At 38.8% G+C, this 70,141-nt stretch overlaps 1 long non-coding RNA gene across 1 annotated transcript; it reads left to right on the top strand.

Annotated features, from left to right (window-relative positions):
• Positions 1-28,636: 28,636 nt before the first annotated feature.
• On the top strand, positions 28,637-65,516 carry LOC134474927 (uncharacterized). The gene is made up of 5 exons (XR_010045860.1): positions 28,637-35,282; positions 36,578-36,632; positions 37,304-37,539; positions 43,553-49,071; positions 63,483-65,516. It is a non-coding gene; the product is annotated as an uncharacterized LOC134474927 (long non-coding RNA).
• Positions 65,517-70,141: the final 4,625 nt, after the last annotated feature.

Genomic DNA, 70,141 nt, shown 5'->3' with positions numbered 1-70,141 from the left:
GTAGCTATTGTGTCTGATATATGAGGAGGATGGGATGTATTTTCTTCTAAATACATTCCTCCTAGGGTTTCCTGAGATGGGCTGGAAGTTTGAGGTTGTAATTTGGTCTTTTGTTTTGTCATTTTCCTATATTTCTGTGTTTCAAGTGTTATTTGATAGCCTCCTCAGGATCTGTTGAAAATCCCCTTCTATGTTTGCAGCTACTGAGACTCTGGCACCACTCTACCCCAGGCCATTGGGCTTGCAGAACCAGTGGCCCTCCTCTGCTTGTTCAGAACTCCGCAGTTCCAGACAAGCTGGGCCTCAGGGACACTGTGCGCCCACCTGCCCCTTGGTAGATCCACAGCTCTTGAATCGCAGCCGGGTTAGCGTACTCACCACAGGCCGCAGTGCCTCAGGAGCCTGTGATCCCTCCCTGCTTGCAGAGATATCCACAGTCCTCCATACAAAGGAAGGGCCTTCTGCGGGCACTCCGGATCCACCCAGCTCCTCTGCAGGCAGATGGCTAGGCGTGGCTGGGCTGGGGGGGGGATAGTGTAGGCCCGCCCACCTGGTGAGCTCCGCAGACCTCCAGGTGTAGCCAGGATGGGGAGGCGGCTGTAGTGGCCTCTAACCCACTGCTCCACTTCAATGCACCCAGAAGCCTGGGGGGTCTGGAACAGTCTGAGATTTGGGCAGACTGTGCTGGCCACTCACCACAGGCCGAGGTGCCTCAGGAACCTGGGATCCCTCTCTGCTTGCAGAAATATTCACTCCTCCAGACAAAGGAAGGGGCTTCTGCAGGCACTCCGGATCCGCCCAGCTCCTCCTCTGCACGCCGAAGGCTAGGCGCGGCTGGGCACATGCCGAGGTGCCTCAGGAACCTGGGATCCCTCCCTGCTTGCAGAAATATTCACTCCTCCAGACCTGATGGCATTATTTTGCACTGAATGCTTTTTTCCATTGTTGGAATGCATAGGGTTACTTCCTTACATGAACTCTTTCATATCATTATAATCACTGGTGGTGGACAAATTTGCTGCATTGCTTACATGCATACAGATTCTCCCCCTTGTGGGTTCTTTCGTGTGTTCATCAGGTACAAAACTAACTGAATGTTTTCCCAAGTTGCTTACCTACATAGGGTTTCTTCCCATTGTGAAATCTTTGATGCGTTTACAAGCTATGGGCTTGGCTGATAGATTTCCCACACAGCTTACATACTTAAGCTTTTTCTCTGTATGGGATTCTAGGTCTCGAAAATGTGGATTATCAGCAGAGCTTTTAAATTATGACTTATATAAGTTTTCTCCCAAGTGTGAATTATTTTATGGACAAGATTACAATATTGAATGAATGATTTTCCACATTATGCACCTATACAGGCTTTCTCCCTACTGAGAGTTCTATCATATTTTTTATAACCTGTTTGTGTACTGAACATGTTTCTAAATGTCTTGCATGGTAAGATTTCTCCCTAATTTAATTTCTTTCTTGTTTCTGACAGTGAATGTGTCTGACTTTGCATTTCTGATGCTATATCTTAACATTAGGATGGCTACATGGATACAGGCCATGAACACAAGCACAATTTTGAATATGAATATATAGACACTTCTTAGTAAACTGATATAAGAGTTACAGATTCTGATGGGAAAAATTGTCATGAGGTAATTAGGTATCATCCATCAAAACAAGACATTGGTGGAGCAAAACATGGAAAAATGATATAGCATACTTAAATTTTCTTTAAAAAGTACAATATTTTAATTAAGGCTACAGGCAAATAAAATATTTATGTATAATTTATAAAAAAAGACAAAAATATTTTAGGATAATTCTGTTCAGGTTGTCTTCAAAAATGTATGAACATATATTGACAGAAATTATAATATTTTGGCATTTCTCCTCTACATGAGTATTTTGAAATTATTTTCAAAATAGTCCCTTACATATGTATGATTTTACTTAACTAGGATTACTTTCACACTTTTGACAATAACCATGTATACTGAATGATTTCCCACATTGCATACATAATCTCGGGACACAGTATGACATCACTCAGAAGGTTAGCAGCTGTCAGCTGAACTTTACCAAATCTTCCTTACATGCAGTTACTCCCCAATGTGAGAGGAATCTTATGTTTGCAAAAGGGAAATACTGCAGCAAATCTTTGCCACACTGCCTACATACATAGATATCTTCCTTGTGTGCAAAATTTCCCTATGGCATTTTTGCGTGCTACATACAATTTACCATTCTTCAAATGCATAGCATTACTACACAGAGGGAGTTCTTAATTTTATTGGCAATCTCAATGGTATGGGGAGTCTTCCTATATTCCTTATGTTCATAGGATTTTTTCCCATTGTGGGATATTTGATGTTATAAAGTGAGAATGTATCAACAAATCCATTTACTCATTTCTCATATAGATAGGGATTTTTATAGAGTGAATTATTTTCTATACAAAAAAGCTACCATTATAGCTAAAATACATCACAAATTGCTTACATCAATGGAAAGGGTTTATTTTCAGCACTTCTGCATGCTGAATATTTTGGCATATTGGTTGTACCATAGATGTTCTATGCAGTGTGAGTTCTTTCAAGAATAATAAGGTGACTGCTTTGACAGAAAGATTTCCCACATTGCTTACATACAAAGGTTTCTCCCCAGTGTGAATTCTATCATGTGCCTTACAAGCAGAGGCTGTCCTGAATGCTTTCCCACATTTGTTGCATGCAAAGTGTTTCTCCCCAGTGTGAGCTCTCATGATTAATAGAGCCACTATTTTGACTGAAAGATTTCCCACATTGCTTACATACAAAGGGTTTCTCCCCAGAGTGAATTCTGTCATGTGCTTTACAAGCAGAGGCCCTACTGAATGCTTTCCCACATTTGTTGCATACATTAGGTTTATCCCCTGTGTGAATTCTTTCATGTGTAATAAGGTTAGACTTTTGACTGAAGGATTTCCCACATTGCTTACATACAAAGGGTTTCTCCCCAGTGTGAATTCTATCATGTACTTTACAAGCAGAGGCTGTACTGAATGCTTTCCCACATTTGTTGCATACATAGGGTTTATCCCCTGTGTGAATTCTTTCATGTTTAATAAAGTCACTATTTTGACTGAAAGAATTCCCACATTGCTTACATACAAAGGGTTTCTCCCCAGTGTGAATTCTATCATGTGCTTTACAAGCAGAGACTGTCCTGAATTCTTTCCCACATTTGTTACATGCAAAGGGTTTCTCACCAGTGTGAATTCTTTCATGTTTAATAAGGTCACTATTTTGACTCAAAGATTTCCAACATTGCTTACATAAAAAGGGTTTCTCCCCAGTGTGAATTCTATCATGTACTTTACAAGCAGAGGCTGTACTGAATGCTTTCCCACATTTGTTGAATGCAATGCATCAACAATGTACGAGGAATTTTAAACATCCCCAGTGTGAATGTTTTTATTACTTTGACAGCCACTGAGTTTACTGAATGCTGTCCCACATTGTTTGCATTCATATGGTTGCTCTACAGTGTGAAGTTTCTTATGTTTTTTAAAGAAATTACTGTGAGATAATGCTTTTGCACATTTTTCATTTATATGATGTTTCTCTCTACCATATTTTCTAACAGGTTTTTCAATATTGGATGAAGAAATAGAATTATTCTCATAGTGTTTTTGTACATACAAGTTTGCCAAATTGTGTTTTGTCTTGGGGGTTTGAACACTGTTAGGTGTTGGGTGGGCTTTCACACTTTTGTTACCTACAAAACTTTTCTGCCCAGAGTGAGTTTTTTCACTAAGATCAGAACTCTCCTCATCATATTGCCCGTATTCACTGGGTCTCTCTACAGTCTTCCTCATTTCATGCTTCTGAAAGGACTGGAAGTCACTGCAGCTCTCTACATTTTCATTACATTTATATTGCTGCTCTTCAGTTCTCAAATAATTGTCTTTATCACATCTGTGAAGAAATACAAAAAAAGATATCAATCACAATGGAAAAGGCTCCATATTAGCAATAATTTTTATGATGACAAATATAGTTTGATTCCTGCTAAGTAATTCTGATGATTAACTGACTCACTGCCATGCAGGACTTCTTGCAAAATAGTATTCATTCTAAAAAATTTACTGGTTTTTTTTTTTTTTTTTTTTTTTTGCCAGGGATTGAACTCACAACTGCATGCTTGCAAGGCAGGCACTTATGCCCCTGAGATAAATGTCCTGCTCCATTTAGGCAATTTTAAATTGTTATGTGATTCTAATACTTAATATCATTTTAGGAGACTGGTGCAAATGAATAGCAAACATTAATCGGTTTTTTAGCTCTTCGTGTCTTAATCTCCCCTTTGTCTATTTAGCCTGATCATCTTTCTCATCTACAGAACATAAGGATTTCTGGTCATATATTATCTCTCTTTACTTTCACTTCTCAAATAAGTTTTTAATTTCTCATTTAAGAAAATCCTGAGTTGTAGCTAGGGATTTAGCTCAGCAGCATAAACACCAGCCTGGCAAGCATGAGACTGTGAATTCATTCCTCTGTACCAAAAAAGAGAGAGAGAGAGAGAGAGAGAGAGAGAGAGAGAGAGAGAGAGAGAGAGAGAAAACCTGTGATGTTTCCATTTCTATGTCTGAATTACTTTACTTAAGGTCCAATACTTCTTGTTTCTTGGGAAATGATATCATGGTTCCCTGTATAGCTTTTTTTTTTTTTTCAACGTGGAGTTAAACACAGGTCATAGAATGAGCTACATTTGCTGATCTATTATTTGTTTTGTGGAGAGAGATTTTTATTTACCATCAACTTGCCCAAGCTGAACTTCAAGTTATCATCCTGCTGATTCAGCTTCCCCAGCTGCTTGGATTGCAGGAATGCACCAACGTGGTGAGCTGACTTCATATTTTCTTTACCTTGGCATCCAGTGATGGGCATCTGGGCTCTTCTCAATGCTTAGCTACTGTGAGTTGATTCTTGTATTAGATATTGTAAATGCCCTTTCATGTGCTTTAACAAACAGCACACTCATGGATCACTAACATTTGATGATTTTAATGTATTTGACAATATACTGAGAGAATCATTACACATAATGACACAGTACAACCCACTCAACAGTCAGGAGGTAGAGACAGGATGATTGCTCTGAGTTTCAGGCCATTATGGGCATCACAGTAAGTTCAATGTCAACCTGAACTACAGTATAAAATCATGGCTCAAAAGATTTTAAAAAGTATATCATTGTGGATGTACATGTGAAACAATATGAAACATGTTGTTTTAATTTTCAGACCACTGAATATTTATTACCATGTTTGTATTTTATGTAACCATCAACAATGTATGAGGAATTTTAAACATGAAGTGTCAATATTCTATAGGATATTTTCAGAGTTCTTATTGTAACAGTAGAATTCATTTTTATTTTGAATTCTGATGCTATGTGAAAATAATTCTAGATCATGAAAGTCTCAGTATTCACATGTATACATAGATGGTATTTTGAAGATGGGTTTTTATCAACTTTCACAATTTGTTCATTTCCTACATATCAGAATACAATATTTATGTTTATTATCATACATTTCTATGATGTTGATCATGAAGGCAATTTATAAAATGATACATTAGATAGTGTTATTTACTATGTAGTATTAGAATTACCTCTCATTCTTATATTTCAATATGTTTCTATGGATTCCCAGATAATACAAAATAAAATCAAGTATATCTCTTGGTATTTTTCTGAGGTTAAGTAATGTATAACATGATCTCATTTCTTCAAGTTCCTTTGTTGTAATATGTATGCTCACACACTGACAATTAAGTAATGTTCACTTTCTCTTATGTGTTTCAGTCACCTTACATTCCTTGAGAAATTTTTTGTCCTCTTCCTTAATTTGCTAATTATTCCATATTCTTCCTGTAATATGGACATAGAAATAAAATACACTTACTATAACTGTACATTAAAACATCACTGATTTGATTTATACTCATAGTATAGTATAATCAGAGGAGATATACAAGCAAATGTTATTATTATCAAATATATTAAACTATCAATGCAATAATTGATGCCGTTAGTATAAACAAACATGTCATTCTTACTTGTTGCAGTAATATTCATATATGTTTCCCACATCACTCCTCTGTAGAGCTTCTTTTGGGATGGAGTCAGCAAATCTCACTCTTCTGGGGTGAACTTCAGAGCTACATCCTCAAAGGTCACTGTCTCCTAAATAATGACAACAGTCCTAAAGTTCAGGCACACACAACCTGATATATCTCAGTTCCTGTCATAAATAGTCTAACTGAAATTCATTCTTTCAAGTATTAACTGCATGTCATGGTCATCAAAACCCAAGGACATTCAAATACAGTCACCCAGTAACACTGATGCTAGACTATGACACTCTGCCATAGCAATCACAGAACTGTAGCATGGCTTGTCCTGCAGGGCCACCAATAGTGTAGTTTTTCACTTACTTTAAAGCAGAGCTCAAATAGTTAGCATGCAAAACACCATTCACAAAATATTGGTTATTCATAACACTGAGTTTGTCTTTCTTATCAACACCAATATGGTCTTGAATCTAGATTTATAAATAAATATTTAGTTGAATATGAAAAGAGATTTCTGAATGATTAAAATTTGATGACAGAAAAGTTTTATTTGACCATTCTATAGACAAGGAAATAAGGGAAAATGTAATTATAAATGTATAGCTCAGGGATACTAAATTATCTCCTTGTTCTTATATACTGAAAATTCCACTAGGGTGCAAAGGAAGATAATGTGGGTAAAAAACATATATGAAATGCTTGAAATGGAGTTAAAATTGAGGGATAGCAAAGTAACTGGTCACTAAATACAGAAGGAAGAGTCCAGTCCAGTGGAGTAGTACATGCTTGTACTCTCAGCCCTTGAATTCATGATGTAAGAGGTTTACCAGAAATTTCACGCTTGCCATGCATACAGTGCCCAGCTTGGGCTATGTAAAAAGGACTGTTCAGACTACAAAGTGAGGCCATTCATCAAACTCCCATACCAAATGAAAATTAAAATTAATTCACAGTCATTGACAAATCACAGCTTTGCACCCAGGATATATCTCAATGGTACAAGCACCTGTCTGATATTTGCAAGGGCCTGAGTACAATTTCCAGTACCAAAAAGAGAATAAAAGTGCACTTTTGATTAGTTCCAACAACTGTAGATGTAAATTAGAGAAAAAAGCCTACAAACATTGAGTATTTGTGTGCAAGGAAACATTTTGCATAATAAACAGGAAAACATTTGACATTCAACATTCATATCAGTGGACAAATGGATCTCAGGAAAGGAAAACCTTCAATTCACCCACATGGAAGTAGAATATTATGTCACAATTCAGGTGGCATTGTGCTTCTAAACAAGAAAGCACAATATGTTTCATTTACATTCCGAAAGAAACAGGTATGTCCCTAGAATCTGGCCTGCACACTATCCTTGCCTATGTGTATTGGTAACTATTGAAATGGGAAAGAGAAACATGAATTACTATGCAATTTATATTGGAAAAACACTCAGTTAGTGAAAAACTCTTCTGAAGAAAATCAAGAAGCCATGAAAATTAGAAGTTGAAATCTGTGAAAACTGTAATTAAACAAGAAAACATTTATTGAGAACACAAAAGAAAGATTTTACATAGAGTTAAGATCAATGAGCACAAATCTAAAATTAAACAAAATTTACGTGACTCAAAATTTACGTACAATCAGCAGTTATTTAGAAACAAATATCATTCCTTAATACATGTACCATATAAAGAGCAATCAACTACATAAACAGAAATAGAATTGGAAGAGAAAAAAATCAATCATTTACAAGTATATATTTAAGAGTTCAAAACATCTTCACCAGTGACTGACAGCTCAAGAAGGCAGAGCAATCTTTAAGGTCTCACATAAATTCAACAAGATAACAATTCAAAGCAATATTGAATTCAGCAAGATAACAATTCAAAGCAATAATGAAAAGAAAATCTAAATGACATTTGTGAAAATAACCAAACAATATTGAAGTGTGGAAGAAAAAATAATTAGATTTATTCTTAAATTCCACAAACACCTTTTCTGTGGAGTTTATGTAAATCTACACACTAGTGAATTCTTTCTAACGTCTACAAAATATTTTGTTCTATGATTCCTTAAAATAAACGTGATTCTTTCCAAGTGAAATTACAGGCTCAGAAACTTTGACCAAGAGAATAAATGAGAATTTGCTTTGGCCTTGATGCACATATCAGCCCTTGTGAATGACAGTGAGACATGATTGAATTGATAAATACCACAAAAATCTCACAATATATTTCTATGTGCAATTTGTATTGTGGTTTCTAAAAACTTAAAGGGAATAAATTAAGAGAGTCATTTCCATAAAAGAACACATTGAACACTTTGGAATATTTCCAAAGAATTGTCATCAATCATGCAATAATACTTTCTGACCTGAAGGTGTTTTTCACATGGTTACCTTCATTTCTTGCTTAAGACCCAGTGGTGAAACGTTCTGAATATACCTGTGACTCTTTCACTGTTCTGAGTAAATCTATACACAAAATCTTTGAGAATAAGATTTTCTTTCGATTATTAAAAAAATAAATTGCAATACAGGCACTAATTGATTTGCATCTGTTTATCTGTCTTGAGATATGAAATGATTGAACAGTTTCCATATTAGATAGTGATAAACAAACTACAGTTACAAATATCAGTGTAACAAATTCAGTGCTAACAATTGTGCAATTTTAAGTTCACTGAAAGGAGAACAGGTCAGCCTATCAAGAGTGGAGACATTATCAGGAGAACAGGTCAGATTAAAAGGGACTGAGAGAACAGGTGTCAGAGCTGATTAATAGACAGCTAGGTAATCCACAAATACTCTCATGATCCAGATAGCAATGTTGATTATGTGCACACTGATATGATAGGTTAAATAGTAAGCTATGCAAAAAGACATACCTTGATGCCATTGATTCAACAAAACATATTGAAGCTACATTAGCTTGATTATATTCCACATGTACAATCAGCAGTTATTTGGAAACAAATATCATTCCTTAATACATGTACCATATAAAGAGCAATCAACTACATAAACAGAAATAGAATTGGAAGAGAAAAATCAATCATTTTCAAGTGTATATTTAAGAGTTCAAAACACCTTCATCAGTGACTGACAGCTCAAGAAGGCAGAGCAATCTTTAAGGTCACACATAAATTCAACAAGATAACAATTCAAAGCAATATATCATATGGATTCTATTGAATCGTTTATCACAGAAAAACATAGCACACTGTCCTCACAGCAAGCCACAAAGTATTCACACATGTAACCCAGGTTCAACACAGCAATACAGAATGTAACATAGTCATTGGATTGGAAGCCATGCAAAGCAGGCTCTTACACAATGCTGGAATAAAATTATAAATTAAAAGCAGAAAAAATGAATATACTCTTAGAATGAAAGGTCAAATCACAAATTTTAAATAACGTTTCAACAAAAACCTTAAATAATTAAGGATTTCATGATCCATGTGAATGAATTGTGAAAGATCAGAAAGTATTATTGCATGATTCACAGTGAATTGTGCACATTTAGAATTATTTTAGTTCCTCAAAATTGATACCTGAAAACATATTAAAAACAGTTAATGCAGTTACTGGAAAAGAACATAGACTTCAGTTGTAGAACATTAGAGAACACAGTGCAGAGGGAAGCTCAACGGAGCAGCTGTGAGCTGAGTGCATGGCATCACTCTGCATGGCAGTCTTTGGGAAATCTGAGACTAGGGCCAGCAGAGCACATAACAGGCCCATCCCTGAGCCTCAGGAAGCTAAGTTTCCAGAGAGAACTAGAGAAAATTGTTGCAACATAAAAATGTTAATCATCCCACAGAATACAGGATATTTCATTGCTCTATATTTGTACAGATTCCAAAGAACAATAGAGAAAAGACTCTTAAAAATATTAGAGGCATTACTTAGTAATTAATGTAACTAAATACATAAATATCTGGGGAAAAATCAGACATTGATGTCAGTGGACACAGACCAGACACAAGATGAAAAAATTAGTAAAGTAAGTTGGAATGCATACAAATATATTCACTTTCAAATAACAGTCTATATGGTGAAACAATTAAAGTTTCAACAAAAATTTAATAGAATTTATAAGATAATGTACCATAGACTATATCTCTGAATTGAAATAGAGATACATGCCATGTAAATATGTATCAGGTATCAACAACTGATTTGGTTTGCAGAGCCATGAACTGCAGCCCACCCGTGCCCACTTGTCTTGGAGCCAACTGAGTGTGGATTGAAACCTCCAAAAAATGGATTGAACTCACAACTTTGTGCTTTCCAGGAAGGCACTTATGCTGCTGAGCTAAATCCCTGGCCAGAAGAAACTTGAATGTACTCACCAAGAAAAATGTTGGACTTCCAGGAGAACATGGTGGATAGAAAGCAGCAGCTTTGGAGGCTCTCTGAGAAACCACACTTAAAATCCAGGAATGGTGCTGGGTGAGAAATCCTAATCAAGGGGAGATATACTTTGCCAACCCAGGAACGAACTAAACTAAGTTCCAACTGGAAACACAATCCCAGTGATATAACAGGAACAGATAAGGTCTCAGCATGGAAGCTGGACCCTGTGCCACTGGAAGCTGTGATTTGAATTTCATGCAGCCACTGCTGTGTCCCAATTGGTGCATCAAGGAGAGAGGCACGAAAGCTCTGAGAGTGGGAAGCAGTGAAAGGAGTTGAGAGCAGGATTGGCCGGGAGCCCTGCATCAATCTGTGGTGAGTGAGAGGAACAGGGACCCTTCCATAGAGTAGGAGGCTTCAGCAAAGGACATACTGGGACTGGGCAGACTAACTGGAACAGGTTGTTGCAGTGAGTTCAGTCACATATTCCCCTCTCAAGCGGGATTGGTGGGGAGTGCCTGGTCTGTATGATGCCGCTGACTAAGACCCGGTAGTCTAGCCCAAAGCAGGTCCCAGTACTGCAAGGTGCACCCTAGCAGTGATGCCTTCAGTAGGTTGACCTGGAGGGGAGGGCCCAGCATAGGCTGCCCAGGTCTCTATCTCCCTAGTGCACTGCACTGGGCAGGAACATCTAGCTGGTGCAATTCAAACACACTTTTTTTAAAATCAGTATTGGGGATCGAATTCATGACTTCCTGATTACAAGGCAGGTGCTTATGCCGCTGAGCTAAATCCCCAGCCCAACTGTAACTGACAAAGAAAGAAACTGGACCTCCTGTATTCACTTGTATAAAAGGAACAAAAAATATGGGAAGAGGGAGCAACAAGAAAGGGTCCTCGGCCCCCAATCTTGAGAAACATGCAATATCAGACACGGCACCAATAGACATAAAGCGCTATCTCCAGAGCCTTATAGACGAGTTCAGGAATGAAGTTATTAACAACCTGAAGCAAGATATAAGTAAAATAGAGAAATGCTAAACACCACCCAAGAAAAGACAGATGGTAGAATGGAAGAACAGAAAAAAAGGGGAGAATTGTTTGATAGAGAAAATAGAGAAAACATAGAATACGTGAAGCAGGTTCAAAGAGATTGCCAGGAAACAAACAAACAAAAAAAAAACTCTCGAAAACTGGCATAACAGCTTGAAAGAAACTAAGGATAGATTATCTGAACTGGAGGGCAGATTTGAAATATGGGAGCATGAAAGGAAAAACTTCTTAAAAATAACAACAACAACAAAAAAAAACAAACAGCAACAATGCAAAGGCTAGAAGATGATAAGATCTGTAACATAAGAATTAAGAACATAAAAGAAGAAGTAGGGAAACAAACAAATGGACTACAAAAGCTAGTCACAGAAATAATCCAAGAGAATTTCCCTAATTTAGCAAATGGTAAAAATACTCAGATGTATGAGGCATACAGGACCCCAGCTACCTACAACCCAAACAGAGCTACACCCAGGCATATAATAATCAAAATTCCAGAAATCTAATATAAGAACAGAATATTAAAAGCCATCAGACACAAGAAACAGATCACTTACAAGATAATACCCATGAGAGTTACAGCAGACTTCTCGGCACAAACCATCAAATCACGAAGAGTGTGCAGAGAAATAAATCAAGCTTTTACAGATAATGACCTCCGGCCAAGATTGAGATAATCTGGACAAATGTCCCTAGAAATTGATGGAAAAATAAGGTGCTTCCAGAATAAAGAGTAACTAGGGGAATTTGCAACCACCAATTCAACTTTCCAGAGAATACTGCAGGATATTCTAAAAAAGGAAAATATCAAGATTCCAGAAATAGTGGCCGAGAGGCCACAATGAATGGAGCAGAAAGCGAAATGAAGAAGACAAACTGACAACAAACGACAGAAAAAGAGCTCAACAGAAATGAGGCAGAGAAGATCGGATGGTAGGAAGAGCTATTTTGCAGAAAACAAGACATCATAATAGCTAGTGATGATTTAGTATCATCTTGTTTTGAAGTCCCATCAAACTTATATTCTTCTGTCTCCATCGGTCTTAAAAGTTTGTATCTTACTGGATTTTATTATATATGATAAGTAAAAACTTGTATATACAAGGAGATTATACAGAAACCATTGTTCATTTTCTGTTAATTTATTCTAAAGTCCCAGTAATAATGTCATTTTCGTGAATGGTTTTATAGTGTCTTGATATGTTTGGTGCTACAGTATACAAAGTTATACTCAAAGATTTCAAGGAAAGAGACACTATGGTAACTATTTTTATGTCAGGATATCTTGTGGTGAAACACTGTTTTGCTTATGGTTATGTTTTGACCTGCACTGTTCTGTTGTTATGCCCTCTCTTATCTCAATCCCCTTTTTAAAAAATTATTTACTTTTTCTTTTATCTTTTTAATTAAGGGACAACTAAATAAAAAATAGCAGTATACATTATAGTAACCTACTTTGATTTCCTATTAACTTGATTTGAAATCCTGTATTGCCCTCACCATCTTTTGACTGATTTTCCCGTATTCTGCTTTGCTTGATATTACCAATTTTAAAAGCATAGGCAAAACTGTGAAGACAATAAGATTCATTATGATGCCCATTCCTGTTGACTATTATCTTCTTTTAAAGTCCTGTAATGTCTCCAATGCTTTGGTTTTACTCTTTACTGCTTTGTTCAATTTTATTATAACTGGCAATTTTTCTTAAAATAGCAAGGGGCAGTATGGTAACCATTATTGATCACCTTGTATTTTGTTTTTACATTATCTATTATGTCCTTCCTTTTGATTTGATGGACTGTGTTATGATATGTCGCATTTGGTTTTACTCTCTTCAAAAAAAGTAATAAGAACTGTGGGAATAATAATACCTAAAATGTGTCAAAGAAAAGAAAAGAAAGTGCTCCAAAGGTTATAACTGCATATATGTTTAAATGTATAAGATAGATAACCATATTACTGAGTTTTTTTTTGATCATTGAACAAAACTGTTTGCACTCTCACTGTTTGAAAGTCCACTTTATAAGTTTCAATTTTGTAACTTGAACAACTATTTCTAAGATGAGAACATGTAATCTATTAACTAGTGATTTCTTACTGTTCATTTTTTAAATTTCATATTACTTGTACCCTTTTTCTGTTTTTTCTCCTTAAATAAAAAAAAAAGAAAAAAAACAATTGTTTGAAATTATGAGCATTATACCACATGCAATTCACACCAACATAATTTAAAAAATATGAACACCATGTATGAAACATATAAAGAGAACAAAGTACATCATTTAGTGTGTCCTTTTCAACAATGTCCAGTCACTATCAAAGAAGTATAATAATTACATGAGCAATGGTGCTTCTTTCTCTGCACACAGAAGAAAAATTCTTATACAAGATCAGGGATATAGCTGAGCAGCACAGTGCTTACCTGGCAATGTGGCATTGTGAGTTTGATTCCCAGTTTAAAACAAATTGCTTGTACATGTGAATGCCCTACTTCAGAGATCAATTTGTGTTTTTAACAGGCAACTCCTTTTCAAGTTGTCCTTTATTGTATTATTTCACCTTCTTTTATTTAAATTCCTAACATAACATCCAACTTTTATCATTATAAGATATAGAACCTAATATATTCAACAGTTTATTCATTTATTGCATGACCCTAGATGTAAGACAGTAGTTTACACATGCGTGGAAGGCTCCTAGTAATTATTTTCATCATAGCCATAGTAATATGTATTTTAAAATTTAGTGATGTTAAACTTTAAAAAAAATTGTCATGTGATTTTTAAACATCCTAGAAGGACTTAGAATTCTGAGGGTGTGTTCATTGATTCTGGAATTCAACATCATTACAATGAAACTCAATGTGGAGGACACTATTTGTCTGCTTGAGGCCTCATATTAAACTTGCATTTTATATATCATAGTTAGATGTCCCTAGCATTTCCTATGACTCAGTTAAAATATCCAACAGTGTCACTATAATGGATTCAAGACTTATGAAAACTAAACCTAGGTGGAGAGCAGAAAGAAGGCTGCGTGCAGTGTCCCAACCTCAATTCTGGCCCTTTGAGAAGATAAGGATTCAGCATGTAAATTTTCTGTAATAGACCTTTCCATCTCAAGGGATGAATGCTAATCTCTTGTGGCTTACTAATTTTTCCAAAGTAAATACTCACCTTTGCTTGCTTGATGCCTAGAACTCTGTCACATTCTCAGTGTTTGAAGACATTGAGGTTATTAGGAAAGACATGTATGGGTGTAGCTTCATGTTGCTAGGAAACATGACCCATGAGATTACATCTGGTGCATGGACTCTGACTCTCAGGCTCTCTCTCTCTCCTGAAGAATCTCCACTCAAAGGTTGAAGATTTGATTCTGAGAACATGAGCAACCTGAAGCCAATATCATAAGGCAATGGCAAGTACCTATGCCCATGCACAAAAAACTAAGAGACTTGTTTCCCCCTTATTATTCCAACCAGGTCATATTGGTTGTTGTCAAGCACATGCAAAGTGAGTCATTTGCCATGTGCTATAGATCAGTAATTCGCAAAGATGTGCAGAGCATTAAAAATGGACTGGGACATTCATACTATCATGAGACACACTACAATAATCATTACAAAATATTGATCTTTATTTTGATAAGAATTCCCTTCACAGATATTCTTCATACTAGTAATTATTTTCTGATCCTCTTAAATCTTTGCAGGAGATAAGAAACATTTTACCAGTAAAGCCCTATAACCACTAGAATCCCTTCCTCAGAAAGAAAAGATTCCCAAATTATCTGTACATTAGACACAATCATTCCAATATTCTGCAGTCTGTCCTACTCAAGAGTACTATGTCACCCTCATGTATTTAAAGCAGTAATTCATATCATGAAAAATCAAATATGCTCTAATCTTATTTTATGTGGAATAATTAATCACAAAATACACAATGTGCTTTGCCTATTTTTCCTGGGCATTTTCAACTCCCCCATTCTACTTGAGTGAAGGCCCCAGGAGCTGAATCTAGTGATTTTCATGCTCTAGTCACCTTATTGAACTATTTCTGTATGCTCACACAAATATAGTTATGTAGTTTGTACTCTAATAAAGTCCTAGATACCTTAGCAACTCCTCTCCTTTAAAGAGGTGAAACTGAAGAGACGAAGAAAGCTCGTTCCATCTGCTGCTTCCCCTCCCCTTCTCCCTTCAAATCCAACTAGGTTAAGTTTTAACTTCCTAAAGGCCATAAAACAAAGGCCTGAGGTACTAGCTCCTGACATCCTGGGTCTTCCCTATCCGGTAGCCCCGTCACAAATTGTGTTAATTGCATCAGATTGTATTAGATTGTACATTCTTCACAGAAATAGCTTCGTTTATATCATAGTAATACCTGTAACTGTAAATGTGTGTCTTCCTTTTCCCCTGGGTAAAAGATTGATATGTTAATCAATGCTCTCTTCTGTAAAGAATTGTAAAATCTTACCCAATTGATATGTTAACCATTGTTGCCCTCTACAAATAGAAAGGTTGTGGTGCTAAAGTAAGGTAATTATGTCAGGAAACTCAGAGATAAAGTCTGCTGACTATGCTAATCAAGATTGGGAAGTATGTCAGAACCAAGCCACACAGGAGCTAGGTGACCTAAAAATAAGCTGTGCAAAACAAGACAGTTAATCAACTCTGACCCACTGGTCGCCCCTCATGATCTGACCAATCACAAATGGACAAATCACCAACTGTTCTGCTCTAACTGCTATGATTGGCTTCTGTAACAATGCTTGCTTGCTTTGCGGTTTTCATCCCTAAAAACACCAGCCTTGCCCCAACTCAGGGTTCTCCGTTTCCACCTGTTTGGAGGACCCCGTGTACACGGAATAATAAAAACCCCATTGTTTTTACATGAGAGCGAGGCCCTTGGAGTCTTCCTCGCGACACCGGTCTAACATTTTGGAGGCCCCAGCGAGATCAAACTGAGAAGAGACCTCCTCGCAGAGGGAGACCCCAACGGCACCTCTCTGGGGTAAGTAGTACGGCCAGTTTTTGTTTACTTTCATTTTGGATCGATCCGCCATTTCCTTTCGCCCCAGGCCGAACTCCGGCTCTACTTCACGGGCAAATTCTGTTCTTGGGTGATCGGGGGACGCCCCACACGGTTTTCCGTGACTCACCGTCTGCGATAGGATTTTCCTATCGATCTGGGGAATTTCATTCCCAATCTGTGGTCCGTCTGGGCCAATCTGGGGAATTTCATTCCCAATCTGTGGTCCGTCTGGGCCAATCTGGGGAATTTCATTCCCAATCTGTGGTCCGTCCGGGCCAATCTGGAGGCACCCCTTAAGGTGACTCGTTTGATGTGAAACTAATGCGTGAGAGTGAGGTGGCCGGCCTGTTTGTCCTGTGTGTTGTGACTGTTGTGATCGGTTATTTGTTGTGTCGCGCGTACGCTAACCACTCTTTGTCTTCAGAACACCATGGGACAAATGACATCGTCCCCATTGTCCCTCACCCTCGACCATTGGTCGGAGGTTCGAGAGAGGGCTCACAATCTCTCCTTTCAGGTTAAAAAAAGTAAATGGCAGACTTTCTGCTCATCTGAGTGGCCCACATTCTCCGTGGATTGGCCACCGGAGGGGACTTTCCACCTTCCCCTCATCTTAGCAGTTAAAAACATCATCTTCCGCCCTGGACGAGAGAGCCACCCCGACTGGGTCACCTACATCTTGGTATGGCAGGACCTCAGGGAGAAGCCCCCACCGTGGGTAAAACCCTTCCTTCCTCCGCCCTCTCCTTGGTTGCCTGTTTAAACTTGTTACTAACTTAGGGGCTTGTTGCCCATTTCTGTTGCAGGATCCATATGGCTTATTAGATTCAAGGTTCATGATAAGAAAAATTATTTCCTTTAGCTGACCAAACTATGCAAGAAGCTCCCTTTGTTTGTGTCTTTAATGTTGTGGCACCTTGTTTAATATGTAAGACTTCAATTGATTGCTTGCAACCTCGGCATGCCTTTTAAAAGGAGTATTTTTTCTCTCTGGTGAAAATGTAAACATGTGCACATATATATGTATATCTATGGTTGTTAAGAGTCATGTCAACTTTGCCAAGTAAAAACCAGGCGGTACTATATTTGAGCCAGTTAAAAGGTTACAGTTTTGTTTTTAAAATACAACATTTTTATGTGGTAAAAAAACATAAAATAAGTATGTTTTGGACTACTAGAAGGTGACTTCAAGGGTTTTGTTGAGAGTTTTGATGTTGTCTGAGAAGTGAGAAAAAAGGTAATTGACTGGTAATAGTAAAAAGAGGGACAAAGAGAGTGGTCTTCAAGTAAAGGTGTCTGGCTATGCCAGAATGTAGAAAAAGATTAAAGCTTAGTTTGAGAGGTATTATTGTAAGTTGTAGAAGGCTCAAGAGGATGTGAATTTTATTTGTCTTGGTTTATAGTACTACAAATAACAGGTTTGACAAAAAGTAAATGTGTTCAAAATTTGACAGTATTAGATCAGTTTTGGTAAAAGTATACATAAGATTGTACTTTGCTGCAAAATGTTTTCATTAAAATGAGATTATAGGTGATATTAAAAATAAGATACAAGTTCTTACATGTGCTGTGAACATCTGGGAGATTATACAGCACAATTTTGTTACCTATGAAAAAGCCCTTTTTGTTAAGAGTATAATTTTAATAAAATAATGGCCTGTCACGTGACACCCTTGGACAAAAAACAGTGTGCCATCCAGATGAAGCCGGCTCTCTGATCCGGAATGCCAAAACCATGTTCTCCTTTTGTGCCACCCTGACTGGACATCCAGAGGTAAGGAGGTTTCCCAATATTGCCAGTTGTTCTCTTTGTAACTCAGTCGGCCCCACATGTTAGACAAAAATTACAAAGGTTTGAGAGGTTTAAGAAAATGCCCCTCAGCCAGTTAATAGAGATAGCACAAAAAGGTCTTTGAGAACTAAAAAATTTACAAAAAGATAGCCAAGGTGTTAAAATTGCTCTATGAGAAAAAAACTTTTAAAAAACAGACGAGAGTTTCTGGGGGCAGTTGGATACTGTAGGCTAAATTTTACTGAAAAGCTTGCCTCTATATGACTGACTCCCATAAGGGAGAAACTCAAAATTCGCTGAACTGGACTGATAAATGTAAACAGGCCTTCCAACAGCTCAAGCGGGCCTTGACAGAGGCCCCAGCCCTGGGACTCCCTGACGTTACCAAGCCTTTCATCTTGTTCATAGATAAACTCAGGGACATTGCCAAAAGAGTCCTAACTCAGGACATTGGCCCTTGAAAGAGGCCTATAGCCTACCTCTCCAAAAGACTTGATCCAGTAACAGGAGTATGGCCCCCTGCCTAAGAATACTAGCTACTGTGACAATGTTACTTAAGGAGACAAAGAAACTCGCTTTGGGCAAGTGATTTCTGTGGTAACCTCTCACAGTTTAGAGACTCTTATCAAAACCCCTCCTAAAAAAAGGCTCTCAAATGCCAGAATTCTACTGTCAAGCCCTGCTTCTAGACCCAGAGTTAATGATATTCAAGACTTCTTCAGCTTTAAACCCAGCCACCCTTATGCCTGATGATGATCCGGAGGAACAAAGGACACCTCTCCATGAGTGTGCTGACATCCTCGAACTGCAGCAGAACCTACAGGCTGATCTTACTGACCAGCTTTTGGGAAATGCCGACAACTGTTCGATGGAAGCAGCTTCATCCAAAACGGCAAACGAGTGGCCGGGGCAGCAGTGACCGCCGAAAAGGAGGTACTCTGGGTTAAGCGGGTAGAGTCTGGCACTTCTGCCCAAAAGGCGGAGCTTGTTGCTTTGACTGAGAGGCTAAAACTAGCCACGAAAAAGAGGATAAACATTTTTTTTACTGAAGACATCCCTTTGCTACTGTACATATACGGGAAAGCCATCTAAAAATGCTCCACAGATTCTAGATTTGCTGGCAGCTGTCTGGCTGCCTCAATGGGTTGCTATTCCTTACAAGGCTCACCCAACCAGAGATAAAAAATAGCAACCACATCAGAGGGGTCAACCAAGAAAGTAACTGCTCTGATACTAGTCCTCTGACCTTGTCAGAACTAGTCTACACAAAGAAAGACCTACAGTTGGCATCTCAACTTGGAATAAAGTCTCCCACCCCAAGGGGCTAATACCAGTTACCTAATAAACAAGTACTGTTACTGGAGGCACTAGGGTGGGAGCTGTTTCACCTTGCAGAATTGTTCAGAACTCAGTATTTTATTCCAAAACTCTACAAACTGACCACCTCTTCGAGCTCCAGATGCCCACAGTGCTTGTTAGTCAACTCAGCCAAGAGCTCTGCGTTGGAGACCACCCAACATCAAGAAATTGTTCCAGGAGAACATTGGGAAATAGACTTCATAGACATGGTAAAACTTAATTTACAGGGACACCGCTATCTCTTGGTATTAATAAACACTTTTACTGGCTGGGTAGAGGCTTTCCCTACTAAGTCTGAGTCAGCCTTAGTGGTAGTTAAAAGGCTATCGCATGAGATCATACCTTGATTTGGCCTCCCACTATCAATGGGGTCCGATAATGGCCTGGCTTTCATAGCCCGAGTCACCCAAAAGTTAGCCCAGACATTAAAGATTAATTAAAACTCCACTGTGCCTATCAGCCACAAAGCTCAGGGCAAGTAAAACGTATGAACCAAAGTCTCAAGGACATTTTAGCTAAGCTGTCTTCAAAAACTGGCAATAATTGGATGAGCCTTCTTCCCTTTGCACTGTTAAGAGCTAGATATACCCCATATGTTTCTAAAATTTCCCCCTTTAAAGCCATGTTTGGGAGGCCCCCGCCATTGGTTCCAAGATTGTCAGAAGACAAATTAGCTGAAATTACTAATCGAGATCTTAAGTCCCTACAGACACTCCAACCTGTGTTGGCCTGGATCCACCAGCTGTTTAGACAAAAACACTTGGACCTGCCTTCAGAGACCAAGGCCTCAGGGACTCCAGTCTTGGTTCGATGTCACCACCATGACTCCCTCAAATCCTGCTGGGAAAGACCTTTCACCGTGGTGCTCAGTACCCCCACTGCCATCAAGGTAGCAGGAAAAACTGCGCGGATTCACTACACTCATGTAAAGCCACTGGAAACAGCAGACAACGAGGGACATACTCAGTGGACTACACAACAGACTGGTAACTCTTAAAGTTAAAAATTGACTAAAACATAGTTAGATTATGCTGGTCATGAACTGTTTTAGCTTGCTTGTTTTGATTTTAATAACATTAATGCCGACCTTACATGGCGGCTTTGGTCCCCCTGTAAGCAAAAAAAAAAACAATTGTTAAAGATCTTTGTATGGGAGCCCCCTTTAAAAAATGTAAAACGGAATTCTCCCCTATCTCCTTCCCTTGATAAGACCATTAGTGACCTTAATCCTAATCCTAGCCATTGTCCCTTGCCTCATTAACTGAATTACCCAATTCATAAGGGGACAAGTCTCTCAGGTCAAATTAATGGTCATACGTCACCAATATAAACCCCTAGCTACAACAAACCTCTAAGATTAGAGGTCATCCCCCCCCCAAAAAAAGGGGGGAATGAAGAGACGAAGAAAGCTCGTTCCATCTGCTGCTTCCCCTCCCCTTCTCCCTTCAAATCCAACTAGGTTAAGTTTTAACTTCCTAAAGGCCATAAAACAAAGGCCTGAGGTACTAGCTCCTGACATCCTGGGTCTTCCCTATCCGGTAGCCCCGTCACAAATTGTGTTAATTGCATCAGATTGTATTAGATTGTACATTCTTCACAGAAATAGCTTCATTTATATCATAGTAATACCTGTAACTGTAAATGTGTGTCTTCCTTTTCCCCTGGGTAAAAGATTGATATGTTAATCAATGCTCTCTTCTGTAAAGAATTGTAAAATCTTACCCAATTGATATGTTAACCATTGTTGCCCTCTACAAATAGAAAGGTTGTGGTGCTAAAGTAAGGTAATTATGTCAGGAAACTCAGAGATAAAGTCTGCTGACTATGCTAATCAAGATTGGGAAGTATGTCAGAACCAAGCCACACAGGAGCTAGGTGACCTAAAAATAAGCTGTGCAAAACAAGACAGTTAATCAACTCTGACCCACTGGTCGCCCCTCATGATCTGACCAATCACAAATGGACAAATCACCAACTGTTCTGCTCTAACTGCTATGATTGGCTTCTGTAACAATGCTTGCTTGCTTTGCGGTTTTCATCCCTAAAAACACCAGCCTTGCCCCAACTCAGGGTTCTCCGTTTCCACCTGTTTGGAGGACCCCGTGTACACGGAATAATAAAAACCCCATTGTTTTTACATGAGAGCGAGGCCCTTGGAGTCTTCCTCGCGACACCGGTCTAACAAAACTCCTGAAAATACAAATCCTTCTGATGATAAATCACACCACTCAGTTGAAATTATAAACCTTAAGCTGTGTTACAGAGATGACATTAAAAGGTATATTAGAGAAACACTTGTAGTGTCTAATTATAAGCTTAATGCTAACCTCTCAGCTCAGTTTCCACTAATTTAAAATTTCCATTTTATCCTCTTGTTTGGAGGATATAGGTCAAGCAGTATGACCATATGGGGCCAAATCAATACAACAATAATAAAAAATCCATGAAAACATAGACACAAAATACCCAGAGTAGTGTTCACATTTCCAAACAGGATTGCACTGCTCTCCTGATAGAGCTGCTCAAGAGAAACAGGTGAATACAGCTATCTAAAATGGAAACAACTGGGTAAGTGAGGCTCCTGTACTACAGGAGACAATTTGAAGACTGGAAGGAATAACACAAAAGAGATATTTGAGTATCATAAGGAAAATGACTTGATTAAACTAAAACTAAGGGCCAACAAAATGAATTGAATATGCACAAAAAACAAACCTGTTATTGCAAGCACTATAATTAAGCATTAGATTTTTTTCAAGCTGCTGAATACAAATGCTGTATTTGATCTGTATTTCAAATATAACAGAAAGAGAAATTCATAATACAACACTAAATATCACATGTACCTCACTGAATGCAGCACACTGTGAATCACTGTTTGTTCACCCATGGTGTCCTTTTTCAAAAACAAGAGACTGGTCTCTGTATCCTCCAACATGAGCATATAAACTTCACATTGAGCCATGTATCACTAGTACAAACTATGTGTCAACTTAAAAATTCTATATAAGTTTATACTCAAACATTTTCTCTTCATTATCCAAGGGCCCAATGGACTTTAGAAAAGATAATTTGAGATGGACATAAACTTTCCATATGCATCTAATATTGAAAAAGTTATTCAGGGTGGCCTTGATTTTTAGCACTCCTAACTTTCCCAGGAGGCTGGCATTAAATTTGTGTATCACCAAGACTCAGTGTTGTTTATGTTCCCCCAACAATGAATTCTTGGTGAAATTGGGTGACATGAAAATAAAACACTGATACAGGCATGGCAGTGCATTCCTGAGTCCCTAGCATTACAATGGATGATGCATGAGGCTGTGAGCATTAAGACTGTGTGAACTGAAGAAGGAGGCCCAATTCCCTCCAGCAAAGCAGAGGCACAACCATAACCATCAAAGAAGAATATTTCTGTCATCCCCTCACTGGCAGTTGAGCTAGTTAGAAACATTACATCCATCAGAAATGGCTAGGCTCTGGAAGGGCCTCCACAGAGGACCAAATATCTGGTGGCTTTGGAAGAGACACACACCACATGCTGTGGACCAGATCTCAAGATAGATGACAAAGAAATACAACCACACCCTTAAGGATAATCCTTAGGGATTAGGTATGGATCACCTTGAGAAGATAGGAGTTACCATTCTAACCAGCTACAGAAAAAGTCACTGATCCATAAAGAATGCTAGCTTGCTATGTGACTCAATTCCCCATTTGTCTCTGATTTAGTCAATTTTTCCTGAGGAAGTAAACTGAATGTTTGACCATAGCTCTTGCCCACCTCTTGCTTGCTTGTCTTGTGAGTTATTGATTTGTCTTTAGACTTGCCTCATCTCATTGTTTTGCATTATAAAAATTCCTAGAAAATGAGAGTCTTTGGCAATCCATATGGGACCCCTTCTGTCTCTCTCACAGGAGCATTCTTTCACTCAATAAATAGTTCTTCTCTTAATCTTGGTTGTACCTAAAATTCATTCATAAGTTTAAAACAACATGAATTTCTGCTGCACATATAGAGGGTAGACAATTTCATTCCCCTATATCAAAATCAGCAGTCAAAGTGCTGGCAAAGACTCAACTCTTCTTGCAACCATGTGCAAAGAAGTAAGACCTCATCTCTAAATGCCAAAAGGTTTTTATTAACTAAATCTTTTTTCAAAATTTGGAGGATGTTAATAAGGACCAGATTTCTAAGGTCAGTCACTGGACAATAAGAAACAACAAATGTATCTTGAAATCTTTGGTGTCCAAAAGAAACTCCTTCCCATGTTATTTTAGTTGTGATGTCCAACATATTTCCAAACCTTCAACACTGGGGTCCTAACTACCTATCTTACCTCAGAGATGATTAGGAGAGCTGATCAATAGATATAGAAAAAGATTTTATCCATGACTAAGTTTCCCTCCTTTCTATAGGCCTGTGAGCTTTTTCCTACTCTCAGATCTACCAAGCAGACAATCCTTCAGTGCTGTCACAATAGGTCAAACTCACCTCAGAAGTGCTTTACTGAGCTGGCTGCTGATTGGGCCTTCCTCCACATGCCCCTGCTCTCCCATTTCCTTTCCATCATATTGGCACATGTTATTAAAACTTTTGTCATTATTCTTTAATACTCATGCAGCTCCTGACCATGTGAAGATACCTCTGCTTAAGTAAAACAGTCCATCTCATCATTTAAATTTCTTTTTGAGACAAGGACTCATGATGTAACTCAGGATGCCTTGTCCTGGAACTCACTTCATGCACCATGCTTGTCTTAAACTTGCAAGGATCCTCCTGTATCAGCCTCTTGAGTGCTGGATTTAAGTGCATGTGCACCCACACCCTACTCAGTGCTTCAAATTTCAGGTCAAACTAAAGCACAACCCAAATGTAACAAATGTTTGCAGTTTTGAAACCTACTTCCATTTCCACTCTCATATTTATCAGATCTCTACATCCCTGTAGACACCAATTTGCTGTTTTTCTCAGTGTGGGATTAGCAGGCAGCACCTACAGGAAGTTGTTCTCAGCAAGAAATTTCCACTCAGGAGCTAGTGCATCACCATTCCCCAAATACCTCACAACATTCTAAACTTTAAGAAAACACTTGCTTCAGTAGTTCAATTGTAAATAAGTTATTTATCTACTTAGCTTATAAATAAGGCACTTGCTAAGGAAATGGCCTGAGGTAAAGTTGCAAAAGTAGTGGCTGGGATAAGAATTAAAATCAGAATGGGCCATGACCTAGGACTTTGAGCTTCACAATAAATTGCAGATTCTAGTCTACCAGAGTGGCTTGCAGGTGCTAATTACTAAACTCCTGAGGTAAGAGAAATGTAAAAACAAACATCCAGTTTATCTCTAAAACCTGTTTCCTGTAGACCCCACAGGCTGAAGAAAAGGGTTGGAGAACCTCAGCTCAAAGTATTTCTTTTTCTGGGTGCAGTGACTCAGGGTTGTAAACTCCTCACCCTGGAGACTGATGGAGGAGGATGGCCTGCAGCTCAAGGGCAGGCCAGACTACAGAGATACACTCTGTATCCAAACAATAAATAATAAAACATAAAAGAAAAAAAAAGGAAACAAAGACAGAGATATATTTTAAATCCATAGAGCCAGGTGTATCCTCAAGGCTGTCTACCCACATAGGAAACATTCCCGAAGTCAAGGAGCTTTCTCATTTTTATTTTGGTTTCAGAACTCATAACACACAGTGCCATGAGATTATGAGTTCTGTTCGTGCCATAACATCACTGCGAGTAGAAGTCTCACATAAAGAATTCAAATGATAGTGTTTTCTCATTTTGAGGACAGACTTCAGGTTTGCCTCCAAAGCACTGCACTCCTTAAACACAGCTGTGCCTGAGGCTGTGCAAAAGACACTCTGTGTGTACAGGGGTTCTGCCCAATACCATCCAGACCTGCCAAAATTCCATCCCATTCCCAGCTCCAGTAACATCAAGTTACCATTGCTATGCTTGAGGATATCAAAGGATCCTTTCCAGTCCTCAGTAAGAAGAGGTCACAGAAACTTGATGTGAGCTCAGTTCCAGGCACTCAGCACTGAACTCTCAGTGAGCACTTCTATAAGAGGGCTGGGATGAGCCCTCCTCCTTTCACCCAGCTTTATGAATGATTGGCTTCTGGGCCCATCTCTCTTCTATTATGTCACCCTCACCTGCCAGGATTCATAGTTTACTCTTGGCTTTTTATGGCTGTCCTTGGTTTCCTTAAAGGTTTAGTGCCCTCTCCTGAATCTGGGTCCCAAATGTAACCAGGTGAATGTCTTGTGGAAGAACCAATCCCTTGTGAACAAAGAAAACTTATTTGTAAAGCTTAGGCTGGGACAACTTGTCATAGGTAGGGGCTGCTGTCAGGAATAAGGCCATAAGCTTTATTGCCCAGATGTTTCCAGGCTCTCTCTCAGTCTGCTCATTTGCATTAAACTAATTTTTAGATGTCTACCAAGAGAAGTCCATTACAGCATGAATGAAGAAACTGCACATTAACAGTAAGGGACTTCTGAGAAAAGGTAAAGATAAAGGAAAATCAAACAGTTGAACTGCTTCAGAAAGCTTTACACTGTATCCAGTGCCATAAATCATACCTAAGTTTTGAACATAATCCTAGCCAAGCATAAGATTCACTATTACTGCTGAAAGAGAGTACCACACTTGATCCACTAGATCACTTCCTGGAATTGAGTGTGGGATAAAAAAAGCACTTTTGATTGTGTTATGGATTAAGAACTGGTGGTCAACTTAATGCCAGATGGATTACATCAACATGGCATTGAGTGAAGATGCTCCACCTGAGGAAAGTTGCTAGGATAAATAAGTGGAGAAGAAGCGGTGCTAAGGCATTAGGGCATTACTGCAATGAGGTATAATGGGTTCTCCTATGAGTTGCTGTTTGAACTGTTGGTTCTCCTGGAGAAGCTCTGGTCCTCACACCAAGCATTGCTTCCTGGCTCCAGAGGGGAAGACATGTGCTGCTTGGTCTCCAGGATTAAATCATCATGCTCCTTCCTAGCATGTACCCAACTGTGCTTGTTTGGAGGAGCTCAGGGCTTCTGTGTCACTGGGATGGCTGTGGTGCCTTCAAGGACAGCCCTGGTCTTTGTTGTGAGTGTGACTTCTTGGCTACAGTGCAGAACCCTCATCCCACCAGCACAGCTCCTTCATTCTGCTGGCATGGACTTTCTGGCTTCCACCACTGACCCTTGGGTTTTCCCGGCATGGATCCATAAAAGAGTCTGGGGTGAGTCCTTCTTGTGGGCTCTGGACCTCCAGTTGGACTCCTGGGAAGCATTGTCCTGAGTTCTGTGTTTTTATCTGGATTCATGTAGGACATTGCTGTGGGATTTAGGCCCTTGACTAAATATTCTACGCCTTTGGTGTTGTGGATATATTTCCTCCTTTTTCCTGTGTTAACTCCTCATGACCATTATAAAAATAATATTATAAACTCCATGTCCTGATTCTAATTGTTTTCAATTTACAACCCCTAACTACAACAGACTGTAAGTGAAAACATTTTTGGCAAGTATGTATATATTTTACTCTAGAATCATTATATTTTTCATTAACCTGTTGCATAATTGTTGACTTGACTTCATGTGCAAGATTGCTTTTAGTCAATCTATATACTTTAGATCTAAAATATAGAAAGTATAAAAGAAAACCTAATGAAGCTGAAGTAGGAATTTGCAGGTAGGAAATAGTACCTGAGTTGGGATCATAGAGCCTGGCACAAGTTGCAGGGAAAGGTTTTTTTTGTCTCTTTAATCAATGCTGCCAGGAACATAGGCCCTCAATTATGCAGCCACTACCTTTTCACAGGTAGCAGTCTGACTGTCATTTCTCTTCCTTCTTACAAACTAAGTGTTTTTATTTTCTATTTCAATCTTGCTGTCTTTAAGCCCTTATTTTTATGACTGTCACCGTCCCTTATTTACTATAGTGCAGTAGTAGGGTGTGCACACCATCCTGTGGCTAGGTAAGATAGAAAACCATTTCTCTTTTCCATGGATTCCACTTATTTATTGAACAGCAAAAAATTATTTTCTTTTCTTGTTTACTTTTTAGTAAAAAAAGGAAAATATCTCTCCTAAGTTTCTGTTTTTGTCCACAACTACATTCCTTGTTATTGTGTTTCCCTGAGCTCAGTTTGTACCAAATTAACAGGTCCAATAACTTTCTCCATAATGATTACTGGTTGGCTGTTGATAATAGCCTTTCTATCCACCTAATAACAATGCCTCTTGAATAACAGACTTTTCATAAGTGTGCTGATGCAGTTTTATTTACCAATCATGTATGTAACTAGATTTATTGTAATGGGTTTATCTGACATCAATTGCATAAAATTCTGTTTCTAACCATCAAGCTTCTGATGTATTTGAGGCCCTAATTCACTCCTTAGAAAAAACTGGAAACCTTACACTATCAAGTTCCATATGAAATTCCTGCAGATGTCTGTGACAGCCTTCACAGGGCACAGGTACTTTATTGGTCTTAATATTAAATAAATGTTATTCATGAATTTTGGATTCCTGAGTGTCTTTGTGCTTATAAGAAGAGATGGTAACTGAATTTTTACCATTCTGCATTTGTGTTATGAACTTTCTATCACTGTGATAAAGTGCCTGAAAAATCCAGGCATTAGAAATGGAAATTTCCTCTAGGTGTATTTTATCTCATACATTCTGAAGATCAGCCCATGGTGCAAATGTGAGATAGAGCACAGGAGCTCACCTCATGTTGACCAACATGCAGAGTAAGAGATGATATAGCTACATCAAAGTAGGCAGGGTCCAAGGACACTATGTGCATGTGTGCGTGTGTGTGTGTGTGTGTGTGTGTGTGTGTGTGTGTGTGTGTATGTTTCTGTTTCTCTCTGTGTCTGTGTCTCTATGTGTCTGTGAAAACACAGGGATTCAACAACCCCAATGGGAGCCCCTGTTCTTCTCTACACAGCTATGACCTGTGTCACTGTGCAGCTCAGCCCCTCAGTGCCCTAAAGCTCAGTTTTCTGTCTCCACATGGTTGCTGTATCTTAGTGAACTCAAATCTCAATCCCTGTGTCTCACGCAGTGATGCTCAGCAGCATCCTCATGATCACAAAGGCCAGTTGCTGCAAAACAGGCTCTTGGAGTGGTCTTTGGAGTTGAATGCATTATACTGAATTAAAGCCTGTAGTGTGCATAACATCTAGCATCAGTGTGAACAAATCATTCCAACCCTACAAATTGCTAAGGAGTAACAAGTGGGATACAACATACAACTGACATTGTTATATAAAAATTTAAAACAAAATTATTGACTAGAGACACTGTACTGCTTCCTTCCATCTAAGTTGAGCATTCAAAGATGGGATACTTGACATGTCCTACATCCAGCTCAGACACCACTATCTCCAGCTCCATCCTGATCCTGATATATCCTTGCTCTGTCACTAACCACTCATATTCCCCAGGCAAACACCAGGATTGGCATTTTAGGATTTAGTGAAGGCCCTTAGTCCACTGACAGTGTCTGCTTGAGAAGGAAATGGCCCCTGCAGGAGGGTTACACCTACCTTTGCTTACACCTCCCTGTGTCCATTTTCCCTGGACAGGTGTTTCTTATCTGGGACACAAGAATGACTGAATAAAAGGTACTTTTACAGGTCCCTAATGCTTCTTTGGCTCTGAGCCATCCTATTTCACATCCAGTATTCTCAAGGCCTTCCTTCATGGTACTGCTCTCACTTCAATGTGGCAATGCAAAATAAGGATGTAAAATTGTGAAGACCTTTAAATTCCAACCCAGATTTCCTACCCTCTGCACTGGGGTCCTGAAGATGTATCATCCATCTATGCAGAAAATAACTCCTCTGGCCCAGATAACTGCTGGTGTTGTCAAAGGAAAACAAGGACATCTGTGGATGAAGGATGCCTTATTTCTGCAGATTGTCCCTCTCAGGGACCCCTATAGAAGATAGATAACCAAAGAATTGCAGTCTTTACAAGCTTTTACTTTTAAATCATGCATGGATCCAAGTCCTTGAGGAACAGGTCCCTTTTTGGGAAAGTTTCCCTTTACTGAAGTGTAAGGCAGGTCCCCTGTTAAATTCCCTTCTGCTCTGTGTACCACAGACAGGGACCCGTATTGATCTTATGCATGCACTAGTGTTTCTCCTACACATGGAAAAAGGTCACTGAGTATCAACACCTTTGTCCACTGACCCTGGTGGATTAGTTTCAGGGTCACCAATTGGAGGCGACAGTTGCGTGATGAGAGAATTCATCTCCATCTATGAGACTTATATTCTACAGGACACATTCTAGCCAGGATGGACACAATGCTAGTGTGGTGGGTCCAGATACTAAGCTTTTCCATTGTTGACCTGAGAAACCAGGATAGACATGAACACAAACATCCATGAGTATGTCAGGTGTGTGGCTACTTAGTTGAAGGAAAATGTCTGTCCAGTGTGTCCTTCTGGGTCTGTGACTTCAGCTGCATCTCATGGCACACCTGGATGTCCCAAATGTGCATGTGAGATAGCCATTGCAGTGATCATGAAGGGGAGAGGGAAAAATGCTTTCAGCATGGTATGGAAGTTGTGGAAGCAGATGCTGTTCAAGGTTGCCCTCTCTTCTCCCAAGTCTCCTCTGCCACTTGCAGCTTCACTAAATTCTTCAGGTGAACCTGGGTCCTGGAGCTCCCTCAGCTCCAGTCCTATCTCATCACACAGTGTGCCTGATGCTGTGGGATTCTGTGATCCCTAGGATTTCCTATCATGTGACACCCACAATAAAAGTCTAGGGATTTGGATCACTATCCCCTGACAACTGTTCCTTTCTGAGACTGCCCATTTGCTTTCATTTATTTCATCTGTGAATTATTTTAATTGTTCCAGATCATATTTGAACTCTGAGCTCTGTACATGAAATATGTTATCTCTATATAGGATCCATTTCTGAAAATGTCCTTCGTGTTGCCTTCCATCTGCACCAAGTTCTGTGTCCATTTCTCAATGATCAATACTCTTTTCCCTGTATCAGGGACCTGAATGATTATTATTAATATTTTTCTTGAGATTCTGACAGCTTCTGGAGGTAACATGTGGACTCTGTGGCACCTAGTATGTGATGTTAACTTCTCATGGTCCTCTCCTGTCCTCCAGTCATCCAGCATCTTGATATCAGTGCTCCTTCCACTGTGGGCCTGAGGCACTTGCTATACCAGGAAGCACTGCTTCCCTGGGATCTGGATATTCTGTCTCTCTATGATAATTTGTGTTCATTCAGTCTGCAAATGTATTTCTTTCATTGGTGAATCAAAAGAGAATGATGTTTAATTTATCCAGTTTTTTGTAGATTTGAGTATGTGATAATAATTTTCTATTTCTTTACAAGTTGGAGAAAAAGCTATGTACAACTTCAGCAGCCAAATTTGAACTCAGTGGAATTAGGGTTATAGGATCAATAATTGAAAATGACATTTGCACATCCATGACTGAAAATGCAATAACAGAGAAAGAAAGAGAAGGAAATACATGAAATGTTTTAGACATTTCAGGGATGTATTGTTAACTGGAATTAAGAAGATACATCAGAGAGAATCTGACTAAATCTCAGGAGATGATGCATTCTGGAAGATGTCCTTGTTTTCACCTGGAAACAAAAGATGCACGTGGGACATCACATCAGGAATAGGAAATCTCAGCCCTTAAAACAAGGACACATCAATGATGATGCTGGTCCAACTCAAGTGCAAGGCAAGCAGAGGAGGTGGAGGTGCATCTGACTTCCCAGGATAAGTGTGACCATGGCTACATTGTATTTTGCTGAATTAATGATTCCCTAAGTTCTAAAGTTTAAATGGAAAGAACAGGCCAAAGTTCCACTCAATGCACTCTCATAGGAAGAGAACATGAAAGCCCTTGGATTCTGCCCTGAGTCCAGCCAGGCTGCCTTTTTTTCTTCTTCCCTGGGGTCTCTGTGTGTTGCTGGGGCTGAAGTGTGTGATTAGGACTTCTGAGGGGGCCAAGGAGAAGAGAGAACTTTGAGTTCTCAGAACTTAGAAATAAGAACTTGATGCACTTAATTTACTAAAGTGAAGCATTTATTCCTCAATGATAAAATTGATTGTTATCCAGAAAAAATTAATACATTCATTTTAGATGATGATTAATTGCCATATTAAGAAAGCAATGGTATATATGAATCTAGAGTGAAGCTGCTAGATTGGTGAGGAGAAATTTGTTTTTCAGCACAATTGAAGATACACCCATAGGAAACAAGAGTAGCAAAATATGAGCAGTGATTCCTGTCAATACTTACATGGCAGACTTGGAGGGATGTAGAGACACAGAGCTGGAAATGCTTGGGTAGCAAGTATCATGTCACACATCATAAGGACATCCTTAACAACACAGCATATGCACCTGAAACTCTTTTGTTGTTATTGTTGTTGTTATTGTTGATCAGGAGAACCTCTTGCCAGTTAAAAGCACCCCAGGTTTATGTCTGAATTTACACTGAGGTCTTCTCAGTGTGTTTTGCTCAGTAAAATGTGATGGTGTCCTTGGAAGTCATGGAGTTCAGTTGCAGGTAAAAGTGGTTCCTATTTGTGTCACCAGTGAGGGAGATGCAGACTTGGAAAGCCAGGTGGTAGATTGTGCTCCCTAACAAGTATCCCATCCATTGTAGAGCTTTCCCAGGAGGCTGGTGGCTCCAACTCCAGTAGTTACTGCAAAAGAGCTCCTCATGGCAGTGCAGGTGAAGGACTGGAGCTCATCTCATTCAGTAGGCTCGATTCTGACTCACAAAGTGTCAGATCAGACAGCACACATGAGGACAATAGGAGTCATAAAGACTTGCCAATCCAACAGCCAGACCCCTTAAACATCTAGAGACCTCAGGACTAACCCTAAGGTTCATGTTGTTTGCATGTTGCCTGCAGGATGAGGACACTCACAATAGCTTAGCTGCTGACAGAAATTTATTCTGCTAGCCCCTGACCTAATTTGCACTTATGTGTTGAAAGGTAACATATGGGATGCTGAGCCAGGGTGACTATCAATGTGTCCAAGATTGGGCATTACTGTGTATGGGAGCTGCCCAGCCTAGCACTGACCATGTGACATTTATCCATGCCTAAGCTGTCCTCTGTTCTGTGGCTTTCATGTGTGGTTGATGTAGTTGTTAGGCATGATCCAATGTCAAAAGAGGTAGAATGCTCTTCACACTGCGGAATCTAGCAGGCTACTTTAGTGATCTCAACACGAGTGGGCTGGGGGCCTATTGTTTCTAAATTATCAATGAAGACCCAGCTTTGAGTTCAGTTTAAATAATTTTCAAGCAGGAATTCAAGGTAGATTAAGCTATTACATGATTGGTCCCCTGAATCTAATTAAGTCACATATTTTCAGGCAACTTAACTCTAAATACACTTACTTAAAAGCCATCATTTAATGTGATGTAGGAACACAGTGGGAACAAGGAGAAGGGATTTGAGTGGAGCAAGCAAAGTTTAAAATATCCTTGATTGTATCACTTTGTTCAAATCAAAGACCTTGAAACAAGTTGGAAACAGGATATATGTTCTTTTAACTAAGGGAATCACAGCTAGGAATAGTCTGCTTGATCAGTGCATGATCAGCAGAAAGCAGCGGAGCAGTCAAGGCTCCCTGAATGCCTGAATGTAGCAGAGTGCTTATATGAAAAGCAGCAGGAGGATAGGCAGAGGCCACAATTTGATTTTTCACTTGCTCTCACATCTTTAAGTTTGTTGTGCTAACTGTGCCTTTACTATTTTATAATCATTCCCTTGCACCATGAGGTCATCAGGCTGTACTCCCAATGCAATGTCCAGAGAACACTCCATGCAGGTGACTTACTTGAGGAGGTGCACAATGTACTTTTCCCATCTATCTGGGACTGTAATGGTCTAACTCCATCAAATATGAGTCTTTCAGAATTCACAATGGTTTCCTCTTCAACATCTCCCTCATTCATGTCACATCATTATCATGTGTGCCTCACATAATTAGCTTAGCTTTTCTATATTCTTTCAGTGCATTTTTTAGCATTGTTCATAACTAGATTCAACAGGTCCAATGTCTTATTACTTATTCCTTCTGTGCCTGTGCCAGTTTTCAAATTGGAAGGTTTTTGTTATGCCCCTCGAATCATGTAGAATGATTCACTTTGAGGTTTTTTGGTTTCTTTACCATCAGTGCCACACAGTTAAGTTTTGGGAGTGTTAGGATTTCTGGGAAGAATTCTGTTGGATTGCCTACTTGTTTTTCTATTTGTGTTTTTTGTTTGTTTTGTGTTGAGAATAGTTAGTTTATTACAGTGTACTACTTATTGTAGAGATGTCTTTGGTTAATTTCTGATTTTCAGTGATGTTCCTTGGAAGGGGTAAACCAGCAGCCATTGCCTTGTGTCCCAAGATTGAATCACTTCTGTTTAATTGATATGTAAGTTTGTAGCATGCTGGGCCTGATACACATTTCTCCATAATGGGTCACAATATTATTAATAACACCAAGTTAATGTAGATATTTGCATGTCAAAGAAAGTCAATTAATAGCAATACTTTGGTATGGTAATTAAATCAGTAGCCACTGTGTCATTAAATGCAAAATGAATAGCAACCCTAAGGACCAATAAAGTACTACACTTATCAATAGAAAACATATCTATATTTATGGTATGAATGCCAAGACAAAAAAAAATATTGACCTGCTGTTAACTAAAGTAAATATCTACTAAATGGAATATATTTACCTCTAAAATGTAGAACATTATTCAAAGGCAATACTGTAATGTACATTAATCACATAAAGATTCATAAATTCAGTAGCTACACTAGTCAAAATAGAGGTGTGTGAGAGCAGAGAATGGAAAAAGGAATTAACAGATTAATGAACAGGATATAAGAAATATTAGTATTTGAAAGTGTAAATATAGGCAGGTGCTGGGGTTTTGAAAACCTGGTCATGGCTTGATTCACCCTCTAATGGTACAGTGGATTAGTAGATTGTTGGTGAGGGGCTATTTTCTTGGCCACTTAGTGTCTCACACAGGATGCCACTGGTTTGGTTACACCCAATGTGAAGTGCTCTCTTTAAATCAGCAGAGGCTTGTGCCAAGCATTTGGCTGACTATAACAAAGGTTGACAATTGAACCCTCATCCTTCAACTTATTGAACTTATTCAATCTGCTCCATCCATTCTTTTCCAGCCACCGAAAATGGACTCAGATACTTACCAAGTGCCATGAGTTGGATGACATTTTCCTTATAAAACTGAGAAGGTGATGACCTATACTTTTTTTGCAGTTCTTAGTGTGGACAAAAAAATTGTGGGAAGGTAAAATTATTATCAACCAACATTTCTGCATAATTACAGCCACTTGTTCTCTAATGAGTTTTGGATGAAGAAAAGATATTAATGAGTTAGATCACTGTGTCACAGGAAAAAGAATTTAGATACACCTCTTTGGAAGGCTCTCAAATGGTTTGGCCAAAATATATACTCTTTCACATAAAGATAATTTTCCTTCTACACCAGATAATCATTCAGGTAATGGTTTCTCTAGTCTTTTAGATTTTGTGAATAATTATAATTATTTCAATTTATTTCTTGTTGTCACTATGATTATCATATACCTGTTTTATGTGCATCAGGAATTTACCCTCATACTCTTGCAGATTTTATGTCACTAGCACTGAACTTACACATTTTCTCTTCCTTGCCATTTTCCCCCTTCCAAATTTTACAATTCATTCTTTTCCAGCAAAATGGATCTTCTTTGGAAGTGTCCTGCTTACTTGAGGACACACATTAAAGCACTGGATGAATTGCTCCATGTACTTCCACCAGCAAATGATCCTGCAGTGAGTGAGGCAGAGACACAATTGTTAATATTTGAATTCAGACTGAAATTTATGGAAAGTAAGACATTTTGGAAGTGTGTTTCTCACACAAGATAGGAACAGCAATGGGGACATGGGATTGGAATTAGATTTCCACCTCAGAAGATCTTAGTAGAAAGTAAACTTAGTTCTTAACAGACAAGTGAAATTGTGTTTGTGGTGTACAACATGCTGTTTTGAAGTGTATCTGCCACCACTGAACCAGGTAACACCCACAATTTTTGCTTAAAACTGTAGGGAGATTTAAGGTCTTTCATACATTAAACCAAGGAATTAGATTCCTTAGGAAGTGCTGGCTAGGATATGAGAGAAAAACCCTGAGCCACTCTGCCCACAAAGGGGCATTGCTGCCAAACTAAGATGTTACTAGTGAAGAATTCCATGAGCAGATGAGGACCCTATGGGCAAAGGGTAAGACACCATCCTTATCTTGCCTATGTCTGGGAACCACTGTGCCTATGATGATGTCTTGATATTAGAAAACACATCAAAAGAAAGGAAAAAGCATTATACTAAATCTAAAGACCAAAAGACACAAATTACATCTGAATAGGCTTCTACAAAGTGTTTCTATATTTTCTAATATTATAAAACAGATGAAAAAGAAAACACTAGTTTGAAAAACCTGATGAGTCAATTTTAATGAAGACCTTTCTCAAGCTTCTAAAGTTGAACAACACTGTATAATTGTAATAAAACTGTATGACTGTATTACTGAAATAAATAAACTCTTAGAGAAGGAATCACACCACGCTTAAAATCTAGGTTGGAATAAATGCTATTATATTCAAAGAGTGATAGGATGATTATATACCATATTTAATGCAATATAACCATTGTTCTATATTTAACAAATAAACAATAGCAAATATAAAAAAATCAGTGCTTTTATATGTGTGGAATTGGCAGGTGCTGACTTTAAGCCATGTTCTTATTGTGCAGAGTGTTGGTTTATACCTGGGAAGGAGCGGGAGTGAGAAGAAGCTACTTGGGCCAGGTGAGAAACTCCTGAAATCTGGTACAGTAGTACACCACCATGTCCTCTGAGGTCATAGAGTACAGCTGCAAGGAAAAATTGTGGGCTGTGTCAGCTGTGATGGAGATGCAGTCGTGGAAGCCTGAGTTTTATTTTGTATTCCCTGTCCAGTACTTCATCCACTGTAGTGCTTTCCCAGGAGGCTGGTGAATCCAACTCTAAGCATAACTACAGGTGATGGAGTCACTGGTGACATTGCAGGTGAGGATCTGGGTTTCTAGGGGCTTCACCAGGCTGGGTCCTGATTCTCAAAGTGTCATATCAAATAGCACACCTGAGGACAAGGGGAGACATTGTGAGTCTTTCCCTTCCCATATCCTGACCCCTACAAAGAACTAGATACCCCAGAACTCTCACTCAGTGGAGTTGCCATTAGACAGAGAAGGGTCCACAGCATCTCCATGTTGCCTGCAGGATGAAGACCTCCACTTCCAACCTGCAGGTGACAGAGATTTCTTCTGCTAGCATGTAGGATGATTTGCATGTGTGAATCAGGGGCTGTATAAGGACTGAGCTGGGACAACAGGGCATCCTCACATCTGGCCCTCATGGGTGGGACCTGCTGAATGTGTCACTGCTGATATGGGAGTCAGCCCTGGCAGATGTATTCTCTGTTCTATGTCTTTACACAGTGTCAAGCTGTAGGTGATGATCACATAAAGAAAATATTGAAGGTTTCAGTTTGTCTTCTGTCAGTCCAGCATTCTGTGGCTTTTATACTAATTTCTGGAGAAACCTTTTTTGAAAGTGATGTTCCAGCTGATGCTACTGGTGGTCTCTACCTTGGTCCCACATGCATGGAACTGTTTCATCCATGTTAGTCATAATTCATATTGATATCTTCTCCAGACATCTTCTATCTACACAGGTGAGTACTGTGCTGGCTCTGATACAAGATAATGACCTAGTGCATGCCAAATTTTTAGCAAGATTTGGGTTGCTGAGAGTTCATATCTGAGAAGAGTGTGCTCAAATCTTAGGGCAGGTAACAGCCAGTGACAGCAAGGCAGAGGATGGGGCTGATGTATCTGGACTGAGGTTTGCTGGTGTTTTTGATGCCTGAGAGGTGAGGCCCACAGGAAGGAGGGAAGCCTTGATCTCCATGCAGCACAGAGAGAGTACTGCAGACAGCACAGGGAGGATTATTCAGTCAAAACTGATTCTATTCAAATTGAACAGTACATGAATTGGAGATAAAGACTCCTCATAAGTGTGTCTCCAAAAGAAGAGGGCTGCTGCCTTGATGATGATCTCCAGGCAAAATCTTCACAGCATATTGATTTTGTCATCTGGCCCTTTGTGTCATGCTCCAAAATATAGATACTCTGCAACTGTCAAGACTTGTGACAAAAGCCTCCACACTAACTCTGGTGTATAATGGAAGAGTAGGGAAATGAATTGAACAGGAAAAAGACTGTCAGGGAGCAGAGGGATCTGGAAGAATCTGTGTGTATCTATATTTAGATGATGGGAGTGATCTGACACCTTCAAGGGAGAGCACAATGTCAATGGAAGGAAAGTGGATAGAAGAGCAAATGAACTTTTATCAAATTTAGAAAAAACAAATACTTGAGGACAAGAAACTATGTGACTTTCAGAAAGCAAAATGGACATATTTTAAAAATAAAGCACATCATTATCAGGAGCATTTCAGTCTATTTTTGTCCCACATTTCTTTATCATTTCATATATTGAATGACACTATTCTTTGCCATATGGGGCAGTTATGAGTTAAGCAAAAACAAGTAACTTCATGCTAATGTTTGTGGAATATACCTTTTTGTTTTATTTTATTTTATTTATTTTAATTTCTTTAAATGTATCCTAAAATCATGAAGTTTTTAATTATCTTAGGGAAAACATGTGATGTTTAAATACATGTGAAACTCATGCTGAATATAAATCAGGAGAAGAATTTTTCTCCTTTAGGTTAAAATCATCCCAACTCAGTTCTGCTAGCTTTGTGAAATTCACAGTGTGGTACTGTTACCTATACTGATATCAATTTGCAAAAGCAACTAGTGCCTCTTGTTCCATAGAACAATCCCTCAGTATTCATTCACCAATCTCTCCCTTCTTTCCTTCAGTCCCTTTTTTAATCTGTAAGAAAAAAAACTGAGGCATATTTTTTCCTGTGTTGTGCTTTCTGATGAAGTCTGGCTGTGCATCTCAGTGTCTTCTATGTAGTTTTGTTTTGTTGAGCTTCCAGCAGCAAGGAGTGTGAGTTTCTACTGCTCAGCAGGTTAGCAGGCTGGTAATATCATGTGAGGACTGGATTCACTGAAAAAAGCATTTTGTGATTTCTTGATAATTAATTGGGGTTTCCATAATTAAAATAATAGCACTTTGGCATTCACATGACTATTTGCATTTACATATCTTGTTTAGTAATGTGTCACTCAGATATTATATTTATGCTTTTGGGGAATGTCAACACAATAGCTTATGATTTGTAGTGGTTTCTCAAGATTGTGCTCAGAAACTTGTTCTCTAGTTTTCAATTGCTTCCTTGAAAGTAGATGTGCACATATGTATGTACACCTAAAAAGTGACCTACATATACATGAGTGTGATATACATACACATACATACACAAAATATGTACTGTATATAAGGCACATGCTAATAAAAAGAAACAAAGCTGTAGAATATAATACATCATTCAATTGTAAATAAATACACATTATCTTAAAAGCCCTAGTAATATGATTTTCTTTTAAAATAATCTAAATTAAACATTTACAATCTGCTTGAAGCAAATTTTTAGTTGACAAAATAGTATGGTAACATTTGAAGAATAAAAAAGAGACTCAGTTAAAATTTTTGAGTTAATAACCGCATGTCATGATTGATGTTTCATGTGAAGTAAAAGGAGCATGCTAATATGAAATGCCAATAATAGAGAAAGCTGGTGCTGGATAATGAAACTCTCTGTATATTGTTAATGTTTCCGTTAATTGATAGCTATGTATTTAAATAAACATAAAGTGAATTGATTTGTTCACTTTTTCCCAATTTTCATTCAATATCTAGCAAATATCATTGTATTGACACCTCCCATTTTTGGAAATGGATGGAAATGAAAGACAACTGAACTAAAAACCTATTCTGTTTGAAATTGTCCAGAAGCTCATGAACATGTCAGGCAGTTCTTTCCTTCTGGATTATTCCCAGGCTCTGGTTCACTGTTGTGGTAGCTGAAAAGGGGGGCATGTAGAGATTCCATGTGGTAAAAATAATGGCTGCTGCTCTGAATTGCATCCTGCTGTTCATGAGTTCTCCCACAGGGAAACTTATGTTTGGGCTCACACAGATGGCCCCACACTGTGTCTCTTGCACTGTAATGCATGGCCATGTCCTGGAGCCTCAGGCTGCTCAGTTCCATGTAAGCTCTGCTAGAGGATGTATGAGGTAAGGGCCCCCTCCTGTGGAATTTCTGAGCATATTTTGTTTCTCCACCCTCTGGATCAGTCCATCTCATCCATTCCAGGCACTGACCAGAGCCTCTGTCACACCATTGTATGAGGCCGTCTGTGAAGGTGTATACAGAGTCCTTACAGGAGACCTTCATTGAGGAACTGGGCTTTCTGAGTTAAACTCCAGATGGATGGCACCTTAGGAACTTGTTGAAAGGGTTTTTCCCTAGATAGGACACTACAGCAGTGAGATGCCTGACCAAAGGACATTTACCTTGAGGTCATTTTCCCTACCCCTAGGCAATTTACCTGTGGTGCAAAATGAATTCCAATGGGTGCTTGGGTGTCAGTGATGCCCCTTTAGGCACCACCACAGGCCAATATATATATATGCCCGACACCATGTGTCCAGCAGAGAAAGCCAGGCCCCAGTAGTAATGGAGTTTCTCTCCACATACTTAAAATAAAGGCCATTTTACTTTATTTTCTGCCATCTAATTCGGGCAAAAATCCTATCAGTTAGTTCCCTGGCCAGGAACCTGAGTGTGAGTGACTCCTGGGGTCCTCGCAGTTTGAGGCCCCTGCTGATTCATTGACTGGACTGCCTCCTGGATTAATTCATTTCTCAACACACTGGAGATGCTCAACTTGTTGCTGCTGGTCTGCAAACAACACCGGCCTAATTCATTTACTGCAGGTGAGTCAACACCCATCCAAGGATCACTTCATAATTTTGGGCATGTCCAAAACTGGATCTTACTTTTCCATCGCTGAACTGAAGTAGCGGTTCTCATATTCCTTGAGCAATCTGAGACAGAGCCATTACTGTAGTCCCCTGGGACTCCACCAATGCCTTTTGGTGATGGCTAGAGGGCAAGAGTTGGAATCCATTAACCGTGCATCCAAAAGATTAGGTGACGACCTGCTTCTGGAGTAGCCAAAGTTCACTTTTGGCTCATTTTAATTTTATTCAATCATGGGAAATACTTTTTCTTCTCCCCAAGTAAACATACTTTTGAGGTGCCTGATTCATAACCTTGGTGCTCTTGGCCTCTAAAAGGCTATGAAAATCCAGAAAGCTGATCTGTTATGTATGTTTTCATCACAAGGGTGGCAAGGTAGCAGAAACTCTTCATCTGTAGGCCTTTTTCACTTTAAGGAAGTGTCTTTCACTCTGCTCCTTCAGGATCTCTCCCCAGCCCAACACTTAGAATGCCACTCCTTTCTTTACAGTTTCTTGTCTGAATCTCAAACACCAAATTCTGTAGCTTTCTCAACCAAAGGCGGAGACCCCTGTATCATCTTCACCTCCTGCTTCACTCACCTGGCTCCAATTTCTCAATCCCTCCTCAGAGCAGGAAAGTGGCTGGGAATTGGGGAGGTGCACATGGACTGTGTTTGGCTGTGTGCAGGCAGGGCGGGTGGCAACAGTGCATGGTGCACATGGACTGGCCTGTGCAGGCTGCTCTGGGATCTCACACCATGTGCCAGCTCTGCACTCCCTTGTGGGCTCCATGTGCCCCCCCCCCAGGCAGTCCCATTCCCTGTGCATGGCTCAGCTCTGGTCAGACCCAAAGTTTGGTTCCAGGTAGCAGTGCAGAGGAGGTGGTGACAGGATAATGGGGGGGGGGGGCAAGGGCCTCCCAGCAAGGTGGCAAGGTGGGGTCCCCTGGCACTCATTTTTCACTTTCTAAGCTATCTCAGATTAGCCATAAATTAGGTTACTTTTCTGCTATTCTTATTTCAAGAGATCTCTATTTGGACTACAAGAAGGTTCAAACTAGTCAATGTATTATAGTTCAGATTGGTCAACTGTATTTGAGTGCACTCTAATTTTATAAGATATTGTCAGTCTATATATTTGTTGTCTGTTGGTTCAGTCCATTTATAATGTACGTATCATCTGCCCATGTTTATCCGTTTGCCTGCCCTGTAAACAGCTGTTCATTTTTATTTGAGCTCACCAATCTTTTTGCCTCTTTTTGCAATTTTCAAACCATTTAATCAAATTTTATTTGGGATATAGATTTAGAAAACATGCTTCACCTAGTTTGCCAGCTGGTCACAATGATACAAAAATTGGTTAATCAAAATTCCTTGGGGTGAGGAGACTTTGGACAGGACTTCAAATGATAAACAGGAAAGTGTCCACATGGTAATTTTAACCAGCTCTTGGTCAGTAATTCGAGTCCCCAATAATCTCCATAGCCTTATGGGAGATACCACAACTAAAGTTCATATGACTAAGACAATTCATTGTTGCTCATCTGATAGTATATTCATGCCTTCAGATATAAAATTGGGATTGTTTTTGCTGACTTTTTCTTATTTTCCAACCAGGAGATTCAGAACAGACCAACATGATGTCACCAGTCAAATAATAATTTTTAAACAAAAATTCATGTAATTATGATAAGTATTTTCTTTCAGATCTAGACATTTGTTTAGAGATGCTTCGCAAACTTCTTCAGTGCTCAAATATTAAAATACCCATGGTTAATAGCCATTTAATGTTCTCAGTTAAGTTTACTGCCTATACTGCACTGTATTGTTATCAATTTTCTGAATGTTCAACAACTGAAATTAAGAGATAATTATAAATTCCTTTTGGATTCCTTTTGCTAGGATCCACTGGATCTTTTCCAGAAAAAAATAAAAGATTATATGATACATGCAGAACAAAGAGACCAGCACAGGGGCAAGGGCCAGGTATGAGCCTTTCCCAGCCTGTTCACTGGCCCTGGCTCAGCCCTCCACTGCGCCATAATTAATGATACTCATCTGGCATTAAATGACACTGTAGCTGATCTCTTTCCCAAGTAAAAAAGTAAAATTAATAAAACAGGCCATCCTCCAAAAATCAGATGGCACTAGACATTCTAACAGCATAAGAGGTACTTATATATGTCAAATGAATGACATGTATGTTTCTAAAATTCCCTGGACCTCATCCTCCTTATGAGAAGCCATTACTAAAGTAATAATCATAAATACCCTGTTGATTGTATTATTTGACTCCTGCATAATTAAGGGATTCTTTGCCTTTGTCTCCTTTCGACTTAATTGATACACCTACCCAAGATAAAAAACCAGATGTCTTGTGAATGTAAAAGTGACAGATACCTTCCACTGTGGGCCAGATCCAAAGACAGAAGGCTAAACTTGGTCCTCAAACCCCACATGGAGAACTTCTTAATATGGCTTTTCATGTTTTCAGCAACAGAGATTAAAAAATAACAATCTGATCTTTTAGCAGTGACAATTGGAGCTCTGAGACAGGTAAACTGACAAAAGGTAGAGCTGCCTGAGCCCTTCCCAGACCATGCTTCAAGTGCAGCAAGGAAGGACATTGCACAAGAGAATGTCCCAATCCTGGCATTCCTTTGAGACCTCACCCCAGGGACACTGAACTGTTCTAGCCACTAGAGAGCAGGCAAGCAATCTTCTAACTCCTTTTCCTCACAGGAAACGCTACCACTGCCAGATTCATGGCTGACAGATCTGCTAGACTTGCTGATGAAGATTAATGTGTCTTGTGGCCCACAGCCCCCAGTAAGTTGTCCTTTTCAGAGCTCTAAGTACCACTAGATGTCTCAGGTAAGACATTCTCTATACTTGTGGACATAGAGGCCATGAATAGTGTTCCTTAGTTTTCAGGTCACTATATTAAGTCCTCAATCTCTACAGTGGGTCTTGATGACCAGCCTATGCAGTATTGATAGACAGGGCCTTATTCATGCAGGTCCCAGATTCATTTCTTCTCTGGTCAATTCCATAGTTTGACACACCTCCAATCCCACCTGCATTGCCCATGCCATGCCTTACCACTCATATAGTCATAGTCATAGAACTCATATAGTTATTTTTGTCATAGATCTTAAAAATGTCTTTTTTTATTCCTTTGTGTTTATGCAGACTGACCCAGAGGCTCTGAGGTATCAACAGCTTACACTTCTTATCTCTAATAAAACCTCTCCTCAGGGACACATAACACCCCCTTTGTTTCCTATTCATCAACTTCTCAGATACAACACTGATCAAGACTCACAGATTTTACACACATGCCCTGCCACAAAACTCTCAAATATCTGTCACCTTTGTACTTTTTCAGGATACATAAAAGCCTTTCCTATAACCCGGGAGACTGCTAATATACTTATTAAAGTTCTGTTATGGCAAATCATCCCAAGGGTACAACCAAGGAGGAGTGGCCCATACGTGGTCTTCTTGGCATCCTCAACAGTGGTCAGAGTTGCTAAACTGCCATCCTGCTTCCACGTCACTCAAGTGGTACCCTCCCAGTCCTAAATCTAACCATCCTATCATCTCTGTTACACCAAAGCCTCACAGCCACAACTCTCAAGCTATGACATGTTTTGTAATTCAGTTTGGTTCCTAATTTCTTACATTCTATTAATTATCCTTTTTACAGCAGGACTCTTAACAGTCTTTCTTAAAGACTGCCATGTCATGGATAAGATCATCTTCATGTTGTTCTATGTGACAACTGTCTTAGTTCTCTCTATCCTCAGCTGTTTGGTCAAACATAACACCCCTGAAGGCTTAGGATTTTACCTTCCCTGTAGTGACAGAGCCATGGCCATCCTCACTCCTCTTATTCTTTACAGCTCAACTTGTGGACCAGAGACAAGTCCTACCTACCTACCCTCTTAACTTTTACCATGTCAGATAGGGGAATAATCACCTCTCATATCTATACTCTTCTAACCCCACACTTAAGTTTTCAGAATTCCACTTCACCATGGTAATGATTCTACCTCACCATGGTAATGATTATGCATATTTAAATCAAAGGCATATTTCCTTCTAACTCAACTGGGTCCTTAAGTATGATAGTGGCCTGCCTCCTCATAGTGCCTTATCTCTTTGTTTTTCCAGTCTAACATGCAGGCATTAACCAATGATAAAGTTATCCTGACTGAAACACTGGCACCAGCTTCTGCATGGGGATCAACCATCATCCCATCAACTGTCCTAAACCCAAACATGGCACCCTTTTTCAGCAGGAAGTACTAAGAGAGAGAAAAACTTTGCCCTTTTCCTAACAATAAAAAAAAGAATGAAAAGATTTCACCCTAGATAGGATACTACAGCATTGAGAGGTGGGACCAAGGGACATTTACCTTCAGGTCATTTTCTCCACCACTAGACAATTTACCTGTGGTGCAAGATGAATTCCAATGGGCTGCTAGGATGTCAGCAATGACCGTTTAGGCACCAGCCCAGACCAAAGCTATATGCATGCCCCCAGACTACATGTCTGCCAGAGAATGCTAGGCCCCAGTGGTCATGGAGTTTCTCACCACATCCTTAAAAATAAAGACCACTTTACTTCATTTTCTGTCATCTAATTTCACCAAAAATCCTATCCTATACTTGTGAAGGGAAGATACAAGTTGGAGTCAGTGTCTCCTGAAAATTTCTGGTCTCCTTTGCAGCCCTAACCTTCAGGATGACCTTCCACTTAAGAGCTGCCACCAACAAGAGGATCCTCCATGCCAGGTCCATGGTGAGGAACATGGTGTAGAAGGAAGTGATGGCTGTGGAATCATGTAGCCATAGACATATCCATATTTACCTCAGGCAAATGAGGCATTGCATATTTACTTCAGGAAAATTGAGTTATTTGCATATTAACATGGCAGAAATTTCTTAGCTCTTCACTCAACCCTAATCAAACCAGAGGACAAAGTAGTTTTCCATAGGCTATGCAGCAGTGTGCTGTGAGGATCCATGTGCTTATCCTGTCTGAGCAAATGAACGTCCTGCCACTTCTGTAAGTCCTGTGCATACAGCCCTCACTTCTCTAAGAATCAAAGCACACAGAAAGGCTCTGCACTCTGAATCCCCCTCTGAATGAAATATATACCACCTGAACTTCTTCTTGGGCATGAATTTTTAATAAGACAGGTCTCAGATCCTAAGGAAACAGCTCCAGGTTTCACAACTGCTCCCAAACTGTAGAAGTGTATGGAAGATTCTAGTAATCCAGCTTCTCCTGAACCACAGGTTAGTCCCTGTCTGGGTCACAAAAATTTATATACACTGCCTCCAGCCCACAGGAAAGAGTTGAACCAGTTGCAGTGTATCTTTCAGTGTGGGTAAACATGATTTGTATCTAAGGCAGGCTTCACTCCATCTGCAAATGTCCCAAAACCAATCATCATGGTCTATATAACACCTTGGTGAAGAAGGTATGGCCTGCAGAGTGTCAGCCCACCCAGCACATGTATTAGTGCATGGCTCTATACCCTACCTGTGGCACATTCTACTGGACTCATCTTGTTGGACTTCTTGCTCAGTTTATTGGGCAAGGCACACTAGAATGATGACTCTGCACTAGATCTTAAGGGACCGAATTAGATTTACCTAGGATCTATACCATGATCAGAGGTGCTTTAGGCTAATTAGTGTGGCCTGTGCCTAGAATTCCCAGTGGAGCCACATGTGTGTACCTGTCCCAGACCAACTGATAGGTGAGACCCAGAGCAGGACACATTCATCATGTTAATAATCATGGCTCCAAAATAGAGCAGCCTGGCTGGACCATAGAATGGTCCAGAGCTTGTCTGGCCCAGAAAGGACTGCATTCAACCTGAGGAGGACTAGAGTGACTTTAGCAAACTTGGATCAGGAATCCAAACTGAGAACTTTACAATGTGGCCTTCAGGGTATCCCAAAGTGCTAAAAACTGTGTTTACCTCAAACCCTCATTATGTCCTGAGTTCCCTCCCAGCAACTGCCTAAGCTGTGGTATCAGGACCTCATGTTTCAGTCACCACTAGTCATATGAGCCCAAGGTTGCAGTTGAGGAGAGCTATGGAAGGACACATGTTTCTTGGTGTCTCCTGAACCTGATCTGCATAATGCAGACACTAGAGAAAACACACGAGGAGGTAGCATCATTGCCCACTGATCCTGTGAGTTACTGCCAGGGAAACATCTGGGTCAGAAGCTCCCTGGTTATCTGCTTAATCTCCATTAGGGACACCCAACTTCTACAGGACACCTTGTCAAATGGAGTGTCATGGTGCTATTCTGTTGGTTTCAGGATGCTTGTTTCTTCCCCTTGTGTCCTCAGATCCCTTAGCAGACATGGATACAGAGTCTGAATTCTCAGGCAGGAATTTCCGTTTTGTGATCCTTGGCCTGTGAATCTAGGTGCAAATGCAGAGAAACGCCTGGATGTTCCACAAATCCCAAAACAAAAAGAATAAACCTGGAATAAGACACGAAGAGGAGAAGAAAAAACGAACCTGAGTCTCTGAAGGATGTGAGCAGAGTGTAGCAGTTATTTGTGAGTGAGGCTGGACAGGGCTATCTTGCCCTCTCCTGTCTTATCTGCAGTCTGGTCCTTGGCTTCTACAAATTTTTGCTCAAATTAACAGAGGACCTGTAGCCTCTTCATCTTTCAGCCACTCTCATCACACTGTTTAAGTGAGCAAATGAAATTCACTCTTACTTTAGAGCAAAAAATCACCATGAGAGTAGAGAATAGAGTATAGAGGTATGCTTGATAATTTAAGGAAAGTTTTGTAATAAAATATGACTGATACATACAGAATCAACAGACTTAAAATAAGTAATATCAATATGAAATTTTGAGCCTCTGATAAAGAAACAGTGTATGTTATGAAAATGTAAATTTCATCATAAATATTCTCTATTATTTTACTGATTCATAGATTGAAATCTATGGGAGAAAATGGTATGGGGAGGAGAGATATAGAGAGACAGATGAGACAGTGACTGAGAAAGAGACACAAAGAGATTGTATCTCATTGCTGTTACAAAACACAAAACACACAGATGTTTAAGGAGGACAATTTTATTTAAATAACAGTTTATAGATATTCCAGTGCATAGTTCTTTGGTTCCATGTCATGACTACATGACAGAGGAGTCTGGAACATGGTAAATATTTCATGGAATGACAGGCATAAACAACCTACCTTAACTTTCAACTAGCCATTTGTATTCTATCTAGGCTTCAAGTCCATTTGTTGGTGCTACTCAGATTCAAGGTGGGCCTGCCATTATTCACACTCAGAACTGTGACAAATCCATTTAGCGCATGACTTTAACCCATATTCTCTCACCTTTGGCTACCCAAAGCCATATATCCCCACATAAGTAAGCATACTTACGTGGTATTTGGGGTCATCTAGATCCAAGTCATAGCATTTCATCCATGGTCCCCAAAGCATTCATGTGCAAAACAATTTAAATGCATTTAGTCCACCTATAAGAGTTGGCAAAATCTTAATATTTTCAGCAATGTTGACTTCTTAAATCCAAATTTTCCACCGAAGTATAAGCAGTGAACCATTTTAAGAACACCTTTAACACACAATAGCTCAAGGTAAATGTTCCAAAAAGATACAGAGAGAAAAAAGAAAAGAATGGAACTTAATCAACTCTAATACCCAGAAGGAAGATCTTTTAAATTCCATAGTTACACATCCAGGTTGTGTTACAATCTGTAGCAAGTTGTGAACTCTCAGGGGCTTGAATTCTGTGAAACTACAGAAATGAGAGTGAATGTACATTCCATGTCTTCCATGTTGAGACACGTTTGCTCTGTCTGTGTAGCTTCTAGGGAAAAATATTTCTGGCTTCTCCAAGAACATTCTTGGTTCTTCACTGGGATTGAGCTTCCTGTACAGTTTCAAACACTGCCTGCTCAGAATTACACTTCCTGCTATCCAAAGCCTTCTTCTGAAATCTGGTTAGGAGCCTTCCTGACTTCAAAACTCTTGAATTCTGCATGTGCCAAAATTCAATACAAGTTGAAAGATGCCAAGTATACCACCAAGTGGAATAATGGTCAATTTCTCTTTTTTTGTTTGTAGGGGACAAATGTCTCAATTTCTAACAGCTATGAGATCAGTCTGAGGAACAATTTTGCTGGGCCACCATCCAGAAAGAACATGATGAACTGTAACTGTCTTCTCAAAGTAAAGGTTGGTAAATTTGAGATTGCAGAGTGTGCAGTACTTCTAATATTTGTGATTTCTTCAATGCCATTTTTTTTCTATTATCCTATTCATATTTAACAACCAGGTTATTCTCTATTCCATTTTTCAAGCTTTAAATGTACTGAACTTTCAGTTCTGTCCAAAGTAAAAAAATAAAAAATAATTTTTAATCATTTCACTGAACCATTTGTTCTTGATTCACAAAATAAATGTGGTTAAAATCCCAACTGTGGTCATACAACCACCGCAATATTAGATGGCCTTGAAATTTGTTCTGCCAGGTTTATTGTCCCAAGTAGATTTAATCTCAGCCTTTATGAAAGTCTGTGGACAAAACCAAAAGTACCAACAAATTTTCTTCCCAAGCAGTACACTCATGGTCTGTAGTCCACAAAGTAATGTAGTCCTTATAGCTAACTGAGTTTTACTGAGCCTAATCTTTAAAGGATGCACTTTCATCATTCTGGACTTCTGATCTCTGATAAATACCTCCCATTAATTTCTTGTTGTGTGTGTGTGTGTGTGTGTGTGTGTTTACATTTCTGTCTTTTTGAGAAAGTCCATATCCAATGAGGTGCTGAACTCTCTAAATACCCCAGGCTGTCCTTGAACCTCATACAACCCTACTGCCTCAGTATCCCCAGTGCTGAGAAGAGAGGCATGTTCCACTCTTCCCATCAAGTTCAGCATACAGAAATCCAGGGTTGCTTCTTCAGCAGGCATTTACAAATCTTTTCAACATCTTTCTTAAAATCAGTTTCAAAGACTCATGAACATCATTGTCAGGTAAGGTCAAAATCACATCCACACTCTTAAAAGAAAATAGATCTTGGTTACTGTCAGATTTATGGGACAAAATGCCTAAACCTCATAAATTAAGAGTCTGTAAGTGCTTCAGTTCATAATCTGTTGGCTCTAATCCAGGGCATTATCATCAAAGGGCATGGCAGCAGAAATAATTTTCATAGTGTGACAGGATGGTAACAGTAAGCTTGATTTCATCTTTTCCTTTGTATTCTATTGAGACTACAAGCCTACTAATTGGTGCCACAAGGATGAGGTGTCCAAATTCTACACCCAGAAATATGCTAAGCCTATTTCATTAGTACACAGCATTGATCCATATTAACATGCCCTGTGTCCACGCCCCCTTTCAAAAGCCCCATAGATGAAGGCATGATGTCTTTGAAGGACATGTAGATGCAAGATGAGATACACACACTGAGAGGGAGAGAAAGAGATAGAGAGAGACAGAGACAGAGACACAGAGAGAGACAGAGACACAGAGAGAGACCACAAAATACCTTAAAGATAGTGTCACCATGGGTTTTATGATACCTGTTTCTAAGTTCTACAAAGAACGTGTAGTCTCTATGCCTGTTCAGCAACTATGAACTGAAAGAGTTCACTGAGCTCTGGCATGGTACAGTTAGGTCGCCCTTATTCCTTTCCTACCTGAGCACAATGCCCTGTTGCTGGTTCTGGCACTGACTTGTTGGCAAATCTCCTGATGATGTGTAGCATAAGGCAGAGCTTTGTGTTCTCAGACCCTGTGGAGAGGAATGTGAAGGACTTATGCCCCTTATCTAAAGCATTTATTTCAACATGAGAAAACTCTTCACCAGGGGGATAAATTTGCTACATAAATTCTTATATCACAATAACTTCACATTCAATAAAAAACTACCCTCAAAAAATCTTCAATGTATTTTGAAGTCTATGCAAATCATATTCCATCATCTAGTAAAATTCCTATTTGGAAGATCACTAAAGTAATCATTTAAATACACACTTATGCCATTAAATTTGAGAGAATACTTGGAACTCCGTTTCTTTACATGTCATCTGTAGCTTATGTGTTGCAGGGTCCCCTCAGGTCATATGATATTAAGACAATGAGCAAACCACAGAGCCTGAAAACAAGTCCTCTTTCCTCAGCTTCCACTTTTGCACCTGCTTCTGAGAATTTTCCTGGGGCTGAGTGGATCCTCATTGTTCCCTGCTCATCGTGGGGAGGGGCTCCTGAAGGGAGACTTGTGTTTGGCCTGCACTGATGTCCCTTCACTGTCTGTCTTGAACTGTAGACCATAACTATGTCCTATATTCTCAGACTGATAATTTGTAGTTACTATGTGCTCTGGCCTTCTCTGGAGATGGCCTTTTAATCTTCATGAAGTCTATGTAATAAATACTTTCTCCACCACTTACTAATTAGCAAGACCCAGTCTTCATGTAGCCTGGAAGAAGTGGTACACTTAGCTACTGAAGGTGAGTGAATCCAGAAGCTTCACAGGAGATTCTTCAAACCTGAGGGCTTCTTGGAGGCTCTGCACACTCTATCAAATGTAACTCACATTGAATACCTGCAAACAGAGAGTCAAGCTCCTGAAAATCACACATAGTAGTTGTTTATCCTACTCATGCACACTTACACACCAAGCACCTGTTATTCTTTATAAACCAACATGTAAAATATGAACCCAAGTCAGAATAATCTCCATGGTATTTGTTCATTTCTGGCCAGTGAGTCAGAGCACCAGATCATTGAGGTCTTGTTGCATTTCAGAACTGCAGAATCAGGCCTTGGCTGGTTCTCATCAGCAGAGGGAGACCCTACTACCTAAGTAGGCAATAGATATCTCAGAGAGGTCAACAACCACACAAAACATAGGTGTGCTGGAGAAGTTTGGTTAAAATGACAGCATTCAAATATCATGATTGCTCACTCTGGGATAGTGTTTTGAGTATATATCTCTTCCTTTCTCCCTTTTATGCATGGGCACAGGTCATGTAGTTTTTCTATTAATGTTTTCCTTGCAGTGTTGTAAAATTATGAAAGTGTCAAAATTATCATGTGTCAAATCATGCTTTCTGTGTAGGTCTTGATGCTCTTTAGAACATATTTTGGGCCTTTTCTCCCTTAAGATTTGAATACACTGCATCTAGTTCAGTGTGGGACCACAGAAGGATTCACCTGATGCAGGTTGGAGTTTTCTATCCTTGCATTGTGAACAAGTGTGATTGTGTCATTCAGGGTTTTCTGGAGAAACAGATAAAATGCAAGACATACAAATGTATGGGAAATTTCAAGATTGGCTTATGGTACTCAGCCAAAGATTCAGATAAGGAATTGTGTACAGGGTGTCTGCACACTGGAGGCCAAAATGTCCAACTCAAATGCTGGAGCTTACTTCAGTGTCTTCTGCTAGTCTGTATCAAAAATTCAATAGGTCTATGATAGACCACTGAGGGATCTATGAAGGAAGGCTGATGAGTCTAGGATGAAGGCTGAAGAGTCCCAGGTGAAAGCTGAACAATTTGTGCTAAAATCCATGTGTCTTGGTTACTGTTCTCTCTTGCTATTGAAATAAAATACCTGATGCCCAAAATTCAGGAAGAGAAAGATTATTTCTTACAGTTTGGAGATTTCAGTCCATACTCATTTTGCTCCAAGGCAAAATTGCATGGAGGACTGGCAGTGGTTCATGGCTGCTCCTGGATCAAAGTACAGACCAGCAAAAGAGAAAGAACACACAATTTCTTCAAGCTCTTACACTAATGCTGGCTCAACCCCTGGGCATGTGTAGCACTCATACCACTAATCCAAGTGATGAATGATGAACAAATCACAAGTGCTTGATTCAGCCATGTCCATGACTTCATGAGACATGGGGTGGGGTGGGGGGCAGGGAACGTGACATAAACCATAACACCAGGAGAGGATGTCAAAGCTGCAGGTGAAGGCTGGAGCTCCTCCACAGACCAAACAATCACTTTTCATTTTCCTGATTTTTGAAGGTGCTGGGTGTGTTTGTAACACCTGGATATTGAATTGTTTTGGAGATTACCTAATGTTTCATGTCCAATGATGATTGTTTTATGACATTTGGCAAAACAGAATGTGGTGCTTTTCAAATTACATTTATAATTATGTTTATTTCCTATTTAATTGCTCCCTTAAACAATTTGTAGAGAACTTCTTTGTCTCTTCTGATGTGTTATAGCTTAAAATCCACTCTGCCTGAAATAAGTATGGAGCTTGGCATTCTTTCCCAGATTTTTATTGAAAGGAACATAATTTATCATAATTTATTTTAAACCCATGGATTTATAATTGAATTATATGGCTTTTTAAATACTGCAGAGTGTTGGACTATTTATAGCAATCCATTGTGCCAATTTGTGTCTTTTGGTAGGAGAATTGAGACTATGTACATTACTGGTTCTTACTGAAAGATATTGAATTATTACTATCATTTTATAAGTTTCCTTTGTTGATTTTCATTTTTTAAATTTTTATTTTAAAGAAAATAAGAGTGGTACAAATTTTCAAACTAAGATTGTCAGAGAGTATTTCTGTCTTCAAAATAGTCATTCATATTACAAGATATAGAAGTGAAAAATTAATGAAAAAATACAAGCATCAAGCTTTCTTTTAAATTAACTGATTGCAATTAGTGGTATAACTATCTTACCTATTTTTTGTGCATATATTTTTTCTTTTACATTTCATCTAAACTCCTTTTTGTCATCCCAGTTTCTTTCTTTGAACAATTTCTTTACATTTTGCAATATCTATCATAAATTTTGGATTATTTACTTTTCAAGCTTCTTACATTAAGAAGATAATACAGAATTTCCACATGAGAGACTGATTTATTTCTTTTAGGAGTATGAACTCATGTTCTATCCATTTACATTTAAAAGTATCCAATTTGCCCTAATTGATAGCTGAATAGTACTCCATCATATAAAAATACCACTATAGAAACCTCTGGGGAGATATCTTTTAAAACTATTATTAGAGGTCTCATTTGACCCAGATATTCCCCTTCTAGGTGTCTCCTCATCAGAGTTAAAAACTTATTACCACAGTGACATATGTGCACCTGAGTTAATAGCAGCCTGATTTGTAATTGCTGAATCTTGCAAACAAATCAAATGCTCATCAACATAGAAAGATGTGGTATTTTTACATAATTAAGCACACTCATCCATAAAGAATGAGAAACTTGAATCTTATATAGGTAAATGCATTGCAAGGTGGGACCATATTCATAAGTGAAAAGAAATCAGACATCACAGTGTAAACATCGCATTGCCTGTCTTGTGTTAGAAAATGGAATTATAAATAAGGTCTAAAATTCACTATAATATTATGAAATGGGAAGAAATTTTGCAAAGAGGAGAAAAGACCTAGGGCAGAGGAGAGGGAAAAAATGGAAAGAAAATGGCCAAAAAATGCAAATCAGTTATACAACTAGTGTCTTTTAGCTGACTGAAAAGTCAAGTTTGAGTTAATATCAATTACAGAAATTTTAGTGCCTATATGTTGTATTCTGAACAAGCTAAAATTTCTATAGATATCTGTAACTACAAGATAAAAATATGTGATTTGTTAACTGTTGTTCTAATATTTTGTTATGAAATTTTCATTTTTCTAGAAACTTACAAAAATAAATTTCAGTATAATATTGTAATTTACAGTAAGTTTTAAAGTTAATTTTTTATTTGGAGTGTTTGTTTTTCCTGAGTGGTATTACATATCACAACTTTGTTTTATGATTTTGTAAAGGCAATTTGAATGAATTTTACCCACAGAAATTAGGATTAAAAATTGAAAGTGATTTTCCATATTAAATCATTTTTCATTGTAGTGTAACAGTAGACTGAAGGAAACTTAAGCTTGTTTCCAGTTATTCACCATCTAATGATTATGCTACTCTAATAGTTCTTGGAAGATATAGCTCTATTTTCTTCATGTTTGGATATGGAGAAGGTAGAAACTGAAAGTCATCAGTGTCACACATAGTAATTTTTTGTATTTGTGAGAATAGTTCTTAATGAACATTCAGGCAGAAACAAAAACATGAATGCCATCAATTTTATGGTTGAAGGATAACCCACATGTGGATATACCAATAATACTTTTTGCTCAGCATTTAAGCAATGACACACTTTTAAATAATTTCTAAATATTGGTTACCACTATAAGTTATAGAGGAAGTCAGATTGCATGATTATGTGTAAAGGAAGAGTGTCAACACTCTTAGTTTATTTCCTAATGACAGAAATCATATGAATTTATTTTGAAAATTTCAGAATCAATTAAACTATTTTTAGACAAGTTGTATGATATTTGACAGTTGCATTACCAACTGTCAAAATTTGAGGCCTTTGTGTTTGGATATAGAGATGTAATTTTTCCATGTCCTCATCAGTAAATGTTATCTCTGTAAGTTTTATACCAGCCATACAAATTAGCACAAAATGAATAAAATTGAAATTGTTTTCTTAAATTGATGAAGGACTTTGATAGTGCTTCATCACTTGTTTTCTTAAATTGAGTACTTTGATAAAAGTACACACTTTCTATTCTTTAAAACATTTGCAGAAATTTCAAGAAAGGGAATTCTTAGGAAGTGGATTTGTCCCCTTCTAACTCAGAGAAAGACAAGGAAAAATAAGAATTGCAAATAATGGCTAAAAAAGAGTGGTATTGCTTTGGCAATATAAAAATGTCTTATAATGACATTGTATTGATGGTTATAATGTTTTTATGGGAATGTACCAATTAAAAATGGAAATTTTGTTTTTCATGGTTGAAATTGTTGTTGAAAGGAATATTTAAAATAAATTTGTTAGAATTTCAACAAATCTACTTAGAAAATATTAAAAATATTACAAATATTATATAAGACTATATATAAAAGCTTGAATGAAGCAGAAATGCAGAGCTGATATGAAATATCTATAGAACACATTATGATTCCCATTATGATTGAATAAAAGGAGAGAAATGACACAGCAGGGGATGAACAGCAAGGACAATGCAGGCCCCAGGGCCTCAGTGCACCTGCTCCTGATTGGGGATACTGGAAAGTCTGGTCCTGGGCATCCTGGTCACTCTGAATGCTCTAATGTGCTTCTCAGTACTCGGTTGAGCATTTCCTGGTTCCACTGAGCATGATCTGTTGATTCTGATCCCTTCAGAAGTTGACTCAGACAGATGGCTTCTCACAATGTTTCTAAATTCTTACCAGAGCTTACCAGGTTCCCTGAGTCTTCTAGGGATCTGGTCCTGATGGCCACAGCAGGACCATATTTAGGAAAAGTGTTCAGAAAAAAATTTAACTCAAGTGTCCCATTGAATTTTACATAGATGAGAACGTATTATCCCATTTAAACTAGTATGTCTAATGAGACACAGCAGAGGTAAGGACGGGCGTATGAGAGAGGAGTGTCTGGGGGTATTATACTAAAAAGGAGCCTCATATTCTAAGAGGAAAATAATTTTCCCCTTCGACTAAATAGATTCACTCTCTGTCCCCAGCGCCCCCCGCTGGTGCTCAGTGCCTCTGCAGGGAGGTTTGTGTCTGGACTAACTCTGATGTCCCCTCACTGTTTCACCCAGTAATACAGGGCTCTGTCTTCAGGGTGCTCAACTGCAGATACAGGGTATTATTGTCATTGTCTCTGGAAATGATGAACTGGCCTTTCACAGAGCCTGGGTAGTTTATGTTACTACTTTTCTGGCTAATTACCCAAGCCACTGTAGTCCCTTTCCTGGACCCAGGCTTATCCAGTTCATCCAGTAGTCACTGAAGTTGAATCCAGGAGATAAGCCAGAGAGTCTCAGTGATTTTTCAGGCTGCACTAAACCTCTGCCATACTCCACCAGCTGCACCTCACACTGGACATCTGCAAACACAGAGACACCTTGTTTAGGAAACTGTCACATTTTACTGACACATTATACTGCTACTGCAAAGAAACAAACAACTTACAAACAAGAACACATAATGCCAAAGAGTACAATTTGACTGAAAGGCCCTGGAACATTAGGGAACACCTTGGAAGAATGTACATACTGAGCTGGACTGGATAGAAGCAGGGGACTAATACATCATTCTCCTGTGCAGGAATAGGTGCATTTCTAGGGGAAACCAGGATCTCCCCAAAGGGAAGGAAAGACCCAAAGCTCTTCAAACTGCTGAGCTTGAAAATGGGAGCTTGAAAAGAATGAGTCAAAACCACTACTTTCTCTTTATAAATTAATTATTTTGGGGACTTTCTATGCTGAGAGAAAGCAGACCCACACACTGGGAGACACAAAGCCAGGCACAGAAGGAAAGGTACTTCAGGACGTCTCTGCTATGTAGAAGATTAAGTAGCTGGTCTCAAAGAAAAAGAAAGAAACAATTGTTGACTCAGACCAGGATGTGTGGGGCTGATGGGAAAGGTGGAGATTGATCCCCAGGAAGAGAGTCCCAGCAGACAGAGGGAATGACTCCTGCTGTGTTTTCACACAAATGGCTTGGTACAGGTTACAGTAACGTACCATTATAACCTTGAATAGACAGAGGTAAGGCTAGCAATATTTTCATTACATATCATGATCAGTGTTAGATAAGACAGGTAATTTAAATGCCCTGGGTTCATCAATACACAGTTGACAAATGTAACAAAATATCCCAAAGGCACTAATTAACATATAAAATCATTTCATATTGTTTAAAGATGAGCTTTGAGGCAGCCCATTGTTCTACCATCTTCTGTCTTTCTAAGTCAGAAACATTACTTCCTTTCAATTAACATTGCCTACTTTTTAAAATAATGAGAGTAACAGGCTTGATAGTGTTGCTCAGGGATAGAGCCTGTGTCCTACATGCACAAAGTCCAGAACCTGTTAAAAGATGTGCAAAGTGTGGGGGGAGGGGGACTTACATTTGTAGACACACAGGTGAATTGTGCTACACAAAAAAGCCAAACACCTTCCATGTTTTACCCTTCATCTGCAATACTCACCTACACAATTATAACTAATTCACAAGCCCACTTACAGGCAAAAATCCCAGAGATGGTCTTTCCAGGGATCAAAGTTCCTCCTGCCAGGTCAACCAGCCTTAGCATTATCACCAATCTACACAACTAATTTGCTGTACGCACTCAAGTTCTATACAATATTCTTATTCCAGTCACCACTTGTCCTTGTCTAAAAAACATTTGTCAAGTCACTTACAAACTGTCATTTTTGTACATAACCTTATATCAGAGACACTTACCTCCTCTATATTTACCAGTCCATGAACTTCAATGACACACTACAGATGAAGACCAACAAACAGATTTACCAACACTTCTACATCATAAAATGTACCTGCTTCTGCCTCAACCATTCACAGTCCCAATGTTCCGTTATTCCCTTTACTCTTTGTCATCTTTTACCTTTGATTCCAATCTTTGCTGTCATACTTTAGACAGTCTCTCCCAGAGCATGAAAGTAATCATTGTTCTCCCACTGTTCAGTATGATTTTAATGTAATATTATGTTTACTAGAGAAAATCTCAACTGTTTGATTAAGGAGAGAAACAGAGTGCGTGAGAGAGAGATACAGAGAGAGACAGAGACAGAGAGAGAATGTAACAGAGAGACTGTATGTTGAGGAGAGAAATAGTGAGAAGCTATCAGTAGTATCCTAGAAGGAGAATGAGTAGAATTCTAGGAGAAGAGAGAGTATGGTTGAGGGATTTATTTTAGGCAGTATTAGATGATAAAGCCAAAGAGTGGTGAGAGGTGGGAGAGTGATGATTGTCCTGGTTTTGGTTCAAACAAGCTTTTTACATCTGATTTTATCTGAGGGCTTAGGAGTCCTATCTCCTCCACTCGATGGTACCTTCTCACTACTAGTCATATTATTACTTATACCATCCTCTCTTTTGAAATTTTTAAAGATTTATCCAATCCAGGATAGGGGTCTTCACTATTAGAGTGCTCCTTGTCCTGGCTGAGATCCCTGGCACCAGCTTTCAGGTGGGCCTATCAAACATAATCCCTGCAATAGCCCTTACCATAATGCTGCTCACCAGCAAAAGGTGGTCTAAAATGATCACAGTCCTTGTTCACCCAGAAAACAAACAGACAAAAAAAAAATGGAATTGATAGATTCTGCCAGATTGGAGCTTCCTAACTCTAATAGGACTTCGCCCTGGACCATGAGAAATGACTTATCTCTCTAAAAGTAATTTCTGTTAATTAATAAAGGGTTTTTGACCACATAAAATTCACCAAATAATCATGGCAACAGCTCAGCACAAATAAGTATCCAATGCAATACCTTATCACATTCTTCTTCTTCCCTCAACTTCCACTAAACATTTCTGTTTTCCATTTTGCACATGCAGATGCAACCTCATATCAGCTGTTGAGATACCATTTTGCACACCTCCCAATCTATTCCCCCAGCCAGACCTGATAAAATTTCTTCCATTTCTTTGTTCTTGGCAGAGGAATCACGCATTCTTTCAGCAGCCCTCTCGTGCTATCAATAAAGACCTTCTTATCTCTTTACCTCTTTGTCTCTTAACTGCACTGGAAAAACTGAACACAGCCTACCTTTTTCATGAGACATTTGGAATGGGATAGATAAGAGTGTGGGATTCTATTTGAAGATGGAGAAAAATGTTTAAAAGTATGACTAATCTTTCTTTCTACTCCATACAACACTGGTCCATTTTCCATGATGGAATTTTCTAAAAGTATTAATTGATTTTGGGGTGTAGTCTTCATACACAACTTATAGAGTTGTTTTCCAGGTCCTCATAGAATCCTAATTTGGAGTCAATTTTTAGAGTCAATATAGTTCCATTTCACACAACTCTTGGCTTTTTAAAATCAGAATTGTCCACAGCTGTACAGAAATACTGGTCCTTCCCCAAGACTGAGATATTCTGCCTCATCCTCTCAGATTCTTGCTCCTGGAGCCTCGTGATTTCATAATGAACCAAGTTTCCAAATCTGCTGGCAGAATCCAGTGTTTGAAAAATCACATCCAAAGTCTCAACTCACCTTTCACTACCAGACTGGAAACAGGAGACAGACATTTGGAGCTCCTTACAGATCAAGGGCTTCTGAAACTTTGTACCTGTCCTCATCCCCACTTGCCCCTCATGAGTGCTGAATGTGAAGTGGTGAGGAAGGGCCTTCTCTGCACATCCATTGCAACTACTTTTGGAAATGTCCATCAGATGGTACTAGTGAACATCACAAATGTGACCATGTGCTGTGTTCCACTCCCTCCATTGTTTGCCTCATAAGCCAAGATAGAATAAGGCAACTGATTTTGGTAATGTATGTGAAAATTTTATCTATTTCTCTTCAAAATGGTGTTGTGTGATTTAAAATTATAAACAAATTGTGGCATAAATTGCATTTTTAAATGTGACATCCAATCAGATATGGTTGTGTATTTCTTTATCCCAGAATTTGAGAGGCTGAGGCTACACAACTGCTGAGACTTTGAGGCCAATATGTACTACATAGTGAGTCTAAGGAAGTACATAGTGAGAATCTCTCTCTAAAAAATACTCAGCAACATAAGTAACTACTAAGATCCACATACATTAGATTCTCTAACAAAAGAAAATTTTTCAAAATGCTGATCAGGAGTAATACACATACAAACACAGAATATGAACTGGGAAGCAACAGTTTAGAGCAGGTAGATATCAAATAAAAATAAGACAATAAATGAGCTGTATCTTAAAAATATGGTATAATCTCTCAAAGTCCATTATCAGTGGTTCCAAGAGCGTCACCTGATCTGTCAGATCCTTAAAAGCTGACTTCATAGGGCTCTGTACAGCAAAGGCTTATCAATGTCACTTGACTCATACTTGCTAGCATCTTCCCGCTACAGCCCAGACATGCAAGTGTATTTACTTTAAATTTGATGCTTTGGTGTGTTTATTTTACATCCTGGTGCTATCAGTATGCCTCCATGGTAGTGACAGTGTATGTGTTCCCTTCATATCTCATAGACAGTGCATGTGCTTTAGATAACTTGGCTCCATTTTATGTGCATACATAGATTTTCCTTTCCACTGTTATTATTCATCTTTCATTTTATGTTGTTTAGTAAGAGTTTCCAGCAAGAAAAGAAAGAGGTATTCGACTTCTAAATTAGATTTTGTAATTTGATCCTCCTTTACATGCACCTGAATCAACCAAGATGAAGCCTAGGCCACTTTGTTGATTTCTTTCCAGACATAGCACTGTCTTCACTGAATTTCCCTCTCAGTTTGGTATTATTTCTATCATTGCTTATTTATTTAATTTTGGTATAGATTCTTGGTATCATTCCCATTCTTCTTATATATGTACTGAGATATCCACAAGTGCATGTGAAGGGATTTCTCCCTGATTCCTAATATGGAGGGAGAAATGGAGGCTAAGGGGAATAAAAGGAATCAACATATGATAAGAGCATATCCTGACTTTCTGAAATAAAAGTAAGCATTATGTACTCACAACATGTACCAATACAACATTTTAAATTTGGTAACCCAAACTAAATAGCCAGTTAAAATAGGTAATAGGAATAAAGGAGATAAAAGTTATTCAAATGGGGATAGGGTCAAGATATGTGGGTGGGGTTGAAAGTAATTAACATATTTCATGTTCATGTATCAGTTCCCCACTTAGAATGCAATCATTGTGCAATGCAGGTATGCACTTTAAAAAAACCTAAAAAAAAATCTTTCCTGCAACACATTCCACATATACTTGTTAAAAATATGTTTTTTGTGAATATTCTTTGCAGATCTACTCATATCTGTAAACATCAGTCAGCTTATGATGTGATGTCTAACAACCTTATTTTACTGTCTATTTTCTAGGTGCCTTCCTCACAGAATTACCATTTTAAAACATGCCATGATTTTTCTACAACCCTTTTTTTCTCACCTCAAATCTGTTAATCTGAAGTTGACATATGTTGGGCTCTGATATGGAAAGGTAGAGTCTAGTTTATTTCATTAGGAAAGGAGTGAGCCAGCTTGTTATGGAAAGCAATAAAAGCTGAAGACAGTGGGGAACTAAGTCATACTAGTAGGAATTCCTATGGGGATACACAATATGCTAGGACTTTGGCCAGGAATGAATGTTTCTCAACCAACATTAATACAGCCCCTCCACTTTAAAGAGAGGCACCACCACATCCTGAGCTTCTGAATATTGAGGAGATAAAATACAATGAGTTTCTTCTATGAAATAGAATACAGCTCAGCCCCTCCTAAAGATTTTGAAGAAATTATAATGAAAAATAACTGTAACCTTCTAAGGTCTCAATTGACTGCAAATACCATGTAAAGGAATTGGGCCTAATTAACAACTGGTCAATATTTTACCTTCCAGAAATGCCCTTGAGAGGGATCCACTAAACTACCTAGCAATTCCTGGGCCTTGTTTACCTGTAAATAAATGTAAATTGAGGGGCTGAATGGCAATCTAGGCAGGATCCTTCCTGAACACCAATGAGCTCTTTTCAATGAAACTTTCCTAACTTCCTTCTTTGGTTGACAACTTCATTCTTTTGTGTTTTGCAGAACCACAAACCTGGGGCACACTGTAGGACACATACGGTTATAGTTAGTTTCTCTTAATGACTTTGTTGCCATGGAATGGTTCTATCATATTCCAGGATCTTATGAATGGCTATGAAAGAATTGCCAAGTGTACACACAGTAGAAATAAGCAGCTGCCTTTACGGGTATTCAAAAAAAATTGTGTTCAGACAAGACCATGCTACCATAGCATAATAAACTAACTGAAAAAGGCCTGGAGGTGACAGAAAAGTACAATATGTGGTCTCTGCAATAAAAATTAATGACAGCAGCAATGAGAAAAAAGAATGAGTTTGGCTTTCTGAATTTACAGACAATTAACAGACAGGTCCTGAGGAAATTTTCCAGGCTTCCCTGGCTGAAATCAGAGTTGTCCATGATTCATTCTGAGTACTTGCCTGGAATGGACAGTGTCCCTCTCACAAATTGAACAATTCATTTTGTTCATAAATGATAGAAACAGAGATCAATGCACACATTTAGCCTCAGTATGCTGATGTCAAAGAAGTGCAGGTGGTTTGTAGTTCATTTAGAGGTGGATTCAGAGGGCAGAACCTTCTTTGGTGCCTTGATTCTCAGAGAGGTGAGGCCTGTATTCACAGGACTTTAGGAAGTGTCAGGAGTTGCATTTCCTCATACAGAAAAAACACATGGATACTCATAGCACACTGCTGCATGGCCCATGGAAAACTACTTCCCCTTAAGGCTGGATTGGGTCTGGGTGAAGAGCTAACTAATTTTTGATTGTTAATATGCAAATAACTCAAGTTGCCTGTGGTAAATATGGGTAAGTCTGTGGCTAGATCACTCGACAGCCATCACTCTCTTCTGCAGAATCATCCAAAGCACAGTTTCTTACCATGGACTGGACATGCAGAATCCTCTTCTTGGTGACAGCTGTGAAATGTAAGGTCATTTCAAGTGCTAGGGCTGAGGAAGAGACCAGAGCTTGTCAGGGGACACTGACTCCAACTTCTGTTCTCCCTCCACAGGTTCTGAAGTTGAAATGCATTTGGTACAGCCTGGGGCTAATCTGAGAAAGCCCTGGGCCTCAGTGAAGGTCTCCTGTAAGGTTTCAGGCTACACCTTCACAGACTGCCTCATACAGTGGGTGCTACAGAGACCAGGGTAAGATCCTGGAGTGTATGGGATGGATTCATCCAGAGGATGGAGAAACTGGATAAGCTCAGAAGTTCCAGGGCACTGGCATGCTCATCTCAGTCATGTCCTCCAGCACAGCCTTAGCTCAGGAGCTGAGCAGCCTGAGAGTCAAGGACAAGGCCATGTATTGCTGGGCAAGACACACAGTGTGGGGACATCAGGCCAGAATAAACTTCCCTGCAGGGAAACTCAGGAACAGCAGGGGTCGCATGAGAGCAGCAGCTATACTCTTTACCACTTGTATTCTACCCACACCCTGTCTTTAGCTACCATGCCAGTAAGCCAGAGCCTGGGCATAATCCAGAAGGAAAGAGCTGCCTGACACGCTCATGACCTTTCAGGAAATTTCCACCAGAACAGGCTTCTAGTTCAGTTTTCGTTCATTTCCATCCATTTCCAAAAATGGCAGGTGCCGTTTACAATGGTATTTTCAAGATATTGAATGCAAATTCGAAAAAGTGAACAAATATGAATTCAGTTTAAGTTCACTTATTTAAACAGGCACCAATACACAGAAACATTAACAAATACATAGAGATGTTTCATATCCCACACCAATTTTCTCTACTATTGGCAACTCATATTGGTAGGCTCCTCTTCCTTCATATAAATCACCAATCATGACATTTAATTAAGTCACAATTTTTAAATCTTTTTTATTTTAAAGAGTTTAAGACAAAAGAGGATGTAACAAAGCAGATCAGAACAATGTAAGCAACACTGTATTTCACCACAACTCACAATTAACAGTAACTACCATAATGTAACTCACAATTTTTAACTGAGTCTCTTTTTAATTAAAAAAAATGTTATTTTGTTTTGTCCACTAAAAGTTTATTTCAATCAGATTGTAAAGGTTTAATGTAGATTATGTCAAAAGAGTAATTTAATTCTACACTTTAAAATAATAAGTGTATTTACTTAGAATTGAATGTTCTACCATACTCCATAGCTTTTGTTTATTTTTATTAGCATGTACCTTGTATACAGTATATATATTGTGGATATATGTGTATATTGTGCATATACAGTACTCATATTGTGGATGGAGAATTGGCTGATCATGCTCATGTATATTCAAGTCATTGTTTTGGAGTACATACATTTGTGCATAACTACTTTGAGGGAAGCAATTGAAAATTAGAGCACAAGCTTCTGAACAGAACTTTGAAAAACTATTGCAAATCAGAAGCTATTCTGTTGACAGTCCCCAAAAGTATAAGTAAATTATCTGAGTAATACATTATTAAACAAGATATGTAGATGGCAAATAGTCATGTGAATGCCAAATTGCTATTACTTTAATTATGGAAACCCCAATTAAACATCAAGAAACCACCAAATGCTTTGCTTGGTGAATCCAGTCCTCACAAGAAGTTACCAGCTTGCTAACCTGCTGAGCTGTTGAAACTCGCACTCCTTGCTGGTTGGAGCTTGAGAAGGCAGAATCACAGAGAAGATACTGTGATGCAAAACCAGACCTCATCAGAAAGCACACCCCAGTGAAGAACATGCTTCAGGTGTTTATCTGACAGATTGAAAAAGGGACAAAAAGAAAGATGGGAGAGATTGGTGGATGAATACTGAGGACTGTTCTGTGGAACAAGAAGCTCTTGTTGGTTTTTCAAATTAGGATCAGTATAAGTGACAGTACTGCACTGTGAATTTCACAAAGCTAGCAGAACAGAGTCGGGATGATTTTATCATAAAAGTGAAAAGTGCTTCTCTAGATTTAGACTCAGCATGAGGTTAACATGTATTGACAAATCACATGTTATCACTAAGGTAGGTATAAACTGCATGATTTTAGGTTCCATCTAAAGTAAATTAAAACAAATAAAATAAAAAAAGTTATATTAGAAAAACATGAGCATGAAATGATTTATTTCTGCTTAACTCCTATGTGCCCATTAGTGCAAAGAAAAGTGTCATTCAGTACATGAAATAATAAATATGGTATAAAAGTATAATAAAATACTCTTGATAATGATTTAAAAAATATGTCCATTCCACACCCTGAAATGGCCACATAGTTTCTTGCACTCAAATTTTTGGTTTTATTAATTTTCTAATTTCTAATTTTTCTAATTTTAAAAAAGTTCTTTTGCTCATTCAGTCATCTTCCTTCTCTTGACATTGTGCTTTCACTTGAAGAATTAAGATCACTGTTACTGTCTGAATACAGTTACACACAGATTATACAGAACTCTGCTCCCTGAATGTATTTTCTCTGTTCAAAGCTTTTAGCTCCTCTTCCAGTACACCCCAGTGTTTGTGTGGAGACTTCTTTCACAGGCTCTGAAAGTGGCAGATTGTCCATATTTTGAAGCATGTCACAAAGGACCAGATGACAAAACCAATGTGTTGTGAGGACTTTACCTGGGAGAAGGCAGCGGTCCTCTTCTTTTGGAGATGCACTTATGAGGAGAGGTCATTTCTAGCTCATGCACTGGTCAATTTGAATAGAATCCATTTGGAGTGAATGCTCCTCACTGTGATGTCTGCAGTGCACTGTCAGTGCTGAATGAAAGACAAGGCTATGCTCTTTCTTGTGGGCCTCACCTCTCAGGCCTGAATAACACCAGTGCCCTCAGTCCACATACATTAGCTATGACCTCTACCTTGCTTCACATGCTGTCACCTGCCCTAAGATTTGATGCAAATTTTTCTCAGATATGAGCTATCTGTGAACAAGATCCTGTTAAAATGTTGGCATGCACAAGGTCACATCACAATACTAACTTGTAGGTAGAAACCTTGGAGAAGATATCAATATGAATTCTGACTAACATGGATGACATAGGTCCATGCAGGCGGGCCAAGATAGAGACCACAGCTCCAGCAGGAACAGCACCTTCCTAAAGGGATTCTCAAGAAATTAATATTCAAGACACAGAATGCTGGGATGATAGAAGCCAAACAGAAAATCTTAGGGTTTACATTATCATCATATACAGCACTTCTCCATGTAAAGCCACAAAACAGAGAACAGATCTTCCAGGGCTGAATTCCACATGAGCAGTGCCACATTCAGCAGCTCCTACCACCCAGTGCCAGGTGTGAGGATCCAGTGTTGTCCTGGCTCAGCCACTTTTACAGCCACCAAGACACACATACAATTCACCCTAGGTGCTGGCAGAAGAAATCTCAGTTTCCAGCACCTTGGGAGTACAGATCTCCATCCTACAGGTAACATGGAGATACTGTTCAACATTCTCTGTCTAATGGCAGCTCCCTTGTTGTTCCAGGGTGCCTACTTGTTTGTGGGAACCAGGATATGGGAAAGGAAAACCTCACCATGCCTCCCCTTGTCCTCAGGTGTGCTGTCTGACCTGACACTTTGATAATCAGGAGCCAGCTTGGTGAAGCCTAAGGAGACCCTGTCCTTCACCTGCACTGTTACTGGGGGCTCTACCTGTAGTAGTGACTACTGGAGTTGGATCTGTCAATCCTGGGAAAGCTGTACAGTGGATGGGTTACTGCATAGTGAACACATAATACAATGCAGGTTGCCAGGGCCACACTTCAATCACAGTTGACACAGCCAACAAATTCTCCCTGCAGATGAATTCTGTGACCTCTGAGGACAGGGCTGTGTATTACTGTGCAAGACAGAGGGAAGAGAGTGCAGTGAGAGTCCATGCATAAACCTCTATGCAGTTTCATATGTGACCTGCAGGTGGAACCCATGTGCACTGATCTCAGGGCTCAATGCCAGAGATAAATGGAAGCCCATATATCCCTAGGTAGATGCCACTATCCATCAGACACAAGGGTGACACTAACTGCCCTTCCTCTCTCTTTCACCAACACTGTCTCAAATCTGTCACTTAGGTATTTGCAGGAATCGCCCTCACCTTTTTTTACTCTTGATTCCTAAGGAGCCCATTTTCTCTCAACTGGGAAAAGAATTTCCCTGCACCCTGGACCTGCTTTATGCTGGGCTCCCCCAGAGAACCCGTCATGCTACACCTTCACTTGGAAATGCAGTCAGTGCTGCACACAGACCCCATGTGCATACCCTTGCCTGCTTCAAGGAGTTTCTCAACTGGCCCAAGTTGCTTCTTGTCACTGCCACTCCTTCCCAGGCAAAACCCAACACTGCATAAAAAGAACATTGTTTCAACTCAGTGCCAGCCAATTCCATGCATATGAAACCCCGGTGGTTTGTTTTTGAATATATTTTGAATAAAGAGACTTTGAACTTGCACTTTTCTTTTTTTTTAATATTATTTAAAGAGATTTTTAAAAAGTGAAACAGGAAAAAGGGTGGAAATAATACAGGATTTCAAAAAAATAAACAGTAAGAAATCACTGGTTGATATATTACACACTGTCATCTTAGAAATAATTGTTTAAGTTACAAAATTAAAGCATACAAAGTGGTCATTCAAACAATGAGACTGTGAACAGTTCTGCTCAATGACCCAAAAAAGTTAGTAATATGGTTATCTGTCTTACACATTTAAAAATACATGCAGTTATAACCTTTAGAGTACCTTCTTTCCCTCTCTTTTTTACAATAGCAATACACATTTTGGGTTGTATTACTCTAACATTTTTTATTACTTTTTACACTTGAGACACAATGTGATATTTATAAATGTGATTCTTATCTACTTCACTTACCAGGCTACTCTCAAGTTGCATCCATTTACCTATGAAGGCCTCAAGATCATGCTTTTTATAGCTGAGTAATATTCCATTGTATAAAAATACTACATCTTTTTATCAACTCTGCAGGCGATGAGAAATTTGGTTGTTTCAAAAATTTAGCTAATACAGGTTGTGATGCTATAAATATGTCATTATGACATGATATTTTCAGTTTTTCTGGGAAAATACCTAGAAAGAGAATAGCTGTATTGAATAAAACTTTCAATCCTGGTCTTATGAGAAATCTCCATATTGATTTCCATAGTGGCTGCACCAGTCTATACTCCCACCAAATGTTGAGAAGTGTTACTTTTCCCCCACAGCCTCACCAACACTTGATATTAGTTGATTTCTTGCTGTCAGCTATTGTTGCCAGAGATGAAATTTCAATGCTGTTTTAATTTGCATTATTCAAATGACCAGTGATTTCTTCATGTACTTATTTGCCATTTGTATATCTTCATCTGAGAACTGTGTATTCATCTCAGATGCCCATTTTTGGATTAGGGAGGGTTTAATGTTTTTCAATACTTTACATATTCTGGATATGATTCCTTTGTCTGAGGGTGTGCTGGATAAAATTTTTTCCCATTCTGTGGGTTTTATTTCACTCTGTTCATGATTTCTTTTGAAGTGCAAAACTTTTTAATGTTATGCAATACCAGCTGTTGATTCAAGTGTTTCCCATGTATTTCACATTTTGTTCATGAATTCTCTGACTACTCCATATGGCTCTAAGTTTTCTCCCTATCTTGTCTTTCAGTAGCTTTAATGTTTCTGTTTTAATATTAAATCATTGATCCATTTAGATTTTAGATTTTTGCATTGTGATAGGCATGCATCTAATTTCAGTCTGCGACATGTGAACAACCAATTTTTCCAACACCATTTATATATATATATATATATATATATATATATATATATATATTTATTTTGTCTTTTTCATTTTTATCAGTACCAGGGATCGAGCTCACGACTGCCTGCTTGCAAGGCAGGCACTTATGCTGCTGAGCTAAATCCCCAGCCCTCCTCCAACACCATTTATTAAAGAGGCTATCCTTCTTCCAGTGAACATGCTTAGCCCCTTTGTCATATATCAGATGGTTGAGTGTCTTTGTAGTTGTGTTTGCACCTTCTAATCTGTTCCATTGATCCTCTGGTCTGTTTCTTCACCAATGTCATGCTGATTTTATCACTTTGGTTTTTAGTATAGTTTCAAGTCACAAATTGAAATGTCTCCTGAATTACCTTTGTTGCCAATATTTGCCTTTGGTATTCTAGGTTTTTTTCTGTTTCCAAATGAATTTTAGGAATATTTTCTCTGGATCTGTGAGATATGTTAATGATATCTTGACTGAGATTGTGTTAAATCTGCATAAGAGTTTTGGGAGTACGGCCATTTTCACAATGTTGGTATTTTTCTAGCCAATAGCAAGCAATCTCCTTCCCTTTTCTAGTATCTTCTTTAATCTCCTTTTTCAGTGCAGTATAATTTTCAGCATATAGATCTTTTCTTTCTTAGTTGGATTGTCTCTCAAGTAATTCATTTTTTAGATGAAGTTGTGAAGGGACATATTTCCATAATTTTTCTTTCAGTGAGACTTTGTTTTTTACAGTAATGCTATTGATTTTTGAACATCGACTTTGTATCCAGCTACAGTGCTGAATTTGTTTATTATCTCTAGTAGTCTTTTAATGGAGTTTATTTGGTATTCTATTAGAGTATCATGTCATCTAAGATAGTGATAATTTAACTTCTTCCTTTCATATCTTTATTCCTTTTATTTGTCTCTAATTTCTGATTGTCCTGGCAAGTGTTTTCAGAACTATA

This window comes from Cavia porcellus, unplaced genomic scaffold (genome assembly GCF_034190915.1).
Source record: "Cavia porcellus strain 051 isolate PalLab524CR breed Dunkin Hartley unplaced genomic scaffold, mCavPor4.1 scaffold_43, whole genome shotgun sequence".
In the NCBI taxonomy this organism is placed as follows: Eukaryota; Metazoa; Chordata; class Mammalia; order Rodentia; family Caviidae; genus Cavia; species Cavia porcellus.
This window is presented reverse-complemented; position numbering and strand designations above follow the sequence as displayed.